The sequence below is a fragment of the Vigna angularis genome, chromosome 5 (assembly GCF_016808095.1).
Source record: "Vigna angularis cultivar LongXiaoDou No.4 chromosome 5, ASM1680809v1, whole genome shotgun sequence".
Classification (NCBI taxonomy): Eukaryota; Viridiplantae; Streptophyta; class Magnoliopsida; order Fabales; family Fabaceae; genus Vigna; species Vigna angularis.
In genome coordinates this window covers 29,873,295-29,929,201 of record NC_068974.1, presented here as the reverse complement: position 1 = coordinate 29,929,201, position 55,907 = coordinate 29,873,295, and the positions used below count along the sequence as shown (strand labels likewise).

The window sequence follows — 55,907 nt, the reverse complement described above, 5'->3', positions numbered from 1 at the left end:
GTTCTCCCTCTCTCTCTAGCAAACTCTGAATATCATTTTCTCTCTCTTGCTACGTAGGATTATTACTTAATCCTGTCTGAGACTCTGCTTTCTCCCTTTTACCCTTCCCATTTGTGTTTTTCCATTTCTGTCCCTCTCACTAATATGGTATCAGAGCATAGGTGCTTGTGGTTCCTGGCGTGTACAGTGGGTGTGTGATTGGTGACTGGAATTGTGTATATCTAGAAGTGGAGAAAGAAGGTTTCTTTGTGTGTGGGTAAATCAAGAAGCTAGCAAGAAAGTGATGGCAGGTATTGGAGGAATACAGGGGCCATTGCCTGTATTTGATGGGAAACTATTTGATGACTGGCGCATCAAGATGCAAGCCATATTTGGTTTCCAAGATGTGTCCGAAGTGATAGAGGATGGGCTGCCAGATTTGGGTGCAAGAGCTACTGAAGAGGAGAAAAGAAGTTACAAACTGCAGGTGAAATTGGACAACAAGGCCAGGTTTTTGCTGTATCAATGTGTAAGCCCAAAAATCTTTAACAAGATTTCTAAGGCTACTACAGCTAAGGAAGTGTGGGACATTCTGGTGAAGATGTATGGTGATGGAGACAAAAACAAGAAAGTGAAATTACAGGCACTAAGGAGGCAGTTTGAGGTTCTGATCATGGATGAGGGTGAAACTGTGGCAGAATACTTTGATAAAGTTCAAGAACTGGTGAATAAAATGAGAGCATGCAAGGATGCAATTTCGGATGAGTACATTGTTGACAAAATCCTAAGAACTCTAAACCCCATATTTGATCATGTGGTAGTGGCTATTGAAGAAGCCCGTAATCTGAAGTCTATGGAGATTGAGGAGCTGCTGCACTCATTAGAAGCTCATGAGTATCGCATCAATGAGCGCAAGCAGTGCCAAGAACAGGCCCTACAGGCCAGATCTCAGTTTAAAGGGAAAAAGGGGTCCAAGAAGTGGAGTAAGGGCAGCAAGAAAGGTAAAGATTCACAGGAACAGCAAGGGGAAGATTCCAGTGAATCTGCATCAGTGAAAAACCAGAAAACTGGAGGAGACTGGAAGTTTGACAAGAAGAAAGTGAAATGCTATAATTGCCAAAAACTTGGGCATTATGCAAAAGAGTGCTGGAAAGGGGAAGGTGCTAAAAACAAACCCAAGAAGAGGGCTAATCTGGCCCAGGAGGAGGAGTCAGATTCAGAGGCTGTGATGTTGATGGCCAACACAGGAGAGGAGCAGCCAGAGAGCACAACATGGTACTTGGATTCTGGCTGCTCTACCCATATGACAGGGAGGAAGGACTGGTTTGTGAAAATGCAAGGAGCTGCACAGGGGAAGATCCGGTTTGCAGATGACAGAAGTTTGACTGCAGAAGGATCTGGGAGAGTTGTTCTGAGAGATGCAGAGGGGAAAGAGGTGATAATTGAAGAGGTACTGTATGTACCAGGGCTGAAAACGAATCTGCTAAGCTTGGGACAGCTGTTACAGAAGGGATATGTGATGAAAATGGAGAATAACTGTCTCAGCATTTTCAATCAGCATAAGAAGATGATTGTGCAGGCCCAGCTGTCACAAAACAGGACTTTTCGAGTGGTAATGAGTGCAGTAAAACATCACTGTTTTACTGCAACAGAAAATAAAGAAGAATGGCTATGGCATCTCAGATTTGGACACCTAAATTTCAGAGATTTATCACTGTTAAGCCAGAAAAATATGGTGAGTGGCTTGCCTAAAGTGGAAATTCCTGAAACAGTTTGCAAGGAGTGTGTTCAATGCAAGCAGACCAGGGGCAGTTTTCAGAAAATCTTACCTCAGAAGTCAACAGAAAAATTAGGGGTGGTGTATTCAGATGTGTGTGGCCCTATCCAAGTAGAAACACCTGGAGGCAGCAGGTATTTTCTACTTTTTATTGATGATTGGACCAGGAAATGTTGGGTCTATTTGATTAGGAGAAAGGGGGAGGTGCTGCAGACATTTGAGAAATTTAAATGTCTAGTTGAGAGGCAGTGTGAGAAGAAGATTAAGGTGTTGAGGACAGATGGAGGAGGAGAGTATACCTCCACTGAGTTTAAAGAGTTGTGTGAAAAGGAAGGGATAGTGCATGAAGTTACCCCTCCTTATACACCACAGCACAATGGTGCAGCAGAGAGGAAAAACAGAACCATATTAAATATGGTTAGATGCATGCTGAAGAGTAAAAAGCTGCCTAACTTTCTGTGGGGAGAGGCTGTGTTGACAGCCACATATGTTCTTAATCTGTCTCCAACAAAGAGACTAAATGGTTTGACACCTGAGGAAGCATGGACAGGGGTGAAACCAGATGTTAAACATCTGAAAATCTTTGGCTCTATATGCTACAAGCATATACCTGACCAGTTGAGAAAGAAGCTAGATGACAAGGGAGTGCCACTGATTTGGTTGGGTACAATGCCACTGGAGGTTACAAACTGTATAATCCTATAGGAGGAGCAGTTTGCATCAGTAGAGATGTTGTAGTGGATGAAGCTGGAGTATGGCAGTGGGAGACAAGTGAGCAAGAAGCATCAACCATTAATCTGGAAGATGCTACTGCTGGAGAGGAAACAGTGGAGACAGAGGAGAGAAGAGATGACAGCAGGAGAATGTCATCAAGAGTCACACAACTGCCAGCACATTTAAGAGACTATGACTTATCCTATGAGGCAACACTCACATCAGAAGGTAACTTTGTTCACTTTGCTTTAATAGCAGAAGCTGAACCAGTTGAATTTAATGAAGCAGTGAAAGATGAAAGGTGGTGTAAGGCAATGCAGGAAGAGATTGACTCTATAGAGAGAAATCAGACCTGGGAGTTGGTTGATCTGCCCTCTAACAAGAGACCCATAGCATTAAAGTGGGTTTATAAGTCAAAAATAAACCCACAAGGTGTTGTTATAAGGCACAAGGCAAGGTTGGTTGCTAAGGGTTTTCTACAAAAGGCTGGAGTTGATTATGGTGAAGTATTTGCTCCTGTGGCCAGGGTAGAGACAATCAGGTCGGTGGTGTCTCTAGCTACTAAATTTCACTGGTCCTTACACCAGTTGGATGTGAAGTCAGCCTTTCTAAATGGAAGGTTGGAAGAGGAAGTGTATGTTGTACAGCCACTGGGATTTGAGGTTAAAGGGCAGCATGACAAGGTATACAGACTGAGGAAGGCTCTCTATGGGCTTAAACAGGCTCCAAGAGCTTGGAACCAGAGAATTGATGGGTTCATGAGCAGTATTGGCTTTGAGAAGTGTGTATCAGAACACGGGTTGTATGTGAAGAGCTGCCAACACAGTGGCAGACAAGAGAAGTTAATTGTATGCCTATATGTTGATGACCTATTAGTCACTGGGAGCTGTGAGGAGCTGATTTCAGATTTTAAACTTCAAATGCTGAGTGAATTCGAGATGAGTGACTTGGGAAAGCTCAGCTATTTCCTTGGAATAGAATTTACTGAGACTGAGAATGGGATTGTGATGCACCAGTCCAGATATGTTCTAGACTTACTAAAGAGGTTTGAAATGGTTGACTGTAATGCTGCTAACACCCCAGCTGAAGTGGGGTTGAGACTAGAGAAGGAGCCAGATGAAGAAGCTGTAGATCCAACAGCTTACAGAAGTATTGTTGGGAGTTTGAGATACCTCTGTAACACAAGGCCTGACTTGAGTTACAGTGTTGGAGTGGTGAGTAGATATATGGAATGCCCCAGATTGTCACACTTGAATGCTGTTAAACGCATTCTAAGATACTTGCAGGGCACTTACTCTTATGGAATACTGTTGGGAAGAGGAGAGACTGGGGAAGAAGTGCAAATCACTTCTTACTCAGATGCAGACTGGTGTGGTGATAAGGAAGATAGGAAGAGCACTGCTGGTTACATCTTCTTCATGGGAGGAACACCAATTTCATGGAGTTCAAGAAAGGAACCAGTGGTTGCATTGTCATCATGTGAGGCAGAATACATAGCTGCCTGTGAAGCTACTTGTCAAGCAACTTGGCTGGGATTCCTATTGGAAGGGTTGAAAATCGAGCTAACTGGAAGAGTGAGGCTGCTTGTTGACAACAAGTCAGCCATAGATCTTGCTAAGCACCCTGCATCTCACGGCAGGAGCAAGCACATTGAGACCCGATTTCACTACATCAGAGAACAGGTCAGTAGTGGTAGACTAGATGTTGTACACTGCAGATCCGAAGACCAACTAGCAGATATACTCACCAAAGCACTGAAAAATGAGCGCTTTCAGTCACTCAGAAAGCAGATTGGGATGGTGCGAGCTGAGATCAGTGAAGATTGCACCATAAGGAGGGCGAAAACCTAGGGTTTCCGCCGGAGAGGAGGAGATCTACCTAAGAAGAGCTTTCTCCGAGTTTAATCGGTGGAAAGTGCTCGTATGCTACAGAGAAAGTGTTTGTACCGATTTTAATCGGTCCAAAATGCTCAGAATCACAGGAGAAGAATTTTCACCGATTGAATCGGTGAAACGAGTGTTTTTCTTCAATAAATCGTGTTTTTTGTTCGATTAAACGTTTTTGTTTACGAGGAGTGTTAGAATAAACAAAAACAAAACAGATTCAGTGTATCAGAACAGCTATAAAAGCAAACTTAAAACAGTAATACAGTTAGATGTTATTCAGTACCTTTTTGTGTGCATTCTTCTCTGAGTTTTCTCTCTTCTCTGATCATCACCTTCTTCATCTCCGAGCAAGCCCTAGCAGAGCTTATTCTCCATTCTCGGTTCTCCCTCTCTCTCTCTAGCAAACTCTGAATATCATTTTCTCTCTCTTGCTACGTAGGATTATTACTTAATCCTGTCTGAGACTCTGCTTTCTCCCTTTTACCCTTCCCATTTGTGTTTTTCCATTTCTGTCCCTCTCACTAATATAATTAAACAAATTTTACTATTTTACTCCGATGAAAATTAATTTAAATTAAAAAAAGTTTGATACTTTTTTCAACAAATATTTTTCAGTGTAAAAAATTGTGTACACAAAATAAATATTAACTTAAAATTTGGAGACATTTTCTCTCTCAGCTTTATAATTAAGATTTGGATATAAAAAAGTTATCAATTGATTCCAAATTTATTAAAGGCGTAAACCTACGTACCTGTAAGTGTGAGAAGATCAGATTTTGTCGTCGTGACTCATGAGACTGTCTTTAATTGTTCCTTATGCTCAAAGTTACACTTATTATGTATTTTAAATTTATATTTTTACATGAATCATCATATACTTTGTGTAAAGAACTGAAAAATAAAGTGTTATAAAACATATTGGTATATTAGAATAATGAGATCGATTAATCTGAATATATAAAATGAAATTTTATAAACTCTTCTCATTATTCTAAGAACACTTCATCTCTCTAGAACTCTATTCCTCAGAGTTCTCTGACTTCTCTTTACAAATTCTCTCTCTGTTCAACGATCAGGAAGTGCCTAGGCGATCCTGGCGTTGAGAGCTCAAGTTTGGACCGATCAATTTCTCGTTCCTCAGCTGGTAAGTCGTCTCCTTTTTTTGTCCGTTCTTCTCTGTGCTGTGAGCATGCAACGATTCTGTTTGCATGTGGTTAGTAGTTATTCCTTCAATTTCTAGCTCAATTTAGGTTCTAAGTGTGGTTCTCTATCACCAATTGGTGAGTTGTAGGTTTCTGTTGAAATTCCTTGTTGTGCAAGGTACGGCTGGAACGTTTCTGTGGTTGGGACAGTGTATCTCTGAGGTAAGGGAAGCTAAGTTGTGCTTTAATTATCAAAGAGGTAAGGGAAGCTAGGTTGTGCTTTAATTATCAATTATGAATTCTGTAATTAGAATGCTATGCAGTTAGAATTTTAGATTGTGAATGCATGTTCATAACTGTTAGAATAATGGAAACTGTGAAATGTGATTGGTGAGCTGAATGTGATGAATCCATATGCTGTAATGGTTGTAAATTGGTGACTATTATTGGCTATGATGTGTGGTAGTGTTGCTGTAGTAAAGAGTAAAGTGTTTTGGACTGGTTTAGTGTAAATTAGAGAAAGTGAGGTAGTGAATTTGAGAATTGGTGGTCAAGGGCTGTTGGTGACTGCTGGGATAGTGTAGATAGGTCATATGGGACTGGTTTGAGTCTTTAAAATGGTCAAAAATAGGTTCCAAGTGGTAGAATTGGTTTTGGGTCTATAAGTTGATGAATTAGGGGTTCTAGAGTAGAGTTTGATGCATAAACACTTTAGATTGGTGTTAGGAATGTTTAGAATCCTTTAGTTAAGTTTAATTTAGCATATACATCAAATTAAGAGTGTTAGAAGTTGGCCAAGTTGAGTAGAATTGGTAAGGAGTGGTTGAGTTGTGTAATTCTGCAGAATTTCGTTCTGCAGATTATGTAGATTCGGTGTGCGAATGGATTCGCATAGTGAGTTACCTTGGCGAGGTGCTCTCTGCCAATGCACTCGCATAGCGAATGGGCGCGCTGTGCGAGTGATTTGAGAGGGTTGCTCTCTGTTTGTCAATCCGCATAGCGAGTGTAATTGCTATGCGACTGGTTGAAGTCTGGAACCATTAGTCATTTTATTCGATCAGCGAGTGGGTCTCGCTCTGCGAGTGCTTGGGGGGTTCAGTCTTTGGATGAGACTCTTGCGTAGCAAATTGGGTCGCTATGCGAGGGATTGGGGTCTGTAGCATTTTACAATTTTATTCGCATAGCCAGTTTAGTCGCTATGTGAGTGATTCAGAGTAGTTGGTCTCTGTCTTTGGTTTTTGCAAGGTGAGTTAGGTCGCTGTGCGAGAAGTTTAGGGTCTCGCTATGCGAAGGTGTGCCATATGCGAGGGGTACGTTCTAGTTCAAGCCTTGTGTGTTCTTATGTTGTTTGATATGTATCAAGAAGTGTTGTATGAAGTAAGTGAAAGTGGCAACATGTAATATCTGTGGTGATTGTAGTATGTTGTAATCAAAATGGTATAGTTAAGTGTTGTTTATGGACGTAATTCCATGATCCTCAAGGAGAGGAGACATGGTGGTGCCCTATGTTGTGATTTAAAGTGGAGTCTCTAGTTGAGATTCAAGTAAGTTTAGAATGAATGCAGGAGCTCAGTCTTGGGGGTTATCCTGAAACTCCAATGGTCTTTCATTCTCAAGTAGAGAGGATTGATCCATGTCGTGAGGAGTAGCAGGAGGTCTTAGTCTTGGGTGCTTCCAGTATGGCCCAAGGTGAGTGATAACGGACTAACCTCGTGAGTGTGGTAGGGTGAAACCCATTGACAATGACTTTGCAAAGCAGTAGAAGCCACCACGAGTGCACGACCCGCCATAGCTCGGCAATCATTCTAAGTCCGGATAGTCAGAGTCAGTGTGTGTTATGTGTGAAGGGTTTAGGTGATAAAGATGGATAATATGATTGTATGAGTTCTATTGATTGTGGTATGATTAATCTTTGTTTAAACCAGCTTACCCTGTTGTGTGCTTATGTTTTGTATGTTATTCTTTTCTGCGATGACCATCCTTTGGATGTGAGCAGCGGAAGAAGATGTTTTCTTGGAGCAAGCATTGGATGGAGGTGATGCTGCTGCTGAGTAGTTGTGTTTGGTTCTTTAGAGCCTTGTAGATAGTTTTGGAATAATCTTCGGTTTGTAATTAAAGTTTTAAATTTATAATTGTTTTTGGGATGACTGTAAAGGTATCACTTTATGTTTAGATGGATAACTGTACTACTTTATCATGTATGTTGCTTCTCCTTATTATAGTCTATATTATATATATTGGGATGTTACACTTTGATTTAAAGTTTTCTCGTTTCCACAATTTTATTATTTAATTTACTAAATAATCTCAAGATGAATCGAGTTTTAATATATTCTTTAAATAATGTTGAGTAAGTATAAAATTCAATTTCGAATCATTTATACTATATACTAAATGTATATACAAGTTATGTAAATGACTGAAAAATAAAATGAAAGGTGAAATTTTTAAATTAAAAGAAAGATAATAAAAGTAAGGCTTAATACCCTCTTTCGTCCCCACTTTCGTTGGATAATGTCAATTCAGTCCTCATTTTTAAAAGTGTTTGGAATATGTCTACAGTTAGTAAAATTTGCGTCTAATTTGTCCCTTCCGTTAAATACTATCAAACGGAGTTAGTGTGTTGATGATCTGGCACCAAATATTGATGACGTGTCAATTTATTGTTTGGTACGGTGCTGACGTGTTACTTTCTTTCAGAATTGGGTCTTCTTCTTTTTGTTTGTCTTCTTCTTCCTTAATAATTCATTCCCCCATTTCCCCACCTCACACAATCGAGCTCTATGTGTGTATAATCAACCTCAAAAACATCAAATTCATGCACAACAAAGGTTTCATTCTCATTCTCATCTTAAATCAAAAGATCTTATATCATCAAATCATCAACAGCTTCCAAAAAGAAGAAAGAATCAGTTAATCTGATCACACCTCGCCGTGCAAATTGGATCAAAGACGCGGTTATTAACGCAATTGAAGTCTTCAAAATCAATAGCTCAATAGTTAGTCTCGCTGGACAAAACTCAAACCCTCCTCCTCAAAAGCCATACTAGGAGCAGTTGCAGGTGTCCTACTTCTCGCGGGGTGGCTCATCGTCACTGCCAACCAACCTCTGCCGCTACTTCTCCATAGCAGAAATCAGAGCCGCCACCGAAAACTTCAACGAACAATTGGTGGTTGGAGTGGGAGGCTTCGGGAACGTGTACAAAGGCTACGTAGATGAGGGTTCAGTACCTGTTGCAATTCATTAGGGGTTCTCTTTTGATATTTGATTTTTTAGAGTTGGGATGCAGAGTTTCATTTCGCTCTGTTTTTGGGAAAATTCTTGATTTTTCTGATTTCGATTTGGGTTGAGGTTCTTCCATCTTGTTGATCAGTGGCGAGAAGTAGGGTTTGATTTCTTGTTCTTGCGTTCGTGTTTGCGGAGTTGCAGATTGTTCTCTGAAGTGTTTCTATGCACGTTCTAGGGTTCTTTGTTTTGCGATGTCTGATCTGTAGTGACGATGCTGGTTGGACCAGCGGAGCGACGAGGGTGGTCTTGGCGTGGACGACGAGGTCGAAGGGGTCATCAGGGAGGGAGAGGCGGATGTCGGCGTCGCCGGGGAGGGAGAGGCGGATGTCGGCGTCGCTGAGGAAGGAGAGGTTGATGTCGGTGTCGCGATGTTGAAACCCTAAATCAATTTTTCCCTAATATAAAACCCTAACTTTAAAAACTGGTGTTTTATTAATAGGTCAGCACCGTACCAAACAATAAATTGACACATCATTAATATCTGGTGCCAGATCATCAACACACTAACTCCGTTTGATTATACTTAACGGAAAGGACAAATTAGACGCAAATTTTACTAACTGTAGACATATTCCAAACACTTTTAAAAATGAGGACTGAATTGACATTATCCAACGAAAGTGGGGACAAAAGAGGGTATTAAACAAAGTAATTGTTATTAGTAATTGTATTTACTATTTTTAATTATTTTTTGTTATAAAAAATATCTAATTAAGAAATATGGAATAATTATGCAAATGATATTTTAAAACATATAATATTTTATTAGGTTACAACAAATTTCATTTTAATTTCTTGAGAATAAAAATAGAAATAAGTTAAATTCGAGATTTTTTTTCTTCAAATATTTGTACATCTCTTAAGATATAATATATATAAAAAATAAATTCTTATATTTAGGCCTAAATAAATTCTTATATTTAGGCCTAAATAAATTATACGGATCACTTTTTTTCTATCTGATGAAAATAATTTTATATCAAAAGGAAAAAAAAAATCGACTAAATGTTTTACATCAAACTCATCATGGTCCGATCCAAAATGGTTACAACCTGCTTTCCGTTAAAGAATCAAAGTTTTCATTTTTCTATTTAAAACGCCTTTTTTTTCTAATTTACAATGTTCACCTTTTGGTTAAATGGTAACGACGAATAATAATAAACGAGATACTAAAAATAATGATAATAAAAAACTATGTACATTATAATTATAATAGTAAAAATGAGGATGATGAAAATAATGACCATAAACATGGTAAAAAAAAGTGAGTATGATATAACAATAGTAAAATTAATAATATTGTCATAATAATTATTATAAAATAATAATAATTATTTGATATATTTAAAACATAACTAATCATATTAAAATAAAAATAAATTATTTACGCAATACCCAAGATAAAATATTAATTACATAAAAGAATTTAAGCTAAAATAAAAGTAGAAAACAGTTGAAAGTCTAGTTATAAGCTTAGGACTTTTAGACTAGTTTAGTAAAATTAAATGTTAAAATAAATGATAAAATACAAAATGTCGAAATAAATTTACTTATATGGTATTTCAAAAACAAAATAAGTTATATATTATTGATACAAATATATTATATATTAAAACATTTTTTATAAAATTTAAAAAAAATAGAATAACCTATTTTTAAATCGGTATCACCATGTGATTATGTTAATTGATACCGTGGTTAACCAAAAAAATTTTATATATATGTGTGTGTGTGTATATATATATATATATATATATATATATATATATATATATATATATATATAAACTATCTTCTATCAATAAATTAAAGTATAATAAAAAATAATTAAATAGTATAATAATTAAAATAAACAAAATCATATATAATATCCAAAACTAATAATAAAATAAAATAAACTTATTATCTATCATTACTACTATGTATATAAGAAAATGGTAAAGATAAGAAATAAGAGAAATACAAAAAATATGAAATCTTAAAAGAGTAACAATTTAAAGATCATTAATTTCGATATCGAAACTACAAATAACTTGACCTTTTCTTGTAAATTTACCATAAAAATAAATAAATTATTTTACGCATTCATTCTATATAATTATCCTAAAATTATATTTAGCCTTATATATTATATGGAAATAAGCGTATTTCCCAAAATCCCCACCCATCTACTTTGGAAGTCTAGTTTGGGCGAGGGTACCATCAACCCTACGCCTAAATATTTTTCGCTCCCTCTACCACCCAACAGCTCTTGCACCTCTTCCAAAAAAAATTTTAATTACAAAACTGTTTATTTTACTTTAATTTTTTACTTTTTTACCTTTTTATCAAAACTCTAAATCCCAACTTTATTTTCACTCACAGTGCGCAACCCCCACCCCCCCATCCCCTCCACCCTCCTCCACAAAATTCTCACTTTCAAATTTTTCTTCTCCCTAGATTCGATTCTTCTAAATTCCTTTTCTCCTCCAGTTCCATTTTTCCCGTAGTTTCCATTTCATTCGTTCTTTCTTCTCCGTTTCGATCTCCTAGTTGTGCGGTGGTGCTGCAGTGTTGGTGCGATGGTGGTGCTTTAGTGGTGCTTCGTGTTTACGTCTATTATGCACATTTTTTCTTTGGTCCACGAGAGAGGTTGGTCATGATAAACATTTCATTTTAATTTTAATGTATTGAAATATGTTGTGTGTTGGATGTTTGGTCGTTTTGATGTTTGGTCGTTTTCTATGTTTGGTAGCTGTGTGTTTGGCCTTAAACAGATGTTGATATCCGTCTACAGATATTGACATTCGTTTAAGACTGCAACGAATACCTATATCCTTTTCCAGCGAATACTCACATTCGTTTAGAGTAATAGGTTTATATATTCAAAAAACCTCACCTTCAACTACAAGAACCTTCTTGCACATTTTTTTTCTTCCACCACTCCAAAGCTTTTTTGCTACTTTCTCTAGTTACTGGAGAACCTTCTTTAATCAATGCTATCTCCAACCAAACACACCACAATATCTCACGCTACACCACCACATTTTCAACAAACAAAAATTAAAGGAAGAAAAAGATTCAAAAGAATTTCATTCAACAGAATCAGTGGAATGTTAGAGAGGTATATTGATTCACGAACATTAACGAAAGTGGATGGTTGTTGGATAAAAAAATAAAAACAAATTAAATATTATTGAGGGCAAAAGGAGAATGGGGAGGTGGAGAAAGTGATGCGTGGTGTTGGAGGGAGCAACTCCCTAATGGAGAAACTTCCCAAACCCATTCTAAATGAAACCCATTCTAAATGAAACGGGCTCTTCTCATGAATTTCATCATTTTAAATTCTCAATAGTCTTGGATATGGAGAACCAAAAAGATGCAGAACTTGCATGTGATAGATACGGTACTTTAAATTCAATGATTAGATCTGGAAAACCAAAAAATATCATAGATAACAAAGAATTACATTTATAACCACATCAAGAAGTCCAACAGAAAATAGATAATCAAGTAGATCCACAAATCTTTCGTTTCTTGTTTCCAATATTGCATCCTATCCACTATTTTCAAATTCTACTGTTCGAGCCACCAAAAGTTAGAAACTGCCAATACTGATTAGACTAAACCACACGTGACCCTGCTGCCTATATTCATCAGCCATCCACATCAACATTCTCGTCGTTACCCTCGTACTGCACATGAAATCGGAGTACTTTTACAAATGTTTCTTAGAAGTGCTTTAAGGATGTAAAATTGGCACCCAAGAAGAACTAACCTGTGAATAATTGCTACGAGGTATCAAAGCTGGGGGAAGCATAAGCAGTGCAGCCTTCACCTTGTATGCCACTCCATTCTCATTTTCTGTATTTGCAGTTTCATTGATATCATTTCCGTTGTAAAGTTCAATATCAACGTCCTCATCAGCCACATGAGCTGCCATGCTAGTTGATGGCACTTCAATCCTAGGTTGCTTCAACTGCATATTCTTAGCGAAAAATAGGAAAGATCATTTTCGATGAAAATAGTCAACTTCAAAAATATTTTTCAAAATGCTTGATAAGCTGTTTGATGTATGAATGGAACAAAACAAGGGAGGACCACAGAGGACAAAACCATGAAGAATGTAACACACTAAAACAACCTGTACTTTTTTAAGTGTGAACGTAGAGGCAGAACAAAAATGGAATTTGTTCCAGTTACAGCTTCAGGAATGATCTCAGAAATCCTAGCCAGTGCATTCAATATTCGTTATGATCTTTATTCCCTCGATTGCTATTTAAGAAAGATATGACGACTCGAAAACAAGCCCGTGCTCGGGTGTCTCCCCTCTTTTGCCTCACTTTTTTGGCACGTCCCTGCTTGATAAGAACACTCTCTCTCCACGTGCTCCCTTAATAAGTCATAACTACCTACAGTTACATTATATCCACTAAATGCCAAAATGATTAAGTATAATGTCATAGTACTATGTCGGTTGACCCCATAACAGATAACTTGGACATATGCCTACCCATGATACTGGCATCACACCTATTCGAACCAATTTACGCGTTGAGGCTAAACAAAGATGAGCATTCCACACTTTGTTATTTCCATATCCAAGCTCAATATACCAGCTTATTATCCATGTTACCTAGATCGTTCTAATTCCTATGACTATGAGGACACGTAATTAATTGAATGTTTGTTATATGAAAAAAGGCTGTTAGAAGAATTCCTTACTCCTCTCTTGTGCCTGCCTTCAGGATCTAGAGCTCTAATAACTTCAGTTCCATTTTCTGGGCCCCTGAGAGACTCATCATTCAATTGATCTGATGTATTCCACCGAGATCGCTTCTTAGTTCTACCTGTCTCAACCGAATGGCCCTCTTTTGATCTATCTGCATGTCCATTACAAGAAAGTAGCATAAATAACAAAACGCTAATACAATAACCAACTCGTGAACAGATTAAAATAAAAAATAATGAAAATGACTGGCGGGATGCAGAGCAAAACACAACAATGAAATCACAAGTATTGACAGCAGATGTCCCTTTCCTCCAAATGAATTATAAGAATGTCATTCGCAGCTTGCAGTTTTTATTTTTAACCTCCTAGTGTTTCGTTTAGCAAATATAGTATTTCTGGAATTCAGGAAGAGTTAAACAAAACCAAATCACTACATTTTCCATAACTACTACTACTACTACCTTGTTTTAAATCTTCCAAAGCATCTCGTTCAATATGCAGCCTTTTTCTGTGGGATGATGCATCATTATGCTCCACATTATGTTTGACAATTGGAAGAAGACCAGTATTTTCACCATTGCTGACAATATCAATGCTTAAATCTTCTTCATTGGCACCAATTTTAGAAATATCCGAGACAAGCTGATCTCCAAACCGTTGAAGTCGGACTTGAGATCTATGAATAAAATGGTGAAACAAACATGAATACAATGGTATGCAGCTAGACAAAGACACAAAGAAAATGAACATTAAAAGACATTGATGCGTACTAGAAGTCTACAAAGCAAAGTAAATTGTAAAAACGAAACTTGCCTCTTCAGTTCATCTTGTAACTGTGACATATGATTGTGAACTCTAACAAACTTCCTTATTCTTGAAGTAATTCTGAGGTTTCAGAGAGAACAGAGAAATGCCAGGAAAGGCAACATCATGTTATCAATAAATGCCAAATTAACGGAGAGGTGTAACAGTTAACAAAAACTATCAACATAAGGATATTGAAACATTCCAGTACCTTTTGCACTCCTCATCCTCTTCGCATAATTGAGCTTCAAGCTCCTGAATTCTAGAATTAAGGCTATCCACTTCTTGAATACTCTCATCAAGGTAGACCTTCAAAAATAAGAATTTGTACATAACAGTTAACAAATAAAAAGGCTTGGTTTAAATTCAACTGCAACTCCAACAGGATAATTAGCATTAGCTCAAGAAACTTTTTTTTTTTTCAAATTAAATTTAGGCAAGCTAACTGGAAGGTTGACTTCATCAGTATTCCCAGGACATCATATGAAACAACATTTCAATATCAGTACCACAATCAAACCTAAAAACAAAAATGTCAGACAAATCATATTTTATATATATTGTATAGTTCTGCAGATAGAAGCAGGACAACTGCTACAATACTTAGAAGACTTGTTTCAATAATCATTTCAAAACCTATTCACAGTCTGTACATAAATTTACACTACAGGAATCAAGAGAAAAACAAAAGTAAATGTTTAATAACATACTAAACAGAGTGATTGATAGAGGATATATCAAAAGCCACTCTTAAAATCATTAGTTAACAAATGATAGGACAAGAAATAACAAGCTGCAATGGCTTGTGATAGTAGAGTAAACAACTCAACATATTAATAACTTAAACCCAATCAATTCCTTAAAAAGAGAGGAAGCATCATTATGCAACCAAATCAAGGAATAAGTTTCAGTAGAACCCCAAACGTGAATGATTTGGAAGTCCAAGAACACTTGTTAAAAATCTAGGTGTTAAAACATTAGATAACCAAGAGAACCACGAGGATGATGTGACAAAATGCAACTATAAGAGATAAAACTAACCTCCAGCTGGAATTTTCGGTTCTGTAGAGCACTGATACCTGAATCTACTTTCTTCAGCTGCAAAAGTTACAAAAATATAAAAACACATGCAATTTTCCATAACAAACTAGGGAATCTTCCACATATTTTTTGCTACAGAAAGATTAAAGAGAGTTTCCAAACCTGCTCCTCAAGTGTATTCCTAGAACCAGAGGAAAGCATTTTTCTTTCTTTAGCTTGATCTTGAACTCTATCTGAGGCTTTCAAATTTCCAGAAGTATCACTTTGACCAGTAATACCCTGTTTTCTCCTATGTCTTCTGTCACTGCAACAGCAATTAATGATATTTATTTTAGACTAAAAATATGAATAAAGGCATATGCTCCAAGAAAAAATGAAATAACATATGCTCCAAGAAAGGCATATTCCACAGTCAAAATATGAAATTCTCTCAACAAGCTCTCAAATATCAAATGTCAAACTTGGGAAACCCTATAACTCTAATTCCAAAAACACCTTTGAACAATTAGGCTGTCATGCACACAGCATGTGACTACTACAAAAGTTTCCATTCCAACAAAAGAATGGAAATTTCATATTCATCAGATCTCAAATAAATACATAGTAGTAAATTTCATGGCACAGAAAATACATATTGTTGATAGGAGGAGCATTAGACTCCACACATATTGGTTTTTGATGATGAATGGTTAATAATGAATAGAAAATGTTCAAATCATTCTTGCACAACATAATTGGTAAACAAATGTTTAAATCATTAACTATGTTTGTGTTAGATGCATCAATCATGAGAGGGTGATTGAAATAGGCCTAAACATATCAAGAATCTATATTTCTGGTAGTATTAATCGATTACATAAGTAATCTAATTCATTAAAAGAAACCAGAACATATACAAAGCAAAAACAGGGCAAAACTGTCTATTATAATCGATTACATAAGTTGCATAATCGATTAAAACAGAGAGATAGGCATAATCTGTTATACAGATAATCTAATCTGTTAGAAAAGGCAAATGGAAGTGAAACAAAGTATAGTGTCATTTTAATCGATTACATAAGTGGTATAATCGATTAAAACAGAAACAAAGGTCTAATCCATTATGCTTGTAACCTAATCTGTTAGGTTAGTTGAAAGAAGTAGTTTTAAGCATAACTGTCAATATAATTGATTATATAAGTGACATAATCAATTAAAACAGAAGCAAAAGCATAATTGATTATGATATTAATCTAATTGATTAAACTGCGATAGGATCTAATTTTCTATACAAATTAGATTAGAGACCTAACTCTTTAACATGTTAATTGGCAAATACTGACATTCTCTCTGAGTTTTGTGTACAGGTTTTCTCAAGAAGAGTTCTTGGAGGTTTTGAAGCTACATTGGTGATCAAAGAATCAAGAAATCCAACAAGACTCATTGGAGCTCATTTGTTCTAATATTTTTGCACTATTGGAGTGTAATCAAATCAGGTTCTTATTCATTTGGTGTGATTTGATACCTGTGCTGGGTAGGCCAGGTTAGAGATTGAGTGTATCATCTCGTGTTGATTGAGAGTGAGTGAATCCTCTCTTGTATTTGTTGTATTCAGATTTGGTGTGGTGAGAATAGCAATTGAGGGTATCATTGTTTTCTTAAACTCAAATCTTGAATTAGTAGATTACCCTCCAATTAAGGTTGTTGAGAAAAGACTAGATTACCCTCCAACTAAGGTTGTTGAGAAAAGACTGGATATAGGCTTGTGAAGAGCTGAACCAATATAAATCTTTGTGTGTTTTAGTCTTTCTTTCATCTTGATTGATTCAAACACCTTTGATTAGTGATTTCAAGATTCTTTAAAGATTTAAAAAGCTTTTGAAATCCAATTCACCCCCCTCTTGGCTTGAGATACAGGGGCTACTTTTCTAACACATATGCTATGCATGTTTCCTTGAACTGGGTAATCTCTTATCTATTATTCAAGAGGCATCAAGTCACCCGCACCTTTCTCCATTCCCCTACCCTTTTAAAGGTTGCCTTCCAATCAATGTTAATTCTTTCTGTAAATGAAATTACAATTCTCACATTTCTATCCCTTAAATATAGGGTATTTTAATTTTAACATATATACATGGAAGAAGAACAGTAATAGACCATTAGTTCCCACAAAAAATTAAAATATGTATACGAAAGTATCCATAATGATTCATGGTTAATTTACCTTTCGTTCTCCAAAGACCTTGGAGGACTGTATTCTGCAAAATTTAATACATGGAACATGAGGAAGAGAACAGACACAAGATCATTGGGTAAAGAAGCATGTGCACATTTCTCTTTGGTGCATGTGTGTATCAACCAACATAAAAAGGTATGATCTTGAGCATGAAGAAATAAAATAACATTTACAATACAAAATGCATACTCATATTTATGTCCAGTTAAACAGATGTTCAATTCATAGTGAAGTAATGAACAGTTTTCATAGCTTGTAGAAAATTGGAAATACAAAAAGAGAATGATTTTCAATGCAAATCTCACGGTTGAAGATCTATGAAAATCTGGAAAATGATAACATCAGACACTAATAGAGTATATGTGATTGTGCTTTTGAATTTCTGTTGTAAGAAATAGATTAGCCTCAACCAGCTGTGGTTAGTTATGCCAGCAGCAGTTTGTTATGCCAGCTGTAATTTCTGTTATCATAACTGCCAATTCTGTTACTTGCTGTTACCCTAAATGCTTGTAATCTCTATACTATAAACACCCAAACTCTATTGAGAGATTCAGAAAATCAATAACAGGAAAACTCTTTAGTCTTTAATTCCTAGTTTCTTTAAATTTTACCTACCATTCAATCTTTGAAGAATGAAGACATCAGCCTACGAACATAAAGCATAAAATTGCCAGTGAGGAAATAAAAATAAATATTTAGTTGACAGAAAAGATGAACCTCTAAGGTACAACCAATTAAGAAATGACACTAAAATTAAGGAGCAAGAAGAACTATAAAGTTGTGTCTGACCACGGATGCTCTGGCGGCCTCTTGCATCTTGAGCTGGTGAGTACCTTCGAGGAGATAAATGCCTTCTTTCAAGTTTATCCCTCAAGTCATTGCCTAAATAGTCTCTCCTACCTGAAATAAAAAACAAACCTCCATTATTGCAAACTAACAAAAAAACAGAAAACATTCCAGAAGATACAAACAGAACGCAATAAATATGAAAATGAAACCAAGCTTACCATTAACAGGAATAACAAGAGAAACATAATAATGTATAGTAATAGTGCCTCCCACGTAAGAGCATAAAGTGGATAGAAACTAGCACCCTCATATTATGACAGATATAGTAAACCCACGCATGTAGCATATACCTTGAAGTGAAATCAAGGTAGCAATGGATAAAGAACATTTCACATCCCCAACTTGATGAGAGAAGTAAGATATAAAATATAATCTCAAAGGTAGGGATATATCCAAGATGCTTAAGAAATAAAAATCCATCAACAAGATATCTGACGCGATTTCTCCAGACATCATCTCCACTAATAATTCCCTTTTGTCAGTGTCCATGTAGCCATAATATTTCAAGAAGTATCAGCCAAAAGGAATAGCATAAGCTCCATACACTCAGGCAGTAGAATTTATAATGAAATGATTGGAAATTTGCTGAACTTGCTTCTGATCGAAACATGATATTAGCAGGCAATCCATGCAAGCCTAAGAAAGATCTGAGGTAACACTGTAGTTCCATAGATTCAAGGAATGAAGCATAAAAAACATTGCCAAGGAATTACAATTTCATGAACAACACCAGCATCGCCTTTAAGATAAACCAATCAGTAGAATGCCTTCTGAAGATCTCTCATCTAAATGAAATATCCATACTGCTGGAAATGCAATAGTCTCAACAAGATAATGTGATCGTCCTACCATTGAATAAATTAATCTGACATTAATCCCATATGCCATTTGTTATTGCATATCTAATCTTCTGTATCTGCTTACATAGAATCAATGGACATATGGACCAGTCCTATTAGATAAGTGACTATTTTGAAGATTACGACATTCAGCTGAACAAATGGAATAACAGAGTGTCAATAAAACAAGCTGGGGGTGTAAAAGTATAGTTTTCAGGATATGTTGTGATAGTGGCACGGGCAACTCATCCCTATATAATTTACAAATTTATTTTCTCACATATTTCTCTTTCAGTATATTTTTTCACTGGTTTATTGTAATTAATCAAATTTTCCATGCAATTTCACCATGTTAGCACAATTATAGGACGAACTTCAGACTGCAATATAAACAGCACCACCTCACATGGATAATAATTATATATAGGGGAATGCTAAACCGAGCACTAAGGGCACGAATCATTAATAAACATTGAATTTTACAAAAATTCATAGTTAACTATGGCATTAAATGAATTTAACTTTAATAATCATTAATACAGTTTTACTTTACTTAGAGGACACAAATATCCATAAGTGTTACACAGCTGTAATTGATAATTTATTTGATGCACACCAAATATTGTTTGTTTCTTTAATAGAGAGGATTTTGTTAAGTTAACAGGAGTGTTGCAAAAAGGTTCTCAAGAAGTCAAAGAAAAGAAACTCAATGAAGTCTCAAATTCACATATATTGGGTTGCTTACTTTTTTTATTTTCGTTTGTTGCTTTCTCTATTAATTTAAACTTTTTTTTACGTTTAATCATATTTTAATTTTTGGAACATTAAAATGAAAGACAAACAGTTAAAAAGAAAGAGAAAATTATTTTATTATTTGATTATGTTTTAACTTTTTGTGTGTGCATCAAATAAATTATCAATTACAGTTGTATAACACTTATGGATATTTTTGTCTTCTAAATAAAGTAAAACTGCATTAATGATTATTGAGGTCAGAATTCATTTAATATCATATTTAACTATGAACTTTTGTAAAATTCAATGTTTATTAGTTATTATTAACCAGTGCCCGGACAATGTTTAGCAGGACCCTAATATATAAAACAAAGAAAGACATAAGATTAGTGTGGACTACAAATAATCCAAGGACACATCTACAAGTCACCTATAACTGGAAGAAGAAACATAGTGAACTCTGCCAATTTGTGTCAAATTCTCATTCTACAACATTGTTTTGAAAACAGCAATTTAGAAAAGAAATTAGCTAATAGAGGCATGTGAAGAAAATATTCAAAACAGGTTCAAGGGTAAAGATATAAAATTACATGAAATGAGATATAGACAATAAATTATAACAAAAAAGAAAGAAGACAGCTTTGATGGACATGAAATTATCTAGCAAATAAATATCAAATGCTATGTTCTGATTCACTGCCTTACACTCAAGGGTGGGGCTATCAGAGGAAAATTCCAAGGAGGGAAAACAAGACTAGAAAGTTGCTGACATTCAACAAATACAGCAGATATACTTCAAATTCCAGTGAATAATTGAAGTGCAAACTAATCACTGAATTACAGTGGTGATGCATATTAAACTAATGAAACTATTCTTTAAATGATTTAATTTAGAGGGAAAAGGCAACATCCAAAGGATAAAAGAACGTGTTACCTCATAATGCTACAAAAAGTGAAACAAAAAGGATTATTACTGCGATAAAGAGCAGCCAAAAAAGCCAAAGACAGGTAATTATCACTCCTATGCATCTCACTCCATCTTTCCAATGCTAATAAAAATTATTCTACTGTAATCTCTACTCCTAAAAATAAACAAGAATAAAATCCTACAAGAAAACAACGGTGGACTGATATCAAAAAGCATCTCCAATATTTTCCCCCATTTTTATCCACAGAATAAGAATTTCTGAGCCCCTTGATGTATTGGGTGTGAATTTGCAGTTACAGATATTGTTATACAGAGGCTTACATTAGCAAGCAGAAATCGTGGTGGAAAGAGCCACACAAGTGGAAGGAGGTCTTGGCTGTGGATGGAATAAAATTGATAGATGACATATGAACACTTAGTATTACCACTTTGGCAGGATAGGTTAATTAAACAGTGGAAAAGAGATTATTTATAAATGGATTAAGTACTATTAACTTCATTAACGTATCAAAAAAATGATGACCAACGATGACGAAACTGATTATAATATGAAGGACATAATAATTACAAAAAACACCAATAACATGCTCTAAATTTCTGTATTGCATTATCATCCACCCTGTCATTAAGACTTACTTATTTTTCAAGTTCCAAGCACATATACTGCGACCAAAAGCCTTTAAATTTAAAAGGCTCCATGATATCAAACAATTAACTAAAATGCACTGATTTGTCCATCACTTATTTCTTTTCTATGCAGTTTCCTTGTCCATAAAGTTACACTCAAATAAAAGATCTCAACACCTTCAAACACAAACAAACTTCCTCCTTCAATCATAATTCTTCTTACCACACATAACCAGGCATAAACTTGTGTAAGGGTGTGTTTCGAAGTTAAATTGCAGAGGAAAGGGAACAAAAACTTTCATTGTTTATAAATATTTTAATTTCATAAGTCTTTTAACAGTGAAAGAAATAATATGATAGTTTAGTGCACGAACTCCTAATATTTTGTTTATTTGTACAAAATATAATTCTCTAAATCCAATAATTAAAAAAAATCCTCCATTCATTTCTCTCCAAAATCACACTCCCCATCAGACTCTGACGAGCTGCTACTCGAAACCCCATGCAGGAAATGTCGCAATACTCATCAAACATCCCTCAACTAACATCAACACACATAATCTACAGTCCAACTTACCTCAATTCACAATATATAGACTAAACTAATCAATAATTACAATAACATAATAATAAAACAATTGCACTATGTATGAGCAACGCAAACTAGAAAACTATACCACTAAATGAGCCAGGGAATCGTCGAAGCTCGGCACTCCCATGCGCAAAGGAGCAATTATGGCGATTGCAGCGACCTCTCTGATACAGAACACATAACTTCGTCTTGAACTGCTTTCGCTCAACCATCGTCAACTATGTTTTGAGCAATGATTCGATAAATAATATTCAATTGGATTCAACTGCGCGAAGAAGACGTAACCCTAATCCTTATTCCCCAACATTTCACCAACGGCGTGGATGCTGAGAAAACGAGAACGGAATAATAAGGTAAAAAAATGGAAAAAAAATAGAAGATAATTAAAAATTAAAAAGTACTTGTCTGGTTCGTTCCGTGCAATTTGGTGAGAGTTACCTTGAAGACGAAGATTGAGAGAAAAAAATCGCGAGAAGTTGCACTTTTACACTGAAAGCAGTTCCTTAAGCTTCACCACAAATGGTTTTTCTTCATCGACGACTTGACTTTGTTACTTGCCTCCACTCGCCTATTTTCTCAATTCAGATGTACGGCTCTTGTTAGGGCTTTCGAAAATTGGAATGAGAGAAAATATATATATTTAGTATATAAATTAGTATAAGTAAATATTTTTAATGTATAGATTGTAATTTAAATATATGATGAATAATCTATTGTTATCTTAATTATTATTTTTTAAACTCTTTTCTTAATTATAAATGACAGATTAGAAAATATACGTGGTTTAAAAAAATTCTAGAGAAGCTATCATTTGAAAAATATAATTGAAAACATTCTAGAACAATTTTTATGTAAGATATATTCAAGAATTTTAATTTGTTGAAAATATGTTAATAATATTACGTGTCATAGGAGACTGGTTGGGAAAATATGTCTTGTTTAGTTAAGTAATAGTTTCTCATTATTCCACTTAATTACAGTTGACATGAAATAATCAGCGTTTAATTATGAATTATTGATAGTATTTGTATTTATTAATTTTGGTTGTACATCTAATTGTTTTTAAAAAACAATCCTACAAATTACACTGTTTGAATGAGAGTTTAGTGAACAAATGATTTAAAAGTTCTACTAACATTACCATTCCAAAAAATAATTAAATAAAACATTAGTTAATGCGTGTCCTTTTTTATGAAACTTTATGTAGATGTAAAAGTTGTAAGAAAATATTAAAATTAATTGAAAAATTAAAATTCACGAGATGATAAAAATATTTATACAACCATATATTAATATTAAATAGTTAATATTTATACACAAATTATTTGCGGTAGCTATTTTATACTCAAATCATAGCATGTAATTTAATACCTACGGTTGAATATCATATTATTTGTACTTTAAAATATTTATTACTCATAAAAACAAAATTTAAAATTTTATTTATATTTTACGAAATTAAATTTAATTAAAATTAAAACTTTAGGGTTAAATATGTTTTTAGTCCCTAAACTATTGGCCGTTTCTGGTTTTCGTCCCTCTTTCAAAGTAAGGTACGATTTGGTCCTCAATCTTTAAAAACGAGGACTAAAAACGAACGTTTTAGTCGAAAAAACGAACGTTTTGAGGACTAAAACGAGGACTAAAAACAAAATTTTGAGGACTAAAACGAACGTTTTTTAAAGATTGAGGACCAAATCGTACCTTACTTTGAAAGAAGGACGAAAACCAGAAACGGCCAATAGTTTAGGGACTAAAAACATATTTAACCCAAAACTTTATTTAGATTGTATGAGTTAAGTTTAATTAAAATTTATATTATATTATATTTTATTTTTTAATTTTATTTTAAAAATTATCAAATATTTTGTCTTAATATATCTATGGATATTAAATATCTATGAGTGTGGATATCCATGAAAATAAGTAGATATGATATCTCGAATATCCACAAGTTTTAAAAAAATTGTATCTAGTTTTTAAATTAGTATCGGATGAGTAATAACATGAATATCAAATTGAATGTATTTTTATGTCAAATAATAGATAAACATTATTTATGTCCTACTGATTTTCAGGAACTTTAGCTTAATACTTTTTTCATTGAATAATTAGGTAGTTTAATATATTTTTTTGTTTTTGTTTTACTATTTAAATAAATGAGTATAGCCTTTAAATTAAGAATAATAAAAGTATATAAGAAATTAAAAAAAATAAATCGATTTAAGCATGGGTTTAATAAATAAAAGGATGTTTGTCTTTGTTAATAACTAAAAGTGAATGTATTTTAGTCTGCAAATGTGGCTTTGGTTGTAGGTTTTGCAAAACAAAATATTATTTTTAGATTTTTACACTTTTAGGTTTTCCTTTTTCTGTCTTTACCATTAGTTGTAACGTCCCAATTATATACATCATGCATATATAATAAAGACGTCATCATGCATAATATAGGAAAGCAGTCAAGAGTAATTTAAGGATTACAGTCATCCTCAGAATAGTGCGGAATTGACAACAAGAGTATTAAAATTTCTCCATGAAAATCACGGAGAATTTAAAACTTAAGACACACACAAATGTAATTAAACGAGTTCACGAAATAAGAATTAGTAATGCTAGGTTGCAGCACTGCCGTCTCCATCAAGAGCTGCTCCCAAGGTATCCTCCCCGCCATCTGCTCCCATCCAAGTGGATGATCATCGCCAAATAACGTATCCAAATTGGCACACAACACAAACAATGCAAGGGTGAGCTAGAGATAAAAAGCATGTTATCATACATAGATTCATATGAAAGAACAGTAAACTGACATCACAAGATTTGTTACTTTATACCCCGACTTGTTACTTTATAGACCGACTCGTCCGGACTAGAATGATTACCGAGCTATGGCGGGTCTTGCACTCGTGGTGGTTTTATGGAACTTGAGCACTACCGCTCTGGCACTACCGCCTGGTGAAACTTTGGGGCACTCCCGCCCGGCCACAATCACGAGGTTAATCCGTTATCACTCACCTTGGATCATATGGAAGCACCCAAGACTAGGACCTCCTGCTACTCCTCACCACATGGTTCAATCCTCTCTACATGAGAAGAAAGACCATTGGAGCTTCAGGATGACCCCCAAAACTAAGCTACCATGTAATCATTCTATACAACCCCAAAACACCACCATGTATCCTCTCCTTGAGGATCATGGAATTACGTCCATGAATCATATTGTTACTCTGAAACTTAACCACAATTATGAATAATCAGATACCGCCATATTAACACAACAAATCCGACATATTTCATACATTCACATATTTCATGTCATAGATAATATTTCAAACATTGGTACATAATTCAATCCAAAAGCAAAGGAACTTAAAATTCAACATATTTGTAAAATACTATTTGGACAAGTACTATTCACTGCATACTATTGGACGAACGCTCACTCAATGTTTTAAGGACGAACGCTCACTTCTATATCCAGGACGAACGCTCAAATCACTGTGTTAAGGACGAACGCTCACTTCAATATTTAGAACGAACGCTCAATGGCCGAACGCTCACTGAACGAACGCTCAACTATTTGGACGAACGCTCAACTATTTAAACGAACACTCAACATGTAACTAAGGACGAACGCTCACTGGACGAACGCTCTAGGACGAACGCTCACTAGACGAACGCTCACTTGGACGAAGGCTCACTGGAACGAACGCTCGCTGGGAAGGACGAACGCTCTAGGACGAACGCTCACTGGACGAACGCTCGCTGGACGAACGCTCACTTGGACGAAGGCTCACTGGAACGAACGCTCGCTGGGAAGGACGAACGCTCTAGGACGAACGCTCACTGGACGAACGCTCGCTGGACGAACGCTCACTTCAATATTTAAATAATACCGAACGCTCACAAACTAAGGCCGAACACTCACAAAATAAGGCCGAACGCTCAAGATCAATTACTTAGGCCGAACGCTCGACTACCGAACACCAAATTCAATACTGGACGAGCGCTCAAAGATCAAACCTTGACAAGACCGAACGCTTACTATTTATACATACAGAAACAAAATCTACTAAGACCGAATGCTAATATCACTAAAACTCAACAAGAACGAATGCTAACGAACTCCTAACAGTATGAGACCGAACGCGCAACTTGGACGAACGTTCAATATCTGGACGAACGTTCTTAGGCATTTGGACGAACGCTTAGCAGGCCGATTGGACGAACGCTCAGCAGGCCTCTTCCTTGGATGAACGTCCAATTCTTACAAATTGGACGAACGCTAACTGAAAACCATAAATGGACAAACGTTCCTAGCTATTGTGGACGAACGTCCAATTTGAAACCAAATTGGACGAACGCTCGATAATTTGGACGAACGTCCAATTTGAAGCCAAATTGGACGAACGCGCCTGTAGAATTTCAGAATTGGCAGAAACCCAGAAACGAAACCAGAACCCAATTATTCATCCCATTCTTCCCAGATTTGCATCAAATACAACATATATCATCAATTAAACAAAAGATCTAGCTCCCCTTACCTCTTGAAGACTTCTTTGAATTTATCTCCAAAGGGTTTGATCTCCTTCCAACTTCAAAAGTTCTCCACTTCTCCTCTTTCCGAGAACTTGCAGCCACTCTTCCACTCCTCAAGATGCAGCACCAAAGCCTCCTTGCACTTCAACAGCTCTCCACCTCACGTTCTCTCAGTTTTGCAAGAATGATTTCCACCCCAAGCGCAGAACCCATACTCCCTTTTTATCTCCCACAAGCCTCCCATTTTTCCTTTCTATGGGGAAGCAACGTTGGTTGTCTCCTTGTGGCCAACGTTCCTTCCTTCCCCCCTTTGTTTTGTCTTTTTTTTTTTTTTTTTTTTAAAGTACGATTCCTTACATTCTCCCCAACAACAAAAATTTTCGTCCTCGAAAATTGCGTTTATTGAAATAAGTGGGGGTATGTTTCTCTCATCTCATCCTCCAATTCCCATGTGGAGTCGCCTATTCTACCATTCCAGATGACCTTGACGAGTTTGACAGTTCTCCCTCTAAGTTGTTTATTTTGGCTCTCTTCAATCCTCACAGGTTGCACTTCTACCGACAGATCCTCTCTGACTTGCACATTTTCCGCTTCAAGTATATGAGAAGAATCAGACACATATTTTCTGAGCTGGGATACATGGAATACCGGATGCAAGTTTGCTAACTGGGGTGGCATGGCTATCTCATAAGCTACCGACCCTAAACGTCGTAGGATCTGATAGGGGCCAAGATACTTAGGAGATAACTTCCTAACCCGAATTGCTCTCCCTACACCGGTAGTCGGAGTCACTCGGAGGACTACATGATCCCCAACTGCAAATTCTAACGGCCGGCGCCTCCGATCAGCATAGGACTTCTGCCTATTCTGTGATGCTCGCATCCTTTCTTGTATAAGTTTTACCTTCTCTGTAGTCTGCTGAACTATTTCTGGTCCTGTCAAAATTGCTTCTCCATCCTGAAACCAACAGAGAGGTGTTCTGCAGCGTCTTCCATACAGGGCTTCAAACGGAGCCATACCAATACTGGCATGATAACTGTTATTATAAGTGAACTCAACCAGTGGTAATATCTCATCCCATACTCCTAGGTGGTCCAAAATACAAGTCCTCAACAAATCTTCAAGCGATTGGATTGTCCGCTCGGACTGGCATCTGTTTGGGGATGATAGGCCGAGCTCATCTGTAGTCTGCTTTCCATTTCACTCTGAAGGGTTTGCCAAAACCTGGATGTGAACCTCGGGTCTCTATCTGATACAATACTCGAAGGCACTCCATGCAACCTTACTATCTCCTTAACATATAGTTGTGCCAACTTTGTCATAGACATTCTCAAATCAATTGCCAAGAAGTGAGCACTCTTGGTCAATCGGTCCACTATTACCCATATTGCGTCATGTTTTCGAATAGTGCGTGGCAAATGGGTAACAAAGTCCATCGCAATGCTATCCCATTTCCATTCGGGAATCTCTAACGGTTGCAACAAACCTCCAGGTCTTTGATGTTCCACTTTTGCCTTTTGACAAGTCAAGCAAGAAGCCGAAAACTGTGCCACGTCCCTCTTCATACCCGACCACCAGAAGGACTTCTTGAGGTCTTGGTACATCTTTGTCATGCCTGGATGCATGCTAAAACGGCTTTTGTGACCCTCCTCAAGGATTAACCTCTTCATTTCTGAATTGCTAGGGATACATACTCTGCCTTTGAACCTTAAGATACCATCAGTCCCCAATGCAAAATCTTTTCCTTGTTCCGTCCCAATCAAACTGGATGACGTTTGGAGCTCAACATCCTTCGACTGCTCTTCTTTAATACGCTTCAATAAGTCATTGGACACCACCAAATTACTGCATCTGATGCTGTCAGCTTCAAATTCTACCTGCAACCTCAAATCTCTGAAGCTTTTTACTAACTCAAGCTCTCTGATCATTAAGGCTGAAATATGCACTGACTTCCTGCTCAAAGCATCCGCCACCACATTTGCCTTCCCAGGATGGTATAAAAGATCAAAGTCATAGTCCTTAAGGAACTCCATCCATCTCCTTTGTCTCATGTTAAGCTCCTTCTGATCAAAGAGATATCTCAGGCTCTTATGATCACTAAACACCTGAAATTGCGCACCATACAGGTAGTGTCTCCGAATCTTCAAAGCAAAAACTACAGCTGCTAACTCCAAGTCATGAGTGGGGTAATTCTTCTCATGAACCTTGAGTTGTCTTGATGCATACGCCACTACTTTCTTCTCCTGCATCAGTACACACCCTAATCCCTGATGAGAGGCATCACAGAAAACTTCAAAAGGTTTACCTGTGTCAGGGATAACCAAAACTGGTGCACTAGTCAATCTGTTCTTTAGCTCTAGAAAGCTAGTCTCGCAACGATCTGTCCAAACAAAAGGTTGATCCTTCCTAGTCAGTTGTGTCAACGGCGCCACAATCCGGGAAAAATTCACAATAAAACGGCGATAGTAGCCTGCTAAACCCACAAAGCTCCTGATTTCTGTAACCGTCTTAGGTCTCTCCCACTGAAGTACTGCTTGCACCTTAGCGGGATCAACAGCAATTCCTCCAGCCGAAATCACATGTCCAAGAAAAGGAACCTCTTCCATCCAAAACTCATACTTGGACAACTTGGCGTACAATTTTCTTTCTCTCAGCACTTCCAGCACTGCCCTAAGGTGATCTTCATGTTCTTCCCGAGTTTTAGAATAAACCAGGATGTCATCTACAAACACCACCACAAACTTGTCCAAGAAGGGTCTGAAAATTCGATTCATATAGTCCATGAAAATGGCTGGAGCATTAGTCACACCAAAAGGCATAACTACATACTCATAGTGGCCATACCTGGACCTGAATGCCGTCTTCTGCACATCATCGGCTTTCACTAAAATTTGATGGTAACCCGACCTCAAATCAATCTTGGAGAATACCGTAGCTCCGTGCAATTGATCCATCAGATCATCGATCCTCGGCAATGGATACTTGTTCTTGATCGTCAACTTATTCAACTGTCGATAGTCAACGCACAACCTTGAGCTACCATCCTTCTTCTTTACTAGCAACACTGGTGCACCCCACGGCGAAGCACTCGGCCGGATAAATTGTTTCTCTAACAGCTCTTCAATCTGCTTCTTTAACTCAGCCAGCTCAGCTGGAGCCATCCGATAAGGGGCTATGGATACTGGTCCTGCTCCTGAGACAAGATCGATAGAGAACTCCACTTCTCGCGGAGGAGGTAAACCAGGAACTTCTTCAGGGAAAACATCCATGAAGTCATTCACAACCAGAAGGTCTACACTCTGGTTCACAAGAGCTGAAAAGTTTACATTGGGAGTCCCATCCTCATGGAACATGATTAGGAAACAACTGGCACCCTCGAAGATGTCTTGCTTCAATGCGCCGAGTGATAACGACAAGTCTTCATCTTCTTTGGGAAATATTAACTTCTTACCACCGCAATCTAAAAGAATACGATTGGCTGCTAACCAATCCATTCCCAGAATTACCTCTAGCCCCTGCAGAGGTAAGCAAATAAGGTTCACTATGAACCTGCGCCCCTCTACCTCGATAGAACATCTAGAGCACACATTAGATGTTCTAACTAACCCAGCTGCTGGTGTAGACACCACCAGATCACACGGAAGCTCTCTGACAACTAAACCAAGCCTCTCTACACAAGCCTTAGACACAAAAGAATGTGTCGCTCCCGAGTCAAACAACGTCACACACGAGGCTCCAAATAACAAACAACTGCTGACAATTAAATTACCTGCACTGGTTGCCTCAGCCCCAGTCAACGCATAGACTCTCCCGGTTGCCTGAGGTCTGTGTCCACTCCTCTGAATAGATCTGTCAGCCTGGCGTGGTTGTGGTCCTGCCCTCCTAGTAGTAGGACAGTCTCTGGCATAGTGTCCCTCTTGCCTGCAGATATTACACCTCCTGTACCCTTCTAACTGAGGGCAAGACATCTGGAGGTGTGGTCTACCACACTTGAAGCATCTAACGGAACTGGCAAACCTGGATTGCCCCGATGACTGCGAGGATGAACTCCTGGACCTGAAGGAAGAAGGTCTAGAGAAAGGGGTCCTTCTAGAACTGGAGTCTCCTCGGGGTATCACAGGTCCACCAACCCTAAGTGGTTGGCTTGGTTGTCTCTGAGGTCCTTCTGGTTCTCCCTTAGTCTTTTCCATATCACGGGCCATCTCTACCAATGCGGAGAATTCTCTGATGCGCAATCCTTTCACCAGTAACTTTATATCCTTCCTCAAGCCATTCTCAAACTTGCGACACTGCCATTCTTCATTTATTGACATGGTGGTGAAGCGAAGCAGGTGTTTAAAACGATCTGCATACTCCGATACTGATCTGTTGCCCTGAGTCAACTCAAGAAACTCTACCTCTTTAGCATACCTGACACTATCTGGGAAGTATTCAGTGTAGAATTTAGTTCTGAACAACTCCCAAGTGATAGGAGTCTCGTTCCTCTCCAAGATCGTCTTCACACTGTTCCACCAATGTCCAGCTTCTCCTGTCAGCAAGTACTGGGTGTAGGTCAGCTTCTTCTCATCCGGACATCCTTTGGCTTCATAGATTCGCTCCATATCTTGGAACCAATGATCGGCCTCATCAGAACTGCACTTGCCACTAAACTTGGCGGGATGATGTTGGAGAAAACTCTCCAAACTCCACTCCTGAACTGGAACGGTAACAGAGGAAGAAGCACCCGGAGAAGGTCTTCCATTAGCCATCATTTCCATGAGGTACCTCTGAGTGTCTTCAGCTGATACTCTTGCAGCTTCTAGGTTCTGAAGAGCGATGGTGTTTTGTCCCACCAATGCAGCATTCTGAAGTTGCATAGCCTCAAGTACAGCCTCCAGTCTTGTGGTGTTCTCAGAAGGCTCCGATTGAGAAGGAGGAGAAGGAGATGGTCTAGGTGCCATTTTCTGCTCATACAGAGAAAACACCATTAGTCCAACCCAAGGAAACAAGGAAAACCATCCGACACAAGGCTAAGAGTACACAGCACAAGCAAAGTACACACATACCCTACAGGATCCTCTAAGGACAGAAACTGCTCTGATACCATCAATGTAACGTCCCAATTATATACATCATGCATATATAATAAAGACGTCATCATGCATAATATAGGAAAGCAATCAAGAGTAATTTAAGGATTACAGTCATCCTCAGAATAGTGCGGAATTGACAACAAGAGTATTAGAATTTCTCCATGAAAATCACGGAGAATTTAAAAGTTAAGACACACACAAATGTAATTAAACGAGTTCACGAAATAAGAATTAGTAATGCTAGGTTGCAGCACTGCCGTCTCCATCAAGAGCTGCTCCCAAGGTATCCTCCCCGCCATCTGCTCCCATCCAAGTGGATGATCATCGCCAAATAACGTATCCAAATTGGCACACAACACAAACAATGCAAGGGTGAGCTAGAGATAAAAAGCATGTTATCATACATAGATTCATATGAAAGAACAGTAAACTGACATCACAAGACTTGTTACTTTATACCCCGACTTGTTACTTTATAGACCGACTCGTCCGGACTAGAATGATTACCGAGCTATGGCGGGTCTTGCACTCGTGGTGGTTTTATGGAACTTGAGCACTACCGCTCTGGCACTACCGCCTGGTGAAACTTTGGGGCACTCCCGCCCGGCCACAATCACGAGGTTAATCCGTTATCACTCACCTTGGATCATATGGAAGCACCCAAGACTAGGACCTCCTGCTACTCCTCACCACATGGTTCAATCCTCTCTACATGAGAAGAAAGACCATTGGAGCTTCAGGATGACCCCCAAAACTGAGCTACCATGTAATCATTCTATACAACCCCAAAACACCACCATGTATCCTCTCCTTGAGGATCATGGAATTACGTCCATGAATCATATTGTTACTCTGAAACTTAACCACAATTATGAATAATCAGATACCGCCATATTAACACAACAAATCCGACATATTTCATACATTCACATATTTCATGTCATAGATAATATTTCAAACATTGGTACATAATTCAATCCAAAAGCAAAGGAACTTAAAATTCAACATATTTGTAAAATACTATTTGGACAAGTACTATTCACTGCATACTATTGGACGAACGCTCACTCAATGTTTTAAGGACGAACGCTCACTTCTATATCCAGGACGAACGCTCAAATCACTGTGTTAAGGACGAACGCTCACTTCAATATTTAGAACGAACGCTCACTCGACGAACGCTCAATGGCCGAACGCTCAATGGCCGAACGCTCACTGAACGAACGCTCAACTATTTGGACGAACGCTCAACTATTTGAACGAACGCTCAACATGTAACTAAGGACGAACGCTCTAGGACGAACGCTCACTAGACGAACGCTCACTTGGACGAAGGCTCACTGGAACGAACGCTCGCTGGGAAGGACGAACGCTCTAGGACGAACGCTCACTGGACGAACGCTCGCTGGACGAACGCTCACTTGGACGAAGGCTCACTGGAACGAACGCTCGCTGGGAAGGACGAACGCTCTAGGACGAACGCTCACTGGACGAACGCTCGCTGGACGAACGCTCACTTCAATATTTAAATAATACCGAACGCTCACAAACTAAGGCCGAACACTCACAAAATAAGGCCGAACGCTCAAGATCAATTACTTAGGCCGAACGCTCGACTACCGAACACCAAATTCAATACTGGACGAGCGCTCAAAGATCAAACCTTGACAAGACCGAACGCTTACTATTTATACATACAGAAACAAAATCTACTAAGACCGAATGCTAATATCACTAAAACTCAACAAGAACGAATGCTAACGAACTCCTAACAGTATGAGACCGAACGCGCAACTTGGACGAACGTTCAATATCTGGACGAACGTTCTTAGGCATTTGGACGAACGCTTAGCAGGCCGATTGGACGAACGCTCAGCAGGCCTCTTCCTTGGATGAACGTCCAATTCTTACAAATTGGACGAACGCTAACTGAAAACCATAAATGGACAAACGTTCCTAGCTATTGTGGACGAACGTCCAATTTGAAACCAAATTGGACGAACGCTCGATAATTTGGACGAACGTCCAATTTGAAGCCAAATTGGACGAACGCGCCTGTAGAATTTCAGAATTTGCAGAAACCCAGAAACGAAACCAGAACCCAATTATTCATCCCATTCTTCCCAGATTTGCATCAAATACAACATATATCATCAATTAAACAAAAGATCTAGCTCCCCTTACCTCTTGAAGACTTCTTTGAATTTATCTCCAAAGGGTTTGATCTCCTTCCAACTTCAAAAGTTCTCCACTTCTCCTCTTTCCGAGAACTTGCAGCCACTCTTCCACTCCTCAAGATGCAGCACCAAAGCCTCCTTGCACTTCAACAGCTCTCCACCTCACGTTCTCTCAGTTTTGCAAGAATGATTTCCACCCCAAGCGCAGAACCCATACTCCCTTTTTATCTCCCACAAGCCTCCCATTTTTCCTTTCTATGGGGAAGCAACGTTGGCTGTCTCCTTGTGGCCAACGTTCCTTCCTTCCCCCCTTTGTTTTGTCTTTTTTTTTTTTTTTTTTTTTTTAAAGTACGATTCCTTACATTAGCCATAACTGATTCAAATTGAACATGAAAAATATTAATTAAAGTAATAAAAAATAATTGAAATTAAGATCATTAGATTACTTTCAGTTGCTGATAAAAAAAATAGATTATTTCAGATGCATTATCTGATTAAAATTATATTTATTATTTCATATAAACTATTCAATTACATATATATAATTTAATTATATGATTTATTTAAATTTTTAATATATTATCAAAAGTTATTTTGCAATTTTAGTGATTCAATGTTCAAGAAATAGACCGATAGCAAACATTTGAATTACTACAAGCTACAATCTACAACCTACATGAACGAGACAAATTAAGATGTATTACAATCAAACTTCAATAAAAAAAATAGATTTTCTTCTAAAGTAGAGAATGATGATTATAATTTGTCAAAGTCACGGACTCGATCGATCACATGTTAGTTACTTAAGTTAGTTCAACCTGATTTATTTATTAGCGAATTAGAAAAATTTAAATTTGGCTCGACTTATCACGGATTAGCGAGTTAAACGAGTTGGTTTACTTGCTCACTTAATTACTTTCTTTTTAAATAAAAAAATTTAAAAATTTTTGTAATTCAAATTTAAATAAATTTGATCCCAAAAATTATGTTAAACTCAAGACAATTCAAAATAATACTAATTCAAAATAATACTCAATAATGACGTAGTGTGAGTTAGTCTCCAACATTAAATAAAAATGACAAATAAAAAGATAAAAGAAAATTATTGCATTAAATTTTGAGTTGAAGTCACCATTATGACATTTTTACAAATTGTTGCAATTGTTTTTTGGATTTCCTCCAAATGGTAAGCACAAACCACATACTAGGCCGTTGGACCAACCTTTTTAGTGTGTGATTTATTTAATTTTCTTTAAAAAAAAGTGAAGCACACTCTAAAAAGAATATAAATTTAGTTTCTGTTGATCACAACTTCGTTAAAGTCAACTTAGTAAGTCTTAACACCATATAAAAGATTCTTTTTTTCAAATAAGAAAATTAAAAAGTATAAAATTATTTTTAATTTTGTTTATAAATGAATATTTATATTAGTATTGGTTTAACAAAAATAATTCAAATGAATATTAAAAATAAATAAATAAAGTCGATATTAATTAATATAAATATTAAAATAAATAACTCAATAGAATGTTAAACTAAATAAGTATTAAACATAAATAAATTAATATTAATTAAGTGAATATTAATTTAGAAAATATTAAAAATAAATAAGATTAATGTTCATAAAACAAATTGTGAGATCTCGGAAAATTAACCCATGATTATACTGTCTAATCTGTCATTAATGCACTGCTGAGTCACCTGGCTGCTTCCATAAATGCACCGCGCCACACGTCCAGTGCATTAAAAACGCACTTTGCACTGCATGCACGAGCGCCATGTGTCACGTTAGAAGCTTCGGAAGTCAGAAGTGGGAGTGCAGGTGTCAGCAGAGGAGACGCTCGTTCGTTTGGGCGTGAAAATTAACAAAACTGAGTTTCGAAAAACGCTCTCTCACCTGCACGCACTCTTCTTCTTCCTCAGAACCAAAACCCTTCATTTTCTCTAACTTCTCTCTAGAACCAGTTCACCTTCTCTCTACTGTAACTCATCATCTCCTTCTCCGATCACGTTTCAGAACCGTAGAAACACTCCTGGAGACGTGAGCGTCATTCTGGACCGAACAGAATTTGGATCGGAACTGGTAAGTCCTCGTCGCTAACCGTTCGTTCTTTTGGTTTCATGCGAACCCTAGTTCTGGTTGCATGCATGGGTTATAGGTCTGAGTTGTTTATTATTTCTGGTATTTAGATTGAGTGCAAGTTGTTAAGCGAAACCTGAGGGTAGGACGCTGTTAGAGGTCGCACTAAAACCTTGCTTGTTGGGAGTACACTGCTATCCAGGTAAGGGAAGCTTAATAATTTAGTTTATACGTAGATGATTGTGTGCAAGCATGATAGAAATAGAATGTATGAGATGTATGCTGTGTTTGAGTATGTCTGAACGATCGCTGTTATGTATGAATGAATATGGTATGTGTTGGTTGATACGTATGAATTGGATAATGGATGATTATTGCATAGTATGATTTATTAATATGAATTCTATATAGTATGTGAATTAAATGATGAATCAAAAATTATAAGATTATGAATCGTATGAGAAATGTTAAGTTTAGATGAAGATGAAAATCTGAATATAATGATTCTACCATATGATAAAATACGTTCGTCATCGTACGGTCTTATACAGTTCGGTTTCTAGTCAATTGCTTAAAAAGGAATTCTTTTATTTGAAAAGAGTTCTGAAATTGAACGAGCGTCCCATGAAACACTATGTTGAGCGATCGGCTCAGCCTAGTGGCAATCTTGTAAATTAAATTTAAGTCATTATCCCTTATATTTATAAAATAGTAGCGCTCGGTCTTATACCAAGCGTTCGTCTTAAGTAGCGCTCGGTCTTACACTAAGCGTTCGTCCTAAATAGCGCTCGATCTTATATCTAGCGTTCGTCCTGAGAAGTGTACGGTCTTATACCGAACGCTCGTCCATACCTTTGAATTGTAGAACGTACGTAAATAGCGTTCGTCTCAAATTATCAGTAAATGAATATTCACTTTCGGTCATTGACTGACAGTCGATCCTGTTGAACAAATTGTCCTCGTTATAACTAGATAATCTTCTTTTGATATCTCTATCCATTTAAATTGGTCTAAAGTCTTTGAACCTCAATTATTTTTTTTAAACATTATGTTATATCTCTAAGAGTCGGTTCATTCAACTGATTCTAGTAGTGGTCACGTTCGTCATGTAAAATGCGTCAGCTTTATTCTTTTGAAAAGAAGACCTTTCGGTCTCACTCTTGACGTTCGTCCTCGTTGTGTAGAGGATTGAACGCTCGTCTTTTTATGGAAGTGGAACATAGAATGAAAATATAAATAAAAGGAAGTATTAAGATGTGCGAACACTATAAGAATGGAAATTATGATTGTGGTATTTGAACGAGCGTTCCATGGAGGAACGACTCTCATATATATTGAATATTAAATTTGGTAAAGTATGACTGTGGATAAGTTAAGACTCGCTGTCCATCCTGATGTTCCGTGAGTACTATCTTCATGTAGAGGAAGTATGTCATGTGTGGGAACGGTAGGAGGTCCTTAGTCCATAAGTTAACATGGGCGACGTAAGAACGGACTGACCTCGAGTGACAGTTGTTTGGTGTATCCCAGTTACTACATCACTCGGGTGGACGCTTGTAACTACACAGATTCATACATGTCCGGACGGTCGGTCTAGTATCTATATATATATATATATATATATATATATATATATATATATATATATATATATATATATATATATATATATAAATGTATGTGGGATGATGTATATGTTGAGTTATGTGTTTGAATGATCTGAAATGTTAATACATGTGTTGACGTATGAATTAAATTACTTAAGCTTACCCTTTCGTTTTTCCTTGTGTTGTCGTATTGTCTATGTACGTTCGTCCTGTCAATGCAATGATCATCCGTGTGGATGTGAGCAGATGGAGGAGCGTCACTTGAAGAAGTGCTAGAAGAAGAAAATTTGGAAGACGCAAATCTGGTAGATGTGGAAGTTAAAGCCGAGCCTTAGAGCGCTCGCGTATTGTATATTGTTAGTTTATTAGTTTTATTTTTGAACGTTCGGTCATAGTTTTGTAAGGCCGTTCGTCTCCGAACTCTTGTCTTTCTAGCGTTCGTTATTTCTGTATGTTCAGCCGTTCGGCTTTTAACGTTCGTTATGAGTATTGTAAAGACTGCACTGTTTTATTGGTTAATGTAATTAATTCTGATTATGGTAATTACTATATTTTGGGATGTTACACAAATACTAACTAAAATAATTAAAACTAACATTAGTTTATCATATATTTTTTTAATATTTGTATTATTTAAATTATATCAGTGAGAGTATAAATTCTAAATGATTTTCAATCTAATGATAGTATATATTTAAACAAATTTCATTATTAATAAATTTATTCTCTCACTTTCTATATAAATTTTATTATCCATTCATTTACGTTTATGAATCTCCTTTCAATTCCTTCACTCATATTTATCTTCTTCATTCACGCACAAATCTTTCATCTACATTATTCTCTTCATTTCCTTCATTTTCATTTTTATCTTCATTGCTTTCATCCAGATTTTTCTTTTTATCTTCTTTATTAATATCTATTTCTTTCATCTATATATTTATCTCCTTCATATACATTTATTTACACTTATTTTCTTCATTTATTATAATTTTTTTATTTGTATTTATTGAATATAAATAATTTCAGAGATTATTTTTGAAATTATTGTCATTAATGTCGGCCACCAAATATACACAAATTAAAACTAATATTAAAAATTAGTGTCGTCCACCAAATTTACAGAAATTAAAACTAATATTAAAAATAAATTTTATCATCGATAGTTAAGTAGAGGCCAAATTACATGATTTTAAAAACAGAAATACATTAGTGTTGATTTGGTTGCCGTTAAATAACTATAATTAAAAAAAATTAAAGAATCAACTAGAATTGGTCTTTAAAAGTTAACCCTACCTAAAATCCACTTTAAAAGTCAACAACATAGAATTAGAATTCATAATTTTAGAATTATATAGTCATACAACACAAACTCAATAATAATAAATATTTTACTAAAAAAAAGCAAATTATCTACAAATTATTACATACGAATTCTGATCCGTAAGGACCTCTAACATAGTGATTTTAAAAATGAAATTACATATGGATTTTGAAAATGGAGTTACATATAATTTTTTTCGTACGTAAGATTGAAGAAATTTACATATGAATTTTCCGTAAATAATATATGTATGTAATGTTCACGGATTAAAGAGAGAATTTTGCTAAGGATATATCTGTATTTAATATCCGTGTAAGTGAAAAAAAATACCGATCTTATATACAAATTTTGAAATATTTTAATTTAAAAAATGTTAAAAGAGAAACCCCATCTCGCTAAACTCACTTAGATTCAGACTCTCACTTTCGCACATTCTTCCTTTTCCATCTCGCGCTCCCTCCCTTTCACTGAAATCATTCGCACTCAGATTCTCGTCCACTCGTGCACATCCTCCCTCTCTCAAAATCATCTCCCTCAAACTTTCCTTCACTCTCACGCTCCCTCCGTCTTGCTGAATCCACTTTGACTTAGACTTTCGTTCACTCTCGCGCATCCTCCCTCTCTCAAATCTCCCTCAGATTTTCCTTCACTCTCGCGCTCCTTCGCTCACTCTTAGCTTAGTCTGTCGTTCACTGTCTCTAGTTCTTCATTCATTTCTAAATCCTTAAATTTCTAAAACCCAAAAACTTTAATCTCTCCTTTCTTTCTTTCATTCACTCTCGTGAAAACATCTATGCAAGCTCGAGCTTTGTTGTCCAGTTTGGATGCCAACACATGTAGTTGGCCTTTCTAGCTAAGGTTTATAATGGTACAATTTAAAAAGAAATTAAAGAGGACTCTTTTCTCTTAAGGTTCTTTATCACAAATTAGAACTAAACAACATCTTGGTCTACTCGAGTGTGTCCCTTACCAATAGTTGAACCTCTTGAAATTGACAAAACAATTTATTACAAGAGTAATGATAGTATAACACATTAACAAGGATAAAATGGTCTTAAAAGAATGAACTTTTATAATTTTTCGAAAAAGAAGAAAGAAAGAAATATGAAAGGGTAGTGTGTGTGTGTCAAACTATTATTTTTCTTATTGCAATGGCACGTCTCAGTTTCTATGTCTCATTGGAAGGTAAGCCTTCTATTTTTTTATTATTATTATGTTGATAGTTTTCTTTTATTAATATGGGGTATTATAATATGGAGTCATTGAATTATTTGTCTGAAATTCTATCTGAACATGAAGCTAAGGAAGGCCAACGTAATAGTGTTGGTTTTTCGTTTTGGCCTCCTCATTTGGAGAAAGATTTTCCCGTTTATGCCATCGGAATTCTCAACTCTGTCTTGGATTCTTCACTTCAAAATTCAGATTGTTTTGATCCTATGGGATGATGTCAAAAAAGGAGCACAGAGGTACCATTCATTTTTTTCCATTTTTTTAGCCATTATGGTCCCTCTCCTTCTTTGGTTATTGTTATTGTTTGAATGTTGGGTGTTGAGCGGAACATTGGCGTGAATAATTGAGAAGTTCATGGATTGTAAAATATTTAATTTAGACAATATTATAATTTTAATCTACAACATTAATTCCCGAATCAATATTGTGTTTTTTATTTTTGAAATTTAAAATATTTTGAATTTAAGATGAGTTAGCCAGTTTGCAATGTTTTGAATTGTTCCAACTATACATAAAACACATTATTAGTGGTTGTTTGGAGCATCTATTAATAAATATAATTAAATTGTCGTACATGAAATGATGTGCATATTAAGTTAAATATAAATTTATTTACGAAGAAAATTTTATTCGATGTTTATCCTAATCAAATTTATTTAAATTGTTGTACTATATCAAGCTCTTCTCAAACCAATAATAAAGGTCAAGTGAATTTCTGCAACGTTTCTCTTATGTACATTATTTATCTATTCTATAATTTTAGATCAATTCAACTGAATATCCAAATTTATTGTGAAACACTCATCTTTAGTAATATATACATTTAAATATATATATATATATATATATATATATATATATATATATATATATATATATATATATATATATATATATATATATATATATGTCAGAATCCTAAAAATCCCAGCTTAGTGGATTACATGTGTCAGTGAAGGGGTATCTGAAAATCAGAAAGTGGAAGACAGGTGTGAGCAACTGAGTGATCGATCGGTTTTGACGGTAGGAGTAAAACTTAAGTTTTCAAATTTCACGCCACTTTTCTGCATGCACCCTTCATCTTCAACCTTCTGAGTTTTCATTCTCTCCTCCTTCTCTCTACAAACCTCCTACTTCTCTCTAAGAAATCTTACTCTTTTCTTTTTTCGATCATCATTCAGACCACGCCTGAGTATTCCTGGTGCCAAGAGCTACGCTTTGCACCGATCAAGTTTTGGGTTTAAGCTGGTAAGTTCATTCCTTACTCAGCCGTGTGGTTTTCTAGCACATGCAAACCAAGTTCTAGTTGCATGGGTTGATCACTTTTCTATATGTGATTCTGATAGTATTTTGGTCCTTTATTTTGGTCTAGTTTTGTAATCAGTGAATTCTAAGGGTAGAAGAAATTGTAGTGGTGAACCAGTATTTTGCACCTGTGAGCGTCAGGTCACGTTTTAGAGGTAAGAGAAGCTTATATAATTTGATTAAGATTCTTGTTTGGAATGGTCGCATGTTGATTGATTGTTGAATGAATATGAAGTATAGTTGTTACTGCATTTTTGGCTGTATGAGTGTTTGACTATAAATGATGAGGAACTAGGTTGATATAAGGTTTGATCTTAAGTTTGTAGTTCTCTGTGTAATCCTGTGGTTGTCACCGAAAGTCATTATTGACCGTTCGGTTTTTCCTTTGAGCATTCGGTCTGTACTAGATCCTTCCTTTGGGGAGAATTTCAGTTGATGACCGATCGATTTTATCTTAGTATACTTGTAAATAAGTGTCTGTCTAAATGTAGTTGTCTCCTTGTCTTTGGTATTCAATATTACTTACACATATACTAGTATATTTATCTTCCCTTAAAAATCCATTATTTGTATCTGTATTTAATTCTTCATTCTATAAGCTAAGTAGTGTTCGGTCTTAAACCCGACACTCGGTCTAAGTGGTACTCGATCTTAAACCAAGCGCTCGGTCTCGTCTTAGTAATCTATCATTACCATTTTTTAAAATAAGAGCGTTCAGCCAAACTCAATAGTGTTCGGTTTCTACAGTGTTCGGTCTTAGACTAGCACTCGGTCTCTTCAGTGTTCTGTCTTAAGACTAAAAACTAAGTATTATTAGTACTCAACATCTTTCTATCTCTCGGTTTCTTCATAGTATTCGGTTTGTTATTAGTATTCGGTGTCAAACAGTATTTGGTCTCATTAAATGGTGTTCGGCCTAGAGTCTTAGTATTCGGCCTAGGCTTTGTAGTGTTCGGTTTGAACTCTTAAGGGTCAGTTCATTGAAGCGGATTAATTGGTAAATAACACTCGGTTATGTTAGTTTCTAAGGTGTGTTATTCCATTCGCACTTGCTCTATGATGAGAAAGTGTGGTCTTATTTCAGTTGAATATATTGATGATGAAGTATGATGAAATTTGAAATATGATGTGAATGAAATAGTTTGGATATGAAAGAGTGTTCCAGGGAGGAATATCTTAGAAATTGGTTATTGAATGTTAAAGTATGAATGTGGGCAAAGCTTAGCTGGTGTTTATCCTGATATTCCGTGATTACTCATTTTCATGTAGAGAGGAGTAACTCATGTGTGGGAATGACAGGAGATCCTAGTCCATAAGGTTAACTTGGACGAAACGGATTAACCTCGGGTGGCAGCTGTTGAAGGTATCCCAGTTACTACATCACCCGGGTGCACAAACGTCGTAGCTACACAAAATTCATACAGTCCGGACAGTCAGAGTCAAATGGTTGTTTATTGCATGCAATAATGTATGATATATTAATTTGCATCAGACTTATGTGATATATATATATATATATATTTGTTCCATTAATTAAATTACATAAGCTTACCCTATTTCTTGTCTTGTCTGTTTGGTCCTTTCTGTTGTCGTTTTCTGTTGCAATGATCATTCGTGTGGATGTGAGCAGAAGGAGAAGAGTTGCTGGAAGAAGTGGAAGGGAAGACCGAACCTTAGGACCGTTCGGTTATTATTTTGCTTCTAGTTTTGTAGAACCGTTCGGTGTAGGTAATTTTGGAAATCGTTCGGTCTAGTCAGTATTTCTGTAAAGTTTAAATTCTGCAGTATTTTGGTAAGGCCGTTTAGCTAGAATTGTACTTCTTAATCTTAGAACTGAACTGTAATATTGTTAATATGTGATTATTCTGTTATATGATTTTATGCTGTATTTTTTGGGATGTTACAATATACATATGAGTGAGAAAAATTAAAATAAAACAATTGGCTTAAGAGAACATGTCATCTCAGGTTTCTAATTTCCTAGTTATATTATCTCCAAAAGGATAATGAAATTTTAAAGAATAAATTCAAGCTAAAATACTTATTCACGTTAGTCATAAATTGATTCAACTTCATAAATATATAAGTAGATATACTCATTTAATGGTTTCAATTCCAAATTTAGTTTTGTTTCATCTTATGTTATAAAATTCAAATATAAATTAAATTTAAACTCATATTATTTTCTGATAATCCATAGTGTTCTAACATACTTCTTTTTTATAAGTATAAATCTTAAAAATTAAAAGTAGGTCAAGTTTAGCTTGAATTCTTCTCCGACACCTTCATAGACAAAAGTGTGGAATGTAGATCATGTTTTTTTTTTATCGAGAAACCGAAGAAGTTGTACAAGGTTTTTGTCCGGCAACTGCATATAAATCCCATTAATTATTATTACCCCGTGGTAGCTGAGAATTTTTTTTCATCATTTTAAAACAATATGTGAAGTTTATAATTTTGCTACCATAATGTATGAGTGACTACTGATAATATTATATATTTGAAGACTACATATACAACTATTAAATATGTCATTGCAGCAATTTGGTTTTCGAACATATATTTTCATAAAGAAACCAACACCATCTAAAACTAGAGAAAGATTAAAGGTCTCCTAATCGTTCTTGAACAAAATTCATCGGTGGTGCTGTTAGGAAGGTTCTGTTTCTGCACAATCCATCTTACTGGAAGAAGGATCTCTGCTGAGATTCCGATCAGATATCTGTGTGTAAGGTTCTGACATGTTTTGCACAAAAAGCTCCTCACATGTCTAAGGGCCAAAAAATTGGCTCTGTGAACCCATTCGTCACATTTTCTGCACAAATATGCATCATCTGCCGGACAATACAATGAAGCTTGCAAACCACACAGCTCACAAGATGTTGAACAACCTCTTGTTGCAGCAAATGAAGAATTCCCTTCAGGTGGTAAGCTTCTGCGTGAACCACCAAGCTTTTTCCCTTCCACGCCTTTGCACATTTTCAGAAGATAAATTTTATGATTCTAAGAGTAAGGCTTGGTTTCTTAAATAAGTGTTATATATAGAGCCTGGTAGGGTTAGTTGAGTTAGTGGCCTTCATGACAACTCGTCATCTTGAATCACATGCATGTTCCTTGAATGAATTCTTGTGGACAAGGAGAAGAATGCACACTGCGTCACGTAATCATCAGTGTTTTATTTTATTTTTCAACCCCATTATTTATTTGTCCTTTTCCAATCATGCATGCCATGGTGCCAAATAATTCATTCACATTGAGTTTTAATTCTAGATCCACATTAACTATGATTCCGATATAATCTTAAAAAACAGATTTTAAATCGAATTTAATTTTTAAAATTTATATCCATTTATATTTATATATTGTGAACATGTGAGACTTTTAATATTATCTATATTATTTTTAAGGAAGATTTAATAGTTGAAGCTAATTTAGATACATGTTATATATATAACCACGTTAAACAAATCAAACTAAAGTATTAGTAAAAGAGAATTTATGACTGTAGTGACAAGTTGAAAAGAAGTTAAATACGATATACATATATAATTTTGGATTGAAAATCGTGAGTCCTACTTTATGTCATTGAGTCCAAGCTAAACGGGGGTCCTAAAAGATTATTTCTATGGTCTAGAATTAGCAACTTTTTATAATGTGTGACCAAACAAGGGCCATTTGTTTCGTTGTATATGGCCACGTGAAATAGAAACCCGTTTGATTTATGTCTCACATATTAATTGGTAGAATACTTTTGTCTTTTTTGTGACTTTCTTGTGTTGCACGTTTGGTTCCAGAATCTAGTTTACGAAACTAAAAAGCAAAATGTGTCCTTGTGTAGACATTGTTCTTGATATAATAATATTTTGACAACATTTTTTATAACATTTTAACATTATCTACGTGTCATTTTATGATTGGTTTATATTGGTATTTATGATTATTATTATTGATTATATAGTAATTTGAAACCAATCACAGAATGACATGTAAGTAATGTTAAAATGTTGTCACAGTATCATATCCTTGATCTTGAGGACACCAAGGTATTATAATTCAAATATATGTTATTATTTATTAATATAATATTGCAAAATATAATTTAACGTTGATACATTCCACAAGTTTCGTGTGATGCGGTTGTCAACGTTAAATTTTTTAATGTGCAACTTTAAATTGTTGCTGCATAGTCAAAGCCACTTCCGAAAGGCATGAGATTTTTCCCATTGGCGTTGGGCCTTAGGCCAATCTTTGTTGATTTCCCACTCTATAAATAGAGTGGCTTTCTTCATTCCAAATACGCAGATTTGCACTCTCTTCTCTTTCTCTCATTCTCTAATCTTTTTGTCTTCTTTTCTTCTTAAAATATTATGGGTTTATTTATTCTCTCTAAGAGATCCTTGCTAGTTCTGTGATCCTCAGAAATTCTGAGAAGTTTCTGTTGTATTCTGGGGGGCTTGCGCAATACACCGCGGATAAGTCCTTAAGGACAGTGATCTACACGCCTCAGGAAGTATTGTTCGTGATCTTTATTCTACTTTTGTCAGCTTTTACAACAATCTTAATTGAGGAACAGATTTGGAAATTATAATAATAAATTCCAAAAATAATAATAAGAATTTTTAATTGAGCTGTAGGCCCAGAGTCTGGCACGGAGGACTGTGATTGGTTTAGTTTGAACCTACTTGAACTGCAAACCTAGAGTGTCTAGTTGAGCTTGGGTGCAGGTTTGGGTCTGGAGAACCCATAATCTATCATTTTAATTAATGAAAATAAATTGTAAAGGGAGAGAAAAAAAAGAGATTAATTTATTATAATTATAATAATAATTATGAGAAGAAAAATTATTATTAATTATTTAGTAATTGATTGACAATCAAATTAATTTAAAGAGAAATTAATTTGATTCAAAAAGAAAATTAATGAGTTTTTAAATTAAATGGGAATTTGATTTTAATGATGGGTTATAGTAATAAATGATCTATTATTTTGGAATGATATTTATTTATTGTTTGAGTAGAACCCATTGAGCATATAGTATTTTTGAATTTTGAATGAGACTTTAGATAACGATGAATGATGATTGAATAGTGTCAGATTGAGAATGAAATTGTTGCTAGAAATAAATTATTTCTAGGATTGAACTTTGAAATGAAAGACATGGGTGAAGCCAATATGATTTTAGGTATTAGAATCATAAGGAAGGGAGATAGTATATTACTATCCCAAGAACAATATATTGAGAAACTTTTTAAGAAGTTTAGGTTTTATGATCTCACCAGTAAGTACCCCTTATGATGCTAATTCTAAATTAATGAAAAATAGAGGAGAATTATTATTTCAGCCTCAGTATGCCCAGATAATTGGGAGCTTACTACACTTGATGAACTTTTGTTATGCAGTAGGTAGACTGAGTAGGTACACTCAATGTCCAAATCAAGAACATTAGGGTGCACTTTCTACGCTTATGAGATACTTGAGAGGTTCGATAGATTATGCCATTGAATATAGTGGATTTTCCGTTAGAAGGGTATAGTGATGCTAACTGGATCTCTGATTCAGATGAGACAAAATCCACTAGTGATTATGTATTCACACTTGGGGATGGTGCGATTACATGAAGATCAGCCAGACAAACTATTATTGCAAATCAATAATGTGGAATATGAGTTTTTCACTCTTGAGATGGTTGGTAGTGAGGCTGAGTGCTTGAAAAACTTCTTAGCAAACATTCCACTAGGAATGAAACCAACCCCATCAGTATCAATACACTGTGATTGCCAATCGGCAATAGCTATAGCTAAAAACAAGAATTACAATGGAAAGAATAGACATATCCAATTGAGACACAATTTGGTGAAGCAGCTGCTAAAGAGTGGAACTATTTCCATTGACTATGTGAAGTCAGAACGGAATCTAGCAGATCTTGTGACAAAACCCTTGGAAAGAAATATGATCTTAGAAACATCGAGGGGAATGGGACTTAAGCCACTGGCAAACAAACAAGTGATGGTAACCCAACCTTTGTGATTGGAGATCCCATGAATAAGGTTCATATGGGTAAAAACAAGTCACTTGTTAGTTCTGATAACACTAAATTGATTTTAATCAATTATGTCCCTTCTTATGGTGTGTATGTGAAAGTGCTAGAGACTGCATTATGAGAGGTTAAACTTTGTCGTTAAAATTCTATGTGGTGAAAGAATTTTAGCTTAAACAAAGTTTTTAATGATTTTTCATATCCCTTACGGGTGGTGTATGATTTGCAGCATACACTTGATGAAATCACCTATATGAGTGTCGAGTGGGGCCGCTTGCATGAGATCTTGGCATGATCTCTAGAGTACTCATGAATACCGGGCACGCGCATGGCCTAGTAAGCGCATCACAGCGATAACATCAAGGATTGTGGGGGTGTACTGTGATTGATAAACCTCTAACACACTTAAGTATCTTTGGTTCATATAGCTTGCTATACCAACTATATTGTGTGTTAAGTTTCTTGATCTAGGACTAGTTCATATAGCTTGCTATACCAGCTCTGATGCATTACATCTTATAAAACCCAAGATTTTTCTCTTTCTTTCTTTCAAATCATTGTTTCTTATCTTTTGCAATATGTGGGGGATTGTTATTATTTATTAATATAATATTGCAAAATATAATTTAATGCGCAAGTTTTGTGTGATGCGGTTGCCAACGTTAAATTTTTTAATGTGCAACGTTTAAATTGTTGCTGCATAGTCAAAGCCACTTCCGAAAGGCACGGGATTTTTCCCATTGGCGTTGGGCCTTAGGCCAATCTTTGTTGATTTCCCACTCTATAAATAGAGTGGCTTTCTTCATTCCAAATACGCAGATTTGCACTCTCTTCTCTTTCTCTCATTCTCTAATCTTTTTGTCTTCTTTTCTTCTTAAAATATTATGGGTTTATTTATTCTCTCTAAGAGATCCTTGCTAGTTCTAAGATCCTCAGAAATTCTGAGAAGTTCCTGTTGTATTCTGGGAGGCTTGCGCAATACACCGTGGATAAGTCTTTAAGAACAGTGATCTACACGCCTCAGGAAGTATATTGTTCGTGATCTTTATTCTACTTTTGTCAGCTTTTACAACAATATATGCTCGAAAACTAAGTATCTTTCACCCAGTTTCATTATGAGGGAGGTGGTGAAAAGTGACTGGATCCAAAGAAATGCAAAGTTCATGGCAATGAAGATGAGTGTTTTTGTGATTTTGATGACTGTATATAGAACAATAATACAAGTCTTAGTCTCTTACCATTCAGCATGGTACGTGGCAGAACATACAACCGCTAAAAGGCAAATGACATTTCTGGTTGATTCATAACAAATTATGGAATAGAACAAGAAAATCAAGTTCTCAATACAGAAACCCCACTTGAATCTGCTAACAAGTGAGTATGCATATACAACGAAAAAACTCAAATACTAACAAGTTACATGTTGAATTGAAGTTTCATGTTTAGCCATGCAATTTATACCCTGTAGACACAAGGAGGAAGGAACGATTTAAATGTCTACAGATATTATACTCGTTGGTCCGAGTTTAGACAAATCTAATAAAATATTTCACATTGAGTTTTTTTATAGGTCTTTTATTAAGAAAGATTCATAAGTGAGATAATATCCTAATGAGAGATGAAAAATGAATTCAATCCACCTAACACATAAGAGATTGATTTCATTTCTAACAAAAAAATTATAACACAATACGTTTACCAAACTTATAAAGTGTTGAAATTACTCTTATTTATCCAATCTAGACTTAGAATCATACTTACCATAATATTTTCAATTTTTTTATTCATAATATTGTACTCATTTGAATTAATAATCAAGACTAACCATTGATTCTAATATTACTACGATGAATCTTTGAAAAAGTAACTTATTATTAGAAATACAATACCCATGAAATGTGAATAGATCTCTCAATTTAACCTAGATCTCTCAATTTAACTCATGATTCACATGGATTGGAGTTAAAAAGTTCATAAAAAATAACATGTTCAAAAAGTTCATATAACTAAAATACCCAAAAAAAAAAAAACTTTATGGATAGAGCCAACATACCTTCTTTTTAACATTAATCACAACAAAAATATTAATCATGAATGCAAAAATCATGCCACTTTACACCACAAGCATGACTTGTCTAAAATAAATGTCAAAGATCATTTACTAAATTAGTGAAGTTTATATTTGTTCACGTCAAAATAGAATATTAACCGAAGATTCTAATGTTTTTTAAAGAATTAAAAAAAAATACCCATTGAATAAAACCTATTTTATTTATTAATACTTTTCTAAGTTTTTTTAGTAAAACGTTGGTGTAGAGCAAATCGTTAGGATAAAATGGAATCTTATAAGTAAAAGTAAGTTAAAGAATAAATCAATGTAATTATTTCCTTTCAGTGATCAGAATATGTCATTTCATTGATTTTGGGTGGCATTGTTACTTTACCCATGTTTCTTACTTAGTTTGCAGTTGAAATACAAGTAAAACTATCATAGGCAAAAACCAGAAGAAAATAATGCCAAGTTTAGATTGTTTCAATGATGTAAACCACTCACCAAACCTTTCAAGTACATTTAAAAGTAAGAGGAAACAAGTCTTCCTCGTCTCTGATCTCATTCCAAAGAACTAAAACTAGGTTTACGAACGAAATAACAATGCTACATGCTACACGCCCTTACAACTTCAGAGAAGTAATAAACATTACTCGAACGAACATCTGACCAACCCCATTTGCAAATGGCGAAGAAACTCAAAAAAAAAAAGAACAAATGACTTACACCTAGGATGACAATCTCACCCTAACTCTTTTTCAATCTATTTTACATAGAGTTTTGGAGATTGAGACTTTAGAGAAGTCTCCTATTGAGTAGGCCACAAAAATAAAACTTAGTTTTAAATGAAATAACAGTTTTACACCTTAATTTCAAAAATTCCATTTTTAACTTTCTAACATCTCAATCTCATTTACACTTCTAATTTTTTCAAAAATTTCATTTTTAATTTTAATAAATATTTTTTTATTTTCTTCTCTTTCTTATTAAAAACACTCTGTGTCACCTTAATAATAATTTAATTTAAAATTCAAATATTATTTAATATAATTTTATATTTTAATAATTATTCAAATATGATTTATATTATTATAATAGTTATATTAAAAATAATTAAAATAAAAATAATAACAATAAAAAAAAATTATATGAAATAAAATATTTAATATATTTAAATACATTAAATTATATTAAAATATTAAATTAAATAATTATCAAAATTTAAATAAAAAACAAAATTTTAAAAACAATTATTTATCAGATATCAAATAAAATTATATTAAATAAAATATTTAATATATTTAAATATATTAAATTATATCAAAATATTAAATTAAATTAGATAATTATTAAAATTTAAATAAAAAATAAAATTTTAAAAACAATTATTTATCGGATATTCATATCCGTAACACAACTTATGGATTTCTATATCCGATTAAAAAAATTTCTTATATTTTTTTTAATTTTAATAATTTAATTTAATATTTTAATATAATTTAATATTTAAATATTAAATGTCATTTTAAATATTATTTTTATTTTTATTATTATTACTTTTATTTTAGTTATTATTATTTTAATTTTTTAATAAAATTATTATAAAAATATAAATTATATTTTAATAACTATTAAAATATAAAAATATAATAATAATATGAGTTAAATATGTTTTTAGTCCTTCAACTATCAAGCGATTTTGTTTTTTGTCCGTCTTTCAAACTTTGTACGCTTTGATCTCTCTCCTTAAGGAAACTATAATTTTTCGTCCTCCAAAACTAACGCAGTTAGAATTAGGCTGAGTTGGCTAACGAATTGCCGCGTCATTTTTTTTTTCTAACACTAAGTCAATATGTCCCTCGCCGTACGGTAATGACCGAACGGTATTGTTAATGACCGAACGGTTATGATGACTAAATGGTGATGGTGGTCGAACGATATTGGTAATGGCTAAACGGTATTGGTAACGGCCGAACGGTATTGCTAATGGCCGAACGGTTATGACGACTGAATGGTGATGGTGACTGAATGGTGATGGTGACCGAACGGTGAGGGACAAATTGACTCAATGTCAGAAAAAAAAATGACGTGGTACTTCACCGTTAGCCACCTCACTTGATTTTTAACGCTGTTTGTTTTGGAGGACCAAAAGTTATGGTTTCCTTAAGGAGAGGGGTCAAAGCGTACAAAGTTTGAAAGAGGGACGAAAAACAAAATCGCTTGATAGTTGAGGAACTAAAAACATATTTAACCCTAATAATATTATTGTAACATCCCAAAAATATAGCATAAAACTATATACAGGTGTCATCATTTTATAATATGGTAAAACAGTTACTGGAAAATAAAGTTAACCTCATAGTTATTACAAAATAACCATAAAGTTTAAAACTTTACAGAAGTCCTACACTATTCCAAACTAAGTCCATAAATCTGAACGGTTCATACAAAACTATTCACAAGACTGAGCGGTCTGGTACTAAGCCGAGGGGTCCTCTCCTTCCAAGGACTGCTCCACCGAGAGCTCCTCTCCAACTGCTCACACCCATATGGTGATCATTGCAAAAGAAGAACCGAACAAGAAACATGGACAAAATAGGAAATAAGGGTAAACTAACGTAATTTAATTGTATACACATACGTACATTTCGCACAAGTCCAAACAATGCAATACCAAACACTACAACATACCAAAACATAATACAAGCAAGCATATACAAACCGAACACTATACTCATGCATAGACCGAACACCATAATTCATGTATAGACCGAACACCTGACTTGACCATCCGGATTGTATGAATGTGTAGCTACAGGCGTTTTTGCACTTGTAGTGGTGAAACAACAAGACCTCCATCAAGCTACCCCACAAGGTTAGTCCAGTGAAGATTACCTCGATACCCTGAGGTTAAAGGACCTCCTGCCATTCTCACACATAAGTTACTCCTCTCTACTTGAGAATGAGTAATCACAAAATATCAAGATAAACACCAACTTTGCACGATATCCACATTCATACTTTACAATTCTAATACCATCCACGAGACATTCCTCCTTGGAATTCTCTTCCACATTACTTGTAAACATAAATCCTCATCAATTATCATAGCATCTCATTCACCAATTATACACACACTCATAAGACTGAAAACCCTGTGAACATTGGAGATCGAACAGTTTCTCACTGTTGGAACAATCGGTACCGTTATAGAGTTGCGCAGCGGAATTAAAAACTTAAAAGAGCGGAAAGCGTGTTTGATCACAATTAAAATTAATTTGGTCCTTTTAGTAAAAATAATTTTCTTTCAGAAAATTAATCAAACAGTTGATATGCGTAAAAATTAAAGAGTGTATGGAATAAGAAGATCAACACATAATTTTTATCCTGGTTCGAATCAAAAGATTCTACGTCCAGTCGTTAATCACTATAAATAGTGATTAACCTTTTTCACTAAAAATGGTTTCACAGATTACAACAAATAGTGAATAAAGCAGATAAATAAACCTTCCTTCGACGAACGAACCGGAAGAAGAACACTCTGCCAACTCGAAGAGAACCGCTCCGACTATCGACAAACGAAACGCGAGCTTCTCCTATTCACGAGACCAGGCAAAGCACCTTGCTAACTCGAAGAGAGCTTGCTCCGACTATCGACACACGACACACGAGCCTCTCCTGTTCACGAGACCAAGCAAGGGAACTTGAACTATAGCTTCTGAGAACTTCCTCTGACACACAGTATTCTGCAAGAGCTTCTGTTCAACAACTTTTTTTTTTTATTTCTCCAAATCAAAATATATAGCCAAGTACACTGAATGCCAAAGGTCAGCTCCCAACTGCCATGAATAATCGATTATTGTAAGTGATAATCGATTATTCAAGTCCGTTACAGGGTTTTCAAAATGTGATAATCGATTATATGAAGAGATAATCGATTATTCCTGTATGACTTTGTGATAATCGATTATTGTCATTCCATAATCGATTATTGCAGTTAAAAATGCAAGTTTACAAGGTTTACAAGAATTTCCTACTACATTTAATTTCTACAAATTGCTTTTAACTAATTCTAATATCTTCTTCAACTAAAACTTCTTGTAGCATCATCAAAACAAATTTCTTCAAGATTTACCAATACTCCTTATTGGTAACAATCTCCCCCTTTTTGATGATGATCAAAAATTCAATTTTAAAAGCAAGTTTGGCTTACCTGCAAAACATACAAGCTAACAAACAACAACAAGGTTAGCAATACCTGTAATAATTTATACTTCTCCCCTTGTATTATTCTTCTCCCCCTTTTTGATCAGAAGCAAAAAGATCGGATGTTGAAGGCTCCCCCTAAATATGATCTCCCCCTCAATTAATCAAAGGATGCATATAATCAAGAGATCATTTTATTTATGAAAATAAATATTACATTATAAGAAGAATGGACAAACTAGCCGTTTATGGTCGTTTATAGCCGTTATGGGATGCTCCAACGGCTCTATTTTTGAACCTGTCAGCGTGATAATCGATTATGGCTTGTGATAATCGATTATCAGTTCAATAATTACTGCCCAGAATTGCATGATAATCGATTATGCATAATGATAATCGATTATCTGCTCAAGATTTTCCAGAATTGATTTTAATGCATGAATAATCGATTATAACTTAGTGATAATCGATTATGAAGCGTTAAGTTTACGAAAAATGCAAAAATTTGCATAGATTTTGATTCTAAGATATGTCTAACACTCCTAACTCTCTTCTAAGCTCAAAAAATCTATCTCCAGGTTTAACAAGAAAGCATTTCAGCTAGCACAATCAGTTCAGAAACTAATTTTGACAACACAAATTTCAACTTCCCAAACACCAACTATGATTCATGCACTCTCATATCCCAATTTGTTCAACTTCATATATTCAACTATGCATATCAAAACAACATATGAAAAAATTCAATCACAAGAGCTGATTCAGGTGCTATCTTTCAACATTTTTTAAACAAAATAATTTACATCAAAATTATGCAAATTTGATAAGTTCATTTTCTGCATCCAGGCTCTCAATGTATATTATCATAGCTCATTCGTTATGCATTTGAACTTAAAAATAAATCTCCACAGAACCAACTTTGAAATAGAAATGACAATTTAATTTTCACATATCTTAATCATTAAAAATTGCTAATGAAAATCTATCGGCCAACTCATTTAAATGACTTTTTCATAGTTTTTGATGCTTGACAGAGATTACACCAAAGTAACTTCAAAGTACTCATGAAATTGAATACTAAGCCAGTTAAACACAAATTCAATAGATAATTATCAACAAAGCACTGAAATAACAATGCACATGGCTTTACATGACATGAATGAAATTCAACACCTGAATATTTTAAATAAATGAATTCACTTGATCAAAATGTGTAAACAGACAAGAACACACCACAGGATGAATGAAATAATGAGGAACATATCATTTGCCTAATCAGTAATGAATGTAACAGTAATGAATATAACAATAATTAAATAATGGAAGATCAAATAAAAACAAGATGAAACATCACAGTTTAAACAACACTTAGCTCAAATACTTGGTGCTTGAATGAAGGCTTTTGGATACCACTTGATGGAGTTACATCCTGGTTTGTAGCATCACTTCAAAGAGCATAATACCATAGAGCTCTCTTATCCTTTTGAAAACTTAACCTGCAAAGTAAAAACAGTATACTTTTTTTTTTGTACCCATAATCTCATTTGGGTCCTTTGAGGTTAGAGACAATTTACTTTATAACAGGAATCCAAGCATATTTTCCATTTGGAACATCAAAATGTTTAATTCTACATTTGTTAGAAGTATGTCCCTTTTTCATACAATAAAAAAACAAACATCATGCACCTTGTTTTTCACAAAAGTTCCTTTCTCAACCCAAACTCTACGAGTTCTCTTAACTTTAGACTTTTTATGAAGATGCATGTTTATATTTCTAAGATTGCTCTTCCTAAAAACATTTTGAACATGTGAGATAGGCTTGATTTCTTTAGAAAGTAAATTTTCCAATATGTCAATGTCAAACATGTGACTTTTACAAGATAAACACTCAACAGGTTTTTCATTTGAATTAGATTCAGACAATTTTGTTTCAAGATTACTAACTTTGTTTCTTAATATGACTTCCTCATCTAATGCATTATCATACTTAATTTGCAATTGTTTAAATTCCTTTTTCAAATTTTTATGAGCAACATTCAATTTTTCAGATTCATCAAGCAATTCAAGAAAAGCCTTTTGTACATCAAATTCACTAGATTCAAAGCTGGAATCACTTACTTGGCTTCCAGTATCTTCTGATTCAGCCATTAGACAA

General features: G+C 35.2%; 3 protein-coding genes across 10 annotated transcripts; all 3 read right to left on the bottom strand.

Annotated features, from left to right (window-relative positions):
- Positions 1-12,212: 12,212 nt before the first annotated feature.
- On the bottom strand, positions 12,213-22,749 carry LOC108340582 (zinc finger CCCH domain-containing protein 13). Of its 8 annotated transcripts, none has more exons than XM_052877405.1 (13): positions 22,214-22,354; positions 18,566-19,252; positions 18,348-18,458; positions 18,174-18,204; positions 17,547-17,580; positions 15,506-15,647; positions 15,344-15,400; positions 14,514-14,611; positions 14,312-14,383; positions 13,960-14,174; positions 13,492-13,649; positions 12,545-12,754; positions 12,213-12,461 (listed from the first exon to the last, which is right to left on the bottom strand). In XM_052877405.1, the coding sequence occupies exons 3-13, from the start codon at positions 18,372-18,374 to the stop codon at positions 12,423-12,425; spliced, it is 1,083 nt and encodes a 360-aa protein (XP_052733365.1). In that variant the 5' UTR covers positions 18,375-18,458; positions 18,566-19,252; positions 22,214-22,354; the 3' UTR covers positions 12,213-12,422. The 8 variants fall into 8 exon arrangements, 5 of the variants coding, with proteins under 5 accessions (XP_052733365.1, XP_052733366.1, XP_017433551.1 ...); XM_052877406.1 differs by having other exon boundaries at positions 18,566-19,323; positions 22,214-22,352; XM_017578062.2 differs by lacking the exons at positions 18,174-18,204; positions 18,566-19,252 and adding an exon at positions 22,567-22,749 and having other exon boundaries at positions 22,214-22,454.
- A 4,314-nt stretch (positions 22,750-27,063) lies between these two features.
- On the bottom strand, positions 27,064-27,681 carry LOC128196721 (uncharacterized). Its single transcript, XM_052878232.1, has one exon. It carries the CDS (start codon positions 27,679-27,681, stop codon positions 27,064-27,066), a length of 618 nt encoding a protein of 205 aa, XP_052734192.1.
- Positions 27,682-44,051: 16,370 nt separating this feature from the next.
- LOC108339366 (B-box domain protein 30) lies at positions 44,052-44,438 on the bottom strand. The gene has a single exon (XM_017576504.1). It carries the CDS (start codon positions 44,436-44,438, stop codon positions 44,052-44,054), a length of 387 nt encoding a protein of 128 aa, XP_017431993.1.
- Between the last annotated feature and the right edge of the window lie 11,469 nt (positions 44,439-55,907).

Excerpts from the sequence above, each read along its gene's own strand:
- LOC108339366 (XM_017576504.1), bottom strand. The coding sequence starts at position 44,438 with ATGTGCAAAGGCGTGGAAGGGAAAAAGCTTGGTGGTTCACGCAGAAGC.
- LOC108340582 (XM_017578062.2), bottom strand. The coding sequence starts at position 22,340 with ATGGTTGAGCGAAAGCAGTTCAAGACGAAGTTATGTGTTCTGTATCAG. Across the intron at positions 18,459-22,213 it reads ATTCCCTGGCTCATTTAGTG|GTAGGAGAGACTATTTAGGC; the intron begins GTATAGTTTTCT and ends TTTTTATTTCAG. Across the intron at positions 12,755-13,491 it reads AAGGCAGGCACAAGAGAGGA|AATATGCAGTTGAAGCAACC; the intron begins GTAAGGAATTCT and ends TTTTTCGCTAAG.
- LOC128196721 (XM_052878232.1), bottom strand. The coding sequence starts at position 27,681 with ATGGCTCCGTTTGAAGCCCTGTATGGAAGACGCTGCAGAACACCTCTC.